This window comes from Lampris incognitus, chromosome 5 (genome assembly GCF_029633865.1).
Source record: "Lampris incognitus isolate fLamInc1 chromosome 5, fLamInc1.hap2, whole genome shotgun sequence".
Lineage (NCBI taxonomy): Eukaryota > Metazoa > Chordata > Actinopteri > Lampriformes > Lampridae > Lampris > Lampris incognitus.
In genome coordinates this window covers 38,861,243-38,933,331 of record NC_079215.1, presented here as the reverse complement: position 1 = coordinate 38,933,331, position 72,089 = coordinate 38,861,243, and the positions used below count along the sequence as shown (strand labels likewise).

Below are 72,089 nucleotides of genomic sequence, written 5' to 3'. Positions count from 1 at the left end.
GATTTATCTGGTGAAAAACGAAGAAGTTGTCGTTTAAATAACTTTAACAACAACCGGAAGAACTTCTTCAACGACTGAAAGCAGCTTAATGTCGAGTCGAGGCAGGAAAAGATCGCAAAAGAGCAAAGTCCCCACGCCTGCGGTCCACTCGGGTAACATGCTTATATCCTCATGTCATGATTACGCTCGCTCCGTAGAACCAGTAACGGTCACTATGGCAGAAGAAGAATTTCCTCCGCTACCTGTGACTCCATGCAAGTCCCCCACTGCAAAAATAGCTCTTTATGCGACTAAAGAGTCCACATCCCAAGATAACGCCGTCGTCTCCATACTCTCCAAACTCATAAATGAGCGAGCCGACTCTATTGAAAGGCTGGTGAGTGAAAACTAAGAAAATCGACGAAAATACACTGAAGATTGAAGGGAGGAAAAAAACAATAGACTTTGCATGCAGTGAAGTAAAAGACCCACAGAAGAAAGTGTCAAATGTTGAAGCTCGTCTTAAAGAGGAAGAGCGCAAAGCTGCCAGTCTTCAAACACGTGTGTGCGAGCTGGAGTCCTACTCAAGACGGTGGAACCTGAGGCTTTATGGCGTTGCTGAAAACTCAAGTGAAAATGTGAAAGAAAAAGCTTTAGAGCTTTGCCAGAATATCCTTCCAGAGGAAAAGAACAAGCTCTCAGATGTTATCGATGTTGCCCATCGTCTTGGAAAACCATCACAAAGTCGCTCCACTCCAAGAGCCATCATCATCCGATTCTCCCTGAGGTCCTACAGAGATGCTGTGTGGAAGTCAGCCAAAAATCATTCTTTCCTGCGTGACAACAGGCTTCGTTTTGCTGAAGATCTCTCTCAACTCGTCAGGGAGGCCAGGCTGAAGATGTGGCCCATGGTGCAGAAGGCACGAAGTGAGGGGAAACCTGCATATTATGTAGGTGCACGAGCCTTCATCAATGGACAGGAAATTACCTGAGGTAAACATGACTGATTTCAACTGAGTCTTTTTCATGGCTTGCAGGTCCAAAGCTCAGTCTCATGACTCTCTAAACTGGTGTGCTGTTAGACTTTTCATCACAGGGAGAACTGAGCCTTGTTGAACTCTCATTTATTTTGCATTCTTTTCTTACAATATTTCTTACAATGTTTTATCCTACTGATTTTTTACAGACAACAGCTTGAAAAACTAAGTGGTTTAAAATATGTAGGACACCCTTATTTTGCTCAATTTATATTATATTGTCACCTACTATGTTGACTGTTCCAAGTGCAACTAATGCTCAGCGTACCAGGTCATAACTACTTGTTCAGTATTATTTCGTAAGTTTTCTGATCTTAAGAATTTCTTTGTCTATAGTTTCCCTAAACGCCAGGGGGTTGAGGAATGTTACAAAACGTAAAGCATTATTTTTATTTTCGAAACAGTTTGATACAGATTTTTGTTTCTGTCAAGAATCTCACTCAATTGCAAGTGATGTGAATTTTTGGAGAGCCCAATGGGGTAACGATTTATGGTTTTCTCACAGCTCAGAAAGATCAGCGGGTGTCTTAACCATGAAAAATAGATATAACGGTGACATCCTACACACAGACACAGATCCTAAAGGACATTTTATCTGTCAAATTGTCAGTTATGATAGAATTATTTTGATTATTGTTAATGTGTATGGATACAACTCTAATTTAGAAAATTCTCAATTATTTACTGTCATAGAGAATAGACTTAAACATTGGCTCACTAAATTTCCAAATTCCCAAATAATAATTGGAGGAGACTTTAATGTAACTTTGAATCCACTTATTGATAGATGGTCACCTACACAAGATAATAACAGAAACAATTGTATTAAATCTTTTATAGAAAGATATGATTTAGTAGACATATGGAGAGTCAAATCCCCAGATACGGTAACGTTCACTTGAAAGAACAAAGGAAACACAAGGCTTTCTCGTTTAGATTTTTGGTTAGTTTCCAAACATTTTAATGAACAAGATATCACAGTAAATGTTATCCCTTGTCCCTTAAGTGATCATAAGGCTATCTACACATCAATTAATCTGTTTCCCTCTGATAAAAGCTGCAAAGCCAAATATTGGAAATTGAACAACTCTCTTCTTAAATATGAGGAAGTTAAAATGAAAATTTCACAATTGATAACGCTTTACTTTGATAAGGCAAAAATAAATAATTCATTCAGATTAAATTGGGAGCTATTTAAGTATGAATCAGCGAAATATTTTAGGACTTACGGAAGTAATCTTGCCAAAATTAGGAAATTAGAAGAACAGAACATTATCGCAGATATTTCTTTACTCTCTCAAATTTCACCAGACGCCTTAACAAAAGAAGACAAAATTAAATTGTATGAGTCACAAGAGAAACTTGATGTGATCTATAAAAGAAGGGCAGAAGTAGCGTTTATTAGATCGCAGACACAATGGCTAGAAAAGGGTGAACAGAACTCTGCATATTTTTTCAAACTAGAAAAATATCGTGCAAAAATTAATACCATTAATGAACTAAAAATTAATGATAATATAACAGTTGACCCAAAACTAATATCTGATTTTTGTTCTACTTTTTATAAAAACCTGTACACATCTGAATACTCTGAAGATAATACTCAAACGTTCCTGAATTCACTACAGCATACCTCTCGACTTAAAGACTCTGAAAGAGATCTTTGTGATCTCCCCTTATCACTAACAGAGGTTAGCAACTGTATTAATTCTTTAAAGAATAACAAATCTCCGGGAACAGATGGCTTATCTTCTGAATTCTATAAATTGTTTTCACAGCAGATGGCACCATTTCTTCTACAAGTGTTTAATGAAAGCCTATCATCCAGTTGTTTACCTGCAAGTATGACTCAAGTTTTAATTACATTAATTCCTAAACCACGCAAAGATCCGCTTTATATTGACGACTGGCGCCCATTCTCTCTTCTAAATAATGACTATAAAATATTGGCCATGATTCTTGCTAGAAGAATCAAGAAAGTTCTAGATTCCATAATTGATGAAGCACAATCAGGATTCATGCCTAATAGACACATCACCAACAATATTAGACTAGTTTTAGAAGTACTTGATTACTCACACCTCATTTCTGATAACAGCTTTTTGCTCTTCTTAGACTTCTTTAAAGCCTTTGACACGGTGGAACATACTTTTCTCTTTCATTCGTTAAAGAAATTTTGTTTTGGAGACTTTTTTTGCAATACAATTAAAACCCTTTACAATAATGCCAACTGTTCGATAAAGCTTAAATATGGGTCATCTTCCAGGTTTGAGGTCAAACCTGGAAGATGACCCATATTTAAGCTTTAGTTCGTCAAGGTTGCCCGATATCACCATATTTATTTCTACTCGCTGCCCAACTTTTATGTGACCATATTAAGTGTAGTAATCTGAAAGGTGTTTCTATTGCTGATAGAACTATTGTAATTAGTCAACTAGCGGATGACACCACTTTATTTCTAAAAGACAGCTCCCAAGTACCTTTAGCTATTAATATTATAGAACAATTTACTAAAGCTTCGGGCCTTCATTTAAATCTTAAAAAATGTGAATTATTAGCTATCAAAGATTGTTGTGTTGATTCAATTTACAATATTCAAGTTAAAAATTCGGTTACTTATTTAGGTATCATTATAGATAAAAATGAATCCCAAAGATGTAACACTAACTCAAATCCAATAATTAACAAAACTAAACAAAAATTCAATCTGTGGCTCTTACGTGACTTATCTTTAAGGGGCCGAATTCTCCTCTCAAAGGCTGAAGGAATATCAAGACTAACATATGCTGCACTATCATTAGGTATAGATAGTCTTATATGCAAAACAATAGATAAAATATTATTTGAATTTGTATGGAAAAAACCGCACCCATTATCTTAGGAAATCTGTTCTGATGCGCGAATACAATAATGGTGGCCTTAATTTTTTAGACTTTTCCACACTAAATTACACGTTTAAAATAAATTGGATCAGACGTTACCTTATATGTCCATCTTCTCTTTGGAATTTCATTCCCCATTTTGTCTTTTCTTCAATTGGTGGTCTTACATTTTTGCTTCTATGTAACTATAACATTGACAAAATTCCCCTCAAACTTTCTTCGTTCCACAAACAAATGTTACTGGCATGGTATCTAATTTACAAACACAACTTTTCTCCTCACAGGTTTTTTATTTGGAATAATAGATATTTGCTGTATAAAAACAAATCTTTTTCAAACAGTGGTTTGACAACAATATTCTTTTGATTAGTCAGTTGTTCAACCAACATGGGCAACTTTACAATTATGTTGAATTCATTCAACATTATAGATTCCCTGTTACACCTAAAGAATTTTCTGTTGTTTTTGATGATGTTCCCTCTGGTATTGTTTCAATTTTCAAAGGTGTTAATGTGAGTGTTAATCTCCCTATATCAGTAGATGTAACTGAAACAACTGTTCGGGGAGCATGCTTTTCATGGAACACTAAGAACAAAAACAAGATTATTCGTCAAATGTTTCAACAAGATATTATTAGCTCACCCTCTGCCTTATCTTATTGGTCTGCCTTTGTTGGTGAAAATTTTGTTTGGGACGGACATTGATGTGAGTTGTTCTCTCTGTGGTTTGTTTAATGAAACATTGGTTCATTTATTTTGGTCTTGCCCACACACTAAACAACTGTGGAGTGGGTTGTCTCGTTTGATTATTGATCATATTTACCCTCATTTCACCCTGAGTTGGAAAAATGTATTGTTTGGATATACTGAATTTGATAGGAACCTCGATTCTCAGTATTATTTAATCAATTTGCTAATTATCTTAACAAAATTTTATTTTCACAGATCTAAATTCTCTAGCAAGAAACCTAATTTTCCTGAGCTGTCTGCGTATATCAAACAATATATTTCATCAATATCTGATAGTGAAAATAAAAAAGCTGTAAAAACATATAAGCACTTTATGATTTACAAAATATTTAGTTAAGTATGTTATTTATTTGTTTTACTTTATACAATCCCCCTGGCGTATTTATGTTAATGTTTATGATAATATATGTGTTAATGTTGTATACATTTGATAATGTGACTATTGTTGATTGACATTGTTGTATACTATTTTTGTACACTGTTGTTAATAAAGTTCTTTAAAAAAAGTCTTGAATGAAAAAATGGAAAAAACTGGTTGTTCAGTCTATGGCGGTGTCCGAGTCACATCAATATAACCGTTGTAGCTACACTGGTCCAATGAGATAACGGCCACGCATCATACAAATGTCTTTTGAAGATTTATTTTATGTATCTCTCTCTATCGTCAGCAGACACCGTGAAAACTACAAGAAAATAAAAGACATAAAGTTTGAAATATACAGCTCTCATTCCGTTTACAGTCTCTCAAGCTAGTGTCCGTTGATCAACAGGCCCAAACGTTAGTGTTGTGGTCCAGACGCAAGGCGCGTCTCCGCCTGAGTCTACCAACAGGGTTCAATCAGCGCGCTCGTTGAGAGCGCAGCTACGCACCAGAGGCTCATCGGTGATCAGCGCACCTGAAGCCAATCTGCAGCCCAGCTATAAGAGAGGACGCTGACGTGCAGTCGTTGCTAGATTGTGCCATCTAGTACGGTAGTTACCCAGTAGATCGCTAGACTCTTTGGCTGTGTTTCCTCCTGCAATTCCTCTGTCGTGATTCCTGAGTCTAATTCTGTGTCTCTCTCCCCCCGTCCTCCCAGAACCCCGGTGCCGGTGCTTCTCGGGCTCCGTCTTCCTCGCGTCCCTTGTATTCCTCGGACCCCTCCCTTGTGCTCCCACGCTGCCTCCCGCAAAATTCCTACTCCCGGACTTGCGCTTCACCAGCACGCACAAACACCCTCCAGTCATTTACATTCCTGCACACACGCACCACACTCGCCCTGCACACAGACACATAGTCTTTTACACACCCCACATCCAGGACTCTAGCTGCACCATACACATCCCGCATTTCCCTTCCCTGAATAAGAATAAACGTGCCTACGGGCTTGACCCTGCCGGACCCCTGCACTGGTTCCTTTCCGACGTACAACAGTTAGCACAACAAAACTACAATGAAATCCGGTAAAATAGCTGAAAACATATCACACTGTCCATGTAAAGCCACATCAACAACACCATACACAAATATGAAACACACGAAGGACAATTACCGTGTGCACCTCTTGAACCACGTGTAGAATAAAGTTGTTTTGGGGGCTGTATACAGAGACGTCTTTCCTCTGCATCTAGTATGTTGGTTCTGATCCATAATGCAACGGCTATGCCCTTGACGAAACTCTTGTCATGTGACCCGTTACACTCTAACGTCAAATTACCTTGCATAAAGGGCACATTTTTTAACTAAACATTTTTTTTACTGTGTTATATTTCAAATACATTTTTATCAATGTTACCCCTTTCAACCACTTATTTAGTGCATTTTTTATCGTTTTTTTTAACGGTTGAATGAACTCAATATAACTATCTCTGAGACAGTTACAACCATGGTGCGAACTACGGGGGAGCTGAGCCTTAATAAGACATGGGCTCCCCTAAAAACGTGATTTGTGAAAATTTGGGAGGGTCTCTAAAATACTGTTATTTTGACGTGCAATTTCAGTTTTGTGTATCGTCATCATCATGGATTATTATGTGTAAAATTGCGAATGTGTCATTCATTCATAGTCAGGCGGCTTAGCAAAATGATGGGGACACGGCGGACAAAAGCACCACATTTTTTCCACATACTCTCCATCACCATGGCTTTCAATTTTTGATGGGAGCCACTTCATCAAGATGGCGGATGGCGGCCATCAAGTAAAATCTATAAATGCCAATATCTCAGCTTCCAACCAACTTAAAAGGTCAATCCTGATGTCAAAATATACATTTTCTGGGTCAACAAATGTATTAAAGCTATTGAGAATATCAATAGGTGACTATTTTTTCTGATATTAGATAATTTAGTTCATTCTGGCAATATATCTACACAATTATGTACATTATGCACAACATATTTTTGTAACACAGCGTGAGCATTCCAGTAGACAATAAGGTAAATAAAGTTAGCCATTTACTCTTATATAGGAAATTAGCTTCCATGATCAAGCATGGGATGGATGTACAGCGTGAAGCCACACAGTTTCTGAATTCAGGACAGATCCCAGTAATGGCTCTGGATGCACCACTGTACGCACTGGCCAAATATGTTCAGTGGAACTGGCCTCAAACACATGGGGAAGACAAATGTGTAGTCATGTTTGGTGGTCTCCATATTGAAATGGCAATGTGGAAGACATATGGCGAGGCCTCTTGATGGACCACTGCACTAATTGAGGCTGGCATTGCATCCTCTGGCACAGCCGACTCCTTCCTCAAAGCATCCCACCTCACTAGGACAAGACATGCCCACCAAGTGAGTGCTCTGGCATTGGCGAAGCTGCAGCAGGATGCCTTCTTGGACATGCTGACTGAGGGACCACATGATGAGAACACTAAAGAAGCTTGGAGACGAGATATGATCACCAAGAGTCCAACATTCCAGTACTGGGATACCATCCTCAACATGGAAATTCTGGGTCTGATATTTGTGCGGGCCCACAGAGAACAGGATGTTCCCCTCTATTTGGAGTCACTGAAGTCAGCATGGGTGGCTTGGAATTCCTACCCCGAGGTCATGCAGGCCTTCAACTACATGGCAGTGAATCTGCACACTCCCGTGACCATAGATGCCCAACACTTTCGACTTCTGGAGCGCTACACAGTTGTCCTTTACCACAAGACGAGTGATTTGGAATCTTTCAATGAAGTACGGAGAGAGTTGTTCTGCCAGAAGAACAAAACGATGGAAGGAACACATTCCAACAATGCAAGATTCACTGCTGCAGCACTGGCCCAGCAGGCGAAGGATGGGGATGGACACTGGATGGAGGCAGCCAGGTCTGGCTTCCTGTGTGGAGCATTCTACCGATGGCGTCAAAAGCCTGCAGTGAACTAGTCAAGTGCAGTTGTCAAAGCACAAGTGGTTGTGGTGCAAGGTGCTCATGCAAGAAGGCACACTGGAATTGCACAGATCTTTGCAGTTGTAAATGTGACATAATTTGAATATACTTTATCTTAGAATATTATATATTATCTTAGTGAAGATAATAAAGTTAAATTCAATTCATGCATGTTGTCAGTTTTTCAGTGTACATGTATATGACCTATATTAATGTATGTCTGACCGTTTAGGAACTGAGTCGAAAATTATGTAAATACATTGTCAGAATGAACATATTTATTTGATCGTGGCACAAATAATCATCTAGTGATATTCTCAATAGCTTTAATGCATTCATTGACCCAGAAAATGTATATTTTGACACCAAGATTGACCTTCGAAGTGGCTTGGAAGCTGAGATATTGGCACTTAAAGATTTTACATGGCGGCATCCAAGATGGCCGCCATCCGCAATCTTGATGAAGTGGCTGCCATCAAAAATTGAAAGCTATGGTGATGGAGAGCATGTGGAAAAAAATTGGTGCTTTTGGCCGACGTGTCCCCATCCTTCTCAAATCTGGTCCTAAGCGGCCTGACTATCATGCATGACGGCGATATAACACCAATTCACTTCAATAAAGATAACTACACATGCTATTCTTGCCATGACCATCAAGGCGTGGTGCAAATCAAACTCCACCCATGTTTACATGTTAACTCAAAGATTCGTAGAAAAAATATAAACGTTGGAGGCTGAGTCCCATTGATCTGCGCGGGAAGTCCTTAGCATTTTCTTTTTGCAGTTAGCATCGAAAGCCATGTCAAAAAGAAAACAAGGCAGTTTAATTAACTTTTGTTTCACCAAGTGATGCTAGCATGACCGAGTCACCTGCTGCAAGCCCTGGGACCGCTGTTAGATCACCGCCCGCCGGGGTGCCAACGCAGCAGGAAAAAGCTGAAGAAAGGTCCTCTCTGGCTGAAGATGGTGGAGGTAACAGCTTGTCAGAGGAAGAGGCCTCGGGCCAGTCACGATCCTAACCCCTCTTGCTCCTCTGTCCCGTCAAACTGGAACAGCCAGCAATAGCGAGACTGAAAGAGCCGTGATACATGTCTGTTCGTTAAGGATTGAAGCTTGGGGTGCACTGCTTGCAGGGACGCAAAAACCCTTCTGTCTGAAAAGGTACCCGGCTGGCACTTGTCTGAGGAGTGGATTAACAGGGAAATAAGCAGCACTGCTCAGAACAAGTTGCGAGAAAAGATATATAAACATAGGGACAACATTGCACACAAGAGGGCCATTGAAGTGGCATTGACTAAGCAAAAGGCAATGCTTGCGGAGTGGGAGATACGGGTTCGCGTCCCAGCTGTGGTGGTTCCCGGGCTGCCCCCCCGAATTCGCTACATTGATTTCAGAAGTGGGATGGTGAGACCGTGAGGTCATTGGAAGTGCGTGCGCCCAGAGGCGTGAAGGAGCTGATATGCTTAAGCGCGGGGACGCCTTTCCCGAAGGAGGAGGGGGGTAGTGTAACGTGCAAGGATAACACGTTGGTTCTTGACTAACGGGTCCGACCCTTTAGTCGACTGGTTAACATCACTCGCGGAGTGGGAGATACGGGTTCGCGTCCCGGCTGTGGCGACGGTTCCCAGGCTGCCCCCCGAATTCGCTACGATATTAATGGACCCCCGTTGGAGAGTTTCGACCCAATGCCCTTTATCACTTCTTGGATTAAGGCAGGTCATTGCCCATCCACATCATGGATTTCTGGACGAACATCAAAGGAAGCTGTGCCCAGGCCTCTGTGGTCGATTCTGTATTAACGCAAGGCATGCTATCCCCAATGTGTTGTGGCTAGGTTGTTATAGGTCTACGTGACCCTCGATGTCTTAATTGAACGGAGGAATTATGGTGTTCTTCTGTAGCCTGTGACAGGTAACTTTAACCGTTGTTGATGTACTCGATTGTAGGCAGCCTGAAGTGCTTTGTTTATAGTGTGGCGATACACAATTGAGGGTAGATTCACCAGGGGCTGCTGCTCCTTTAAGGCAGACGTTCAGAGTGCTGACGTAGGCACTGCTTAGAGTTTCCGGGGTGGAGCCATGTTTGCAGCAGCCTAGCGGTTAGCTGGTTGCCAGGAGAGATTGTGCTGTATCGGTGTCGTTTTGTGTGGCGAGTAAACGGAATTGACTCGGCTTTATCTCTGCTTCTCATCATTCCTGCACTCCCACAATAGCCTATTTTATATAAAGGGAGTATAAGAGTATCTACTCATATATTTTCGTAATGTGTGTGTGTGTGTGTGGTGTTAGCGTTTGTGTGTGTTAGTTAGTGTAGATAGCGGGACCGAAAACTAAAGCATTTATGATCCTAATTCTTTTTGGAGGTGGTAGGTATTGTCTCAGAGAGTAAGGGAAAATCCCAGAAAATTAAAATTATGCATAATTATGCATAAATATGCAAAATATGCATTTTTCTAAAAATGGCTAAAAACCACTTTTCTCGGCATTTCAGATGATTCTGAGCATTTGGGGGGAGGGAGTTGGAGTGGGGGGGGTAAACCACTTTTCTAGGCATTTCAGATGATTCTGAGCGTTGGGGGGGGAGGGAGTTGGAGTGGGGGGGGGGTTAGGGGCAGGGGAAGGCGTGTAGCGCCGCATTATGTAATAACGCCGCATTATGTAGATGAAGAGGAGGGAGATTTAGACGGGTGGATAACCAAACCAAACATTGTAGCGGGGTTCTTACATTTTCAGAATGTGTATGTGTGTGGTGTTAGTGTGTGTGTGTGTTAGTTAGTGTAGATAGCGGGACCGAAAACTAAAGCACTTATGATCCTAATTATTTTTGGAGGTGGTAGGTATTGTCTAAGAGAGTAAGGGAGAAATCCCAGAAAATTAAAATTATGCATAATTATGCATAAATATGCAAAATATGCATTTTTCTAAAAATGGCTAAAAACCACTTTTCTCGGCATTTCAGATTATTCTGAGCATCTTTGATTTTTTCACCTATATAAAAAAAAATTTCTGGGACAAATGTTTTGGCATTATGCAAAATATATGCATTTTTGCAAAAATGCACTTATGATCCTAATTTTTTTTGGAGGTCGTAGGTATTGTTCCTGAGAGGACCAGAAAAATAGCAGAAAATTAAAAATAATTATGCATAATTATGCAAAATATGAATTTTCTAAAAATGGCTAAAAACCCACTTTTCTCGGCATTTCAGATGATTCTGAGCATTTGGGGGGAGGGAGTTGGAGTGGGGGGGGGGTTAGGGGCAGGGGGAAGGCGGTTAGCTGGCAGGATGAAGAGGAGGGAGATTTAGACGGGTGGATAACCAAACCGCTATATTGTAGCGGGGTTCTTCTAGTATATTTATATAGCCTATACGATGTGCTGGCATAAAGCAAGTACGCCATACACTTGCAGCTGTTGTATCTTCGTAAGCCATTGTAAGTCCTCTTTTTGAGCCCCCCCCCTCCCCGGCGGTGGAAAAAAATACAAAAAAGTGGGCTCCCTCGAAGGCCACGGTATAGTTCGAAAAATAAATATAACAGCCACTATAAAACGCCGAAATGTAGCTATGCTAGAAATGAAATTTGTCCTGAGCTACAGAAGTTGCTAACGACCTCGCTGATAAGCTTCCCATATGATGACTAATCACAAGTTGCCACTGTTCAGGCCGCCTGAACGGGTCTGTGATGTTAGCTGGCATGCTAACGTTACTGGCTAGTAAGTATAGAGCACGTGTTTGCCAGTTGCCCTTTTCTTCTGTTGTATTTTAGAGTTATTCAGAAAGCTTGCGTTAGCATGCAATACCTGATCATATTTTTGTTACATACCTTTAACTTAGGGGAAATTTGCATCAAACGCCAAAGTCACTGGTCACAACAACACAAATGAAATACGGTAGTTCATAATTAGCCCTTTTCGACCAAAGTAGCTCTGGTTCAGGCACCGGTTCCGTTCAGGATTCTGAGAACCTTGGTGTTGTGTGGCGAACGGGCCCGCGTTTCGACCAGTTTTTAGCGGAACCGTTGTACGTCATAAACGGAGGACTTTATGCGTTGCACACCGGATGTAAACGTTAACTACATCCCACTAAAACCCAGTAGCTAGCAATAATATGGCATCATATTATACGCCCATTTCACGCCGCGGCCATCTTGGATTTTAAAAAACCAAGCGGTGGGAACTTAGCCACGCCCCCTTCTTACTTCATTGAAAACACTGTTGGAAGCAACATGTCGTACTGCTGTGTACCATCCTGCAACTCCTATCAAAGAAGGGAAAGAGATAAATCTGTATATATATTTATGTATATATATGTATATATATGTATATATATATATATATATATATATATATATGTAGCCCGTGGAATTAGATACCACACAGGACACAATTACTTCCGGGGTTCTTGTAGCTTTAATTTTATTGTTTGAACCTTCGAATGCAGATCGTTTTACTGAGTGCATAAATTCCTGTGTCTTTCGAGCAAACAGCTCATAAATGTTCACAGATGTGGCAAGTTTAACAGAAAAGATTTTAAAAGGAAAATAAATACAACATACAACATACGGTGCAAAATACGGCAGTGGACTATGTATGTTAAACAGGGTTTAACAAAGACATGTGGAACTTCCTGAAGATCGCGCAACTTCTCACTCTGTCAGTTACCTTTAAACAGAATTAAAATGCATATAAAACCTTTACATCCCAAATACAATGGCATGGTGTGGCTTTATTCACGCCAACATTACCTTGTCATGCCTGCAATGGCGAACAGTGGTCGACGGCTCGCGCCCAAAATCACCGAACATCAACTCCAGTAGCGTCTAAATCAAACCATCTTGTCAAATTACCAGCATACAATATTGTTTGGAATAATTTTACAGGTGTATTTCGCAAGATATTTACCCTTACTTACTGCGGAGTCAGAGCACCGTCACACCGCAATCTTCAGGTGCTCCACACAAGAAAAAAAGAAAGAATACCCAAGATGCACTTGGATAACTTGCACGGAGTTACAATAAAAGTCCGCAACACTGCCACTTACTGGTCAAAACATGCAATGACAACCAAAACTATAAAAATACACTCACAATCTGCTTCACAATTTAACTACATCAAATGACATTTTACATGGCTTGACAGTGTAACAATTACATATATTAACAGTTAAACTATACTAAATTTAAGTGGAAAATCATTTAACATATTTAACAGATTTACCACCCGGCTACATACTCCCCTGCAAATATAGTCAACGTCCTCGGTGACTACGAAACATGAACTGACTCAAATACTCCCTGCAAGGCCTTTTCAAAGAGAGCAGCACCCAGGCTTGTCAAAACCTTAGAGACCATGTCTGTGCTGACTGAGACTGCATTACAGGCTGACTTTGGCAGATGAAATGGGTTTGAATGAGATCCAGCCATTTCCCGCTTGCTTTTCCTAATGGCAGGTTTAGGTGCATAGGTTCTACGTCCTGCTCCACCAGCATCATCTGTTAGTGCGGGCCTGTCCCTGTTTTCAATAATGGGCAAGTCACTGTCGCTAACGTCTGGATGCACATCATTAACACATTCTGTTTCTGTGCCACAATTTCTCATATCTGAATAACCTTCCTCAGGTCCTTCACCGTCACTCTCATCTGTGGGTGCTGTCACATGTAAACTAACACTTTCTGCTGCAAGAGGCAGGTTAGGTACTTGCACAAGCCGGCGAGGGATGACTTCCTCAACAATAACAAAATCAGCCTCAGGTGACTCAGGCTCATCCTCAGCTACAGGCTGTGTAGTGGTCTGTAACCTAGTTCTAGTTCTTGGTTTGGGAACTGGTTTTGCACAAGGTCGCAACTCTGACCTATGAACTCTTTAATGGGACCTCCCTCAAAAGGTTCAACAGTGTGTGTGGTACCCTGGATGTCAACTACCTTGTAGACTGTTGAGGTCCATGTGTCCTGAATCTTATGTCTACCTGGGGGTCTGTGACGTAGGAAAACCAACTGACCAATGTCCACAGGAGGACAATACACCTTCTCATTTTGCAGTGAGATCCTCTCAGCTGCCTTCTGCTCTGAGTACTCTCTGGCTCTCTCATGTGCCTGTCGGAGTCTCTCCTGATGAACAGACAACCAATCCTGTTTCCTGTCTGACACACACTCACGCCCTAATAAAGCATCTACTGGGAGATGTGGCTGTACCCCGAAAAGCAAATAATAAGGCGAGTACCCTGTGGTGGAATGAGGAGTGACATTATAGGCATATACTACTTCAGACAGATGCTCTGGCCAACGCTTTTTTTTCTCTGGTGGGAGTGTCCTTAACAAGTCATGGAGTGTGCGATTGTATCTTTCACACTGACCGTTTCCCTGTGGCCTGTAGGGAGTTTTCCGTGTCTTTTTAACCCCATAGAGTTTGCACAGCTCTGCTATAATTTCACTCTCGAAATTTCGACCTTGGTCTGAGTGCAGTCTCTCTGGGACCCCATATTTCATGAACCACTCCCTGAGCAAAACTTTAGCTGTAGTGTCAGCCTTCTGGTCTTTGATAGCATACGCTTGTGTGAACTTTGTAAACACATCGGTCACAACAAGGACATTTTCACGGCCATCTGAAGCTGCCTCCAACACTGTAAAATCAACAGCCACCACTTCTAGAGGTCGGGAGGCCAGGAATGCCTGAACTGGAGCATGGATTTTTGGCTGAGGCATCTTGGTCAAAATGCACCGCTCGCAGTTTTTAACCCAGCTTTCAACATCCTCGCATAGCCCTACCCAAAAACACCTCCCTCTTAGCAAGTTTACAGTGCGCTCTATGCCCTGATGTCCCATGTTGTTATGTACATTTTCTAGAACTTGGTCCCTCAAACAACTAGGCACGAGTAACTGCCACACTTCTCCATGACGTGGGTCTGTGATAACCCTGTACAACAACCCTTCTCGTTGTTGTATGCATCTCCATTGTTTCAACAATCTTTTCCCTTGACTAGACAGGGCTGCTCTCTCTCTGGGACATGGCCTCCTCCCCCGATCCCAAAATGCCCTAAACTCTTTTAGGGTGGGGTCACCGGCCTGAAAACCTACCAGCTCCTCTCTGGTATAACCTGGCAGTGTGGGGGTGTTGCCCTGTTTAGTACCTGTCTCACCAGACCTCGACTCCCCAGCACGGATCTGTCTCACTTTGTAACACTCCAGACCTCTAGAGACAAGACCAGGATCCAGAACTGTTCCTCGCTCAATCAGGTTACACACAGTGATACAGTCGTCAAAATCCGAGTCAGGGTCTGTTTCAGGCTCCCCTGCAAACTCCTGCCTAGAGAGAGCATCTGCGGCGGCATTACTGCAACCAGGACGGTACTTAACCTCGAAATCAAAAACAGACAGTTGCGCTACCCACCTCTGCTCTATAGCACCTAACTTGGCTGTCTTGAGGTGGCACAGGGGATTGTTATCAGTCAGGACAACAAACTTTGAACCAAGCAAGTAACCCCTGAATTTTTCAGCAACTGCCCATTTTAAGGCAAGCAACTCCAACTTCATGCTACTATAATTTCGGTCATTCTTCTCAGCCTGGCGTAGTCTGCGGCTAGCATATGCTAGGACACGTCTGGTGTCACCTTGCTGCTGACACAATACAGCGCCTAATCCATGCTGACTAGCATCTGTCTCAACTACAAATGGTTGTGTGAAGTCGGCAAAACCCAAAATGGGAGCAGAGGTAAGTTTTTCCTTTAACTGCTCAAAGGAAGAGTCACACTCTGGTGTCCATATATTACCAAACTGGTGACCTACTTTCCCTGTTTTTTTCACACCTGAACATTTGTTGACTAGGTCATGCAGTGGCCCGGCAATCTGTGAGAAGCCTCGAATGAATCTCCTGTAGTAACTACAGAAACCCAAGAACGACTGCAGCTCTTTGGCAGTGGTTGGGACCTTCCAGTTCTTAACAGCAGAGACCTTGGAGGGGTCAGTTCCTATACCTTCTGCTGACACCTGATGACCCAAAAACTTTACTGACTGTTGTAGAAAAGCACACTTCTGCAACTTCACCTTAAGGCCCGTCTCTGCCAGTCTCTTAAACACAGTCTCAAGTCTCTCCAAATGCTGATCAAATGTCTCTGAAAAAACCAAGATGTCATCTAGGTAGACCAGGAGTATCTGAAAAATGAGATCATTCATATTAACTTGCATAAGTCTCTGAAATGTAGCTGGACCATTACAAACACCAAAAGGCATTCTCACGTACTCATACAGACAAACGGTGTAGTAAATGCAGTCTTAGTCCGATCTCTCTCATGCATAGCTACCTGGTGGTATCCGCTCGCCAGATCTATGGTCGAAAAGAACTTTGCCCCTCTCAGTGCATCAAAACTCTCATCAATTCTCGGGAGCGGGAATGCATCACGTCTTGCCTTTGAGTTGAGTTTCCTGTAATCGACACATAGCCTCAGACTACCATCTGCCTTTCTCACTAGTACTATGGGCGAAGCATAAGCACTAGAGCTTTCTTGAATGACCCCTTTTTTAAGCAGCTTGCCAATATGTTCCCTGACTTCACTGTACTGTGTGGGTGGGATTCGTCTGTATGGCTGTGTTACAGGTATGTCATCTGTCAGATGGCTCTCATGTTGTACTTTGTCAGTGTGGCCTAGATCTTCATCTTCTGTTGCAAACACAAAAGAGTACTTCTCCAGTAACAAAGTCAGCTGTGCTTGCTGTTCTGGGCTACCACAAAAATTGAGCTTGCCGAGAATTTCCTGCACATCTGTCGGTGTTTCGGGGTGTTCACTGATACTCACTTGTTCAGTGTCTGCTCAGATTCTCTGGAACTGTACCTCACAAAGCTCATCACTTTTCACACAGTCTACCTGAGTCAAAACCCCTAGCCTAGTCCGTGGCCCTAGCCAGATATCTTCATCAGACATGTTCATGACTCGGACTGGAAAAATGTGATTGTCCGATGAAACCAAAGTAGGCACAACAACCAAACCTCCAGGAACGGGGACACCCACAGACTCCAGCAACAAAAAAGAACCATCCTCACTCACGGTCCTGAGTCCCCTAGCCATAACTGTAGCAGCAGATGAAGCAGGTATATGGACTACATCCTTACCAGCTACCCTAGCGAAAGAGAGTCTGTCTGTTGCATGTACTGCATGAAGATGATTAAAAGCCTCTCTCCAGTTTGAGTCAAACCTCTCCTGCAGTGTGGTGTCAAACTCAGTGTGTACTAGCTCTCTGCATTTTTTGACAATGTTCATCCCTATTAGACCTGGAACAGAGGAAGAGTGTTCAGAATCTTTAACTATCAGAAAACCTCGCTCTGGGATAGTCAGACCCATGGCTTCTACATCAAGCTCCACATAGCCCATATAGGGTATGTCTAATCCATTAGCTGCAGTGATCTTTAACCACTCAAATGCCGGGTGAATGTCTTCGCCTTTCACTAACAGGTGTTCCCTGAAAAAACTCTCAGAAATTGTACTGACCTGGCTACCAGTGTCAAGTAAGCAGGACACTGTAACACCTCGTAGTTTCACCTCAACAGTTTTACATTCTCCGACTGCACGCTCTAAGATCCTGCTTCTGTCTGGAGTCTCTTTTGGTGAGCCAGCTTCCTCCCCTTGAGTTGTGTGGCTCATGACAACTGAGGGTGCGAGTTTTCCTGCACTACATAAGAACTAGGTGTTGCGTCCCCTTGACCCCCTCTGGCCTGTGAGCATTTTCTTGCAATGTGACCTATGCCTCTACACCTGAAACAGATAGGCTGACCATCTGGTGTGAACTTTGGCTGGGGTCTAGGTCGTGGCTTGGGCTCTAGGAATGTCTGTTGAGTGCTGCGCTTACTCAGTTCACCTACAGCAAAGGCTAGATCAGTGAGTGTTTTGCCTAACTCTGCTAGCTGTTTTTCCTGATGGGCTACTGCTCTCCGAACATCATTTAATGCAGTACCTTGGTCATTGTTTGTTTTAATAATAGAGCACTGGGTTTCCGGAACCTCTGATGTAACTTGGTTGCTCTTTATGACCCTGGGACGATGAGACCTGCTGTCCTCCATCTCCCACAGGAGGGCCTCATTCCTCACATCTAGAAGACTGCTCTCTGGTTTGTCCCTAACCATTTTCCTGAGTTCACGCCTGAGTGCTGCTTCTCTTAAACCCTCAATAAACCGGTCTCTGAGCACAGTTTTCTCATTAGGTATTACATCTGTGGACTGTTTCACTACAGAGCTCAAAATCTGGGATAGTGCATGGGAGTAGTCACGGAGGTCTTCTCCATCAGTTTGGTTACGGTTGTAAAAGGTCTGCAAAAGCTGTGTGGAACTGCGCTTTTACCCAAATGCATTGCTCAGGTAAGAGTATAAATCACTGGGCCCCACTGACTGACCCCTAATGCATAGTCGCACCTCTTCCAATGCAGGGCCACGCAATAGAGATAGTATATAGTCACATTGTTCTTCTGTTGTTTGCTCTCTGTATCTTAAAACCCTTTCAACCTCTTCAATAAACTCTTCGACAGATCTCCTGTCTGTACCACACTCCCCACTAAATGCCTGGATCTGGCGTTCTCTTGGAACGTAGATGTATGAACGTGTGGGTGCACTGTTATCACTTGCTCTCTGAGCCCTTGCTTCACCATTTAACCTGGTGAGCTCATCTCGCAGTCTGGCGAGCTCTTGCATGGTGGTCTGCATTTCTTTTGTAGCACCTTCACCTATACCCGTTATGCCACCTGAGGTGTGGCCATTATCATTACGGGAACTCGCTTCATCACCAGAATCACTAGACATAATGCTATATTAATCTTTACTCAGTCCAGTATAAATGAGGATATGTAGTTCAAAACCTGGTTCAAGGATACAACAAGGACAGTCTTTAACTTGGAGCCTTGCTGAATCTTGGTCTTTGTAGCTGAAGTTAGCGCTGGAGTCCTCTGCGCTGGTACGGCTGAGTCGTGTGACACAGGAAGCACCAGAACCTCGTAGAGCCCCTCACGTCGTCTCTCACTGGTCACCACCTCCACAGCAGGATGGCTTCAGACTCAACACCAACGGACGTCACCAGCAATCTTCACCACTGCCGTATTTTTTTTTAAAGTAAAAAGAAGCCACTCTGTTGCCAATTAAAAAAAAATGTTTTAGCTACACCCCACTCCTGGTACCAAAATTATGTAGCCCGTGGAATTAGATACCACACAGGACACAATTACTTCCGGGGTTCTTGTAGCTTTAATTTTATTGTTTGAACCTTCGAATGCAGATCGTTTTACTGAGTGCATAAATTCCTGTGTCTTTCGAGCAAACAGCTCATAAATGTTCACAGATGTGGCAAGTTTAACAGAAAAGATTTTAAAAGGAAAATAAATACAACATACAACATACGGTGCAAAATACGGCAGTGGACTATGTATGTTAAACAGGGTTTAACAAAGACATGTGGAACTTCCTGAAGATCGCGCAACTTCTCACTCTGTCAGTTACCTTTGAACAGAATTAAAATGCATATAAAACCTTTACATCCCAAATACAATGGCATGGTGTGGCTTTATTCACGCCAACATTACCTTGTCATGCCTGCAATGGCGAACAGTTGTCGACGGCTCGCGCCCAAAATCACCGAACATCAACTCCAGTAGCGTCTAAATCAAACCATCTTGTCAAATTACCGACATACAATATTGTTTGGAATAATGTTACAGGTATATTTCACAAGATATTTACCCTTACTTACTGCGGAGTCAGAGCACCGTCACACCGCAATCTTCAGGTGCTCCACACAAGAAAAAAAGAAAGATTACCCAAGATGCACTTGGATAACTTGCACGGAGTTACAATAAAAGTCCGCAACACTGCCACTTACTGGTCAAAACATGCAATGACAACCAAAACTATAAAAATACACTCACAATCTGCTTCACAATTTAACTACATCAAATGACATTTTACATGGCTTGACAGTGTAACAATTACATATATTAACAGTTAAACTATACTAAATTTAAGTGGAAAATCATTTAACATATTTAACAGATTTACCACCCGGCTACATACATATAGTCACTAATCTTTCAATAGTGGATAGCTCTGTTCTGACACATCATCTTGATAACAGGAAAATGTGTGGATTTATATTGCTTCCCACATGTATGACATATCCTCATGTGTCCATTGAGGTTTGGGCGACTCTACCTGATCATGACTACGACGTGAAGCCCCTTTCTGTGGAAGACCAGCTTGACGCAGTAAAGAAACGCATTGCTTTCCTGGAGGACGAAAATAAAAAGCTGAAAAGTGAGCGTTTTGGTCTAGAATGCTTCCAGTGTGCACCCAATCTGATCAGGTTTTACACTGGTTTTAAGGATTACCACACCCTCAAAGCACTCTTCCTAGCTTTACAGCCTACTGCAGAGTCCACGGTGCGATGGATTCAAATGCAAAGGAACAGCCATAACCTAGAACACATTTCTGTGTCTGGCTTCCATGCAGAGCATTTATCGCCGATTGATCAGTTTTTCCTGTTCTTGTGCCGTGTGAGGCAGGGCTTTTTTGCTCTGGATTTATCTGTACGATTCAATGTGTCGCCGGCCAGAGTCAGCAGGAACTGTACGACGTGGGCCAACTATTTGCTCTTAATGTTAGGGACCCTCCCAATATGGCCTAGTAGAGCAGCAGTAGACGAGCTAATGCCACCAGTATTCAGGGAATTCTACCCAAACACAAGAGTGATACTAGACTGCACAGAGATCCGCATCGAGGCAGCTAGTTCGAAGGTTTTGAACACCATGACATACTCCCATTATAAAAGTAACACTACACTGAAATCCCTAATTGGGATCACTCCCTCAGGGTCAGTTAGCCTGGTAAGTAATCTATACACAGGATGTATTTCTGATAAGGAGATAACTAAGAGGTCAGGTGTTCTGGACCTCTTAGAGTCAGGTGATGAGGTCATGGCCAACAAGGGCTTCCTTATCAAAGACCTGCTCGATGAAATAGATGTAAAACTTGTCATCCCTGCATTTTTAGGCCCAAGTAGACAGTTTAGCTGTGATGAGCTCACAGACACACGGAGTATTGCTGGCTTGAGAATACATGTCGAACGGTCAATAAGATGCATAAAGGAGTACCACATTTTTGATGGAGTCATACCCCTTTCACTAAGTGGAACAGTCAACCAACTGTGGACTGTGTGTGCTCTCCTAACAAATTTTCAGGGACCACTGTTTTAAACCTTTGTTAAATTCAGCTGACAAGAAAATAGTGCACACAAACCTTAGATAGATTGAAACATATTTAACTTCATTTCAGTACAGTCCCATTTTTTAGCTCACACCTTGAGATGAGCAATCACCATCTTAGTTTAGTAAACAACTGATGATTTGAGTTGGTAGTGAGTTCCAGTTTATTGCTACAACAGTTGACCGAACATATTTTAGTTTAAAATGAACCAACAGTTTTGTTAAAGTTAAAGGAAAAAGAATGAAAATGTTGTAGATGGGACAATCTAATGTATAAATATTGAATGTACGGTATAAAAATGAAATGTATCTTATTTTTTATTTTATTGTGATTAAACAACTTCTTTGAATACAGCCCTGTGTGTGTCTCTCTCCTCACTGGCACAGGAGAGGCAGAAAGTACTCGAAAAAGAAAAGATCCAGCTTAGTTTTCATATTGTGGTAAATGATGGTAGGTGCTCGAGGTTGGTAGTCCAAACCTTTTTTGCATTGATTTTTTGCATTGATTTCCGATTGAGTAAGAAGGGGGCGTGGCTAAGTTCCCACCACTTGTTTTTTTTTAAATCCACGATGGCCGCGGCGTGAAATAGGCGTATTACATCGTCCAGCTCCACTTTTGGACAACTCTTTTTTTAGCGTCTCGGGAGTCCTTCTTAAGTTTTTTTTAACTTGTTGATAATTTGTTCTTGCGTTCGAGTGAACACATTCTTTGCCATCTCTTTTACTAATTCGCCATACAGCTTACTCTTTATCGTGCTACTCTCTAGTTTTTCCTGAAACTCGGGAGATGCCCAGATAACAACCAAACACTGAGTTTCCTCAGCCGACCACTGCGCACCCTTGTTATCTGCCGATTTCGCCATTATCTACCGTTAGGCTCTCTCCTCTCTTCTGCCTCTGGAGTGTCATGCGCCCATTGATGTCGTCACGGTTCGAGCTGAAAAACCTGCTATTTTTTGGTGCCGGTTCGGAACTAACTTTTCGGGTTCGCAACCAATTTATTTTTGGTCGAAATGTTCTGAACCGTTGAAAAAAAGGGCTTGCGAACCGGCACCGAACCCGTTCCCTGTTGATGGAAAAGGGCTAAACGAGTGCGTTGCTGGATCCGACAGGACATGTCACGTGATTCACATGCATTTAGACTGCGATTAGGCTAATTGTTGTAGTTTTCCCCCCTACATTTTAACCTTGGGGATAAAAAATTTCTTATTTGAGATAAAATGATATATGTAATGACATAATGTATTAAGTATTTCAAATACCCAAATACAAGCTCTTAAAATATTTTGTTACAAATTACATCTCGTTTTTTCTGCCCAGCAAAATACAAATTACAAAATACTCAAAAGTAATTAAATACGTATTTTAAATACATTTAATTGAAATACTGCCCATCTCTGACTACGTTGATATACTGTTTTGGATTTCTTGGTCTTTTACTGTTGCTGTTTGACAGTTTTTTTTATAGCATATTATTTACAGTGAAAGTGTCTTTGAGTACTTTGAAAAATGTATCATTATTATTATTATGATCATTATTATTATTAAGAGTGAGTACTGTAATTTTCCTGGTATGTAGCCTATGTATTGAAGTGGTTGGTATCCCACCATTTTTTTTACATATAAAAACGCCACTTTATATGCAATACGTGGAGTCTTATGGTATGCTTATGTGTGCCGTGTTGCGGGAGTGTAGGAGGCAAAGTGTCAGTACAGATGGCGATAAGTGGCCTGTGGAGGTTCGCAGGAGTGTCTTGTTGATAAAAGTGGACATCTACAGCGTGTGAATGGCTTCAAGAAGAACCATTCATACTGCACACATGCACCGTTCAGCCGAAAACAAACAGTGAAACTAAAAAGCTGGCGGTGGATTGGTGTGAACAAACCACAGAAGGCTTATCCATAAACTCTTGGTTCATTTCTCTCTCTCTCTCTCTCTCTCTCTCTCTCTCTCTCTCGCTCTCTCTCTCGCTCTCTCTCTCGCTCTCGCTCTCGCTCTCTCTCTCTCTCCCTCTCTGCCCCCCCCCCCCTCTCAATTGATATGTGAATCGGTTCTGTCTTGGAAAATTAATTCTTTATTGGACAGGTTATTGAGAAAGATGGTTTTTGTTCATATTGTTAAAAATATCCCAAGTCTGTTTTTGTTAATTTTTTTTGTTTAGTAGACTTGTTTTAAAATGCTCTCTCTCTCTCTCTCTCTCTCTCTCTCTCTCTCTCTCTCTCTCTCTCTCTCTCTCTCTCTCTCTCTCTCTCTCTCTCTCTCTCTCTCTTACGCACTCACACACATATTGACAGACGCTGCTCTGGCATCACGCAAAACGTGTGTGTGTGTGTGTGCGCGCGCGCGCGTGTGCTGTCTGACTATTAAAAAACACTCCCGATGACGCGCGGTTTTCTTGCCATATGCAAGATGAGGACTGCTGCACATGTTTGGCTGTTCTGGACATTTTGGGGGCTCAGGGTGGATGGGTCGGCGTCTTACGGACTTAACGACTCCTCTCTTTTGGGAGAGATAGTCAAGGAGACAGAGCGCACCAACGTCTCAACTCCAGAAAACCTGTCCTCGAGTTTCTACATTGTGGGCTTTGACGAGGGGAGGCTGGCTGACTGGTACTCTCTGGCCGGGAAAAAGCGCTACGGCGGGGAGTCACACACCGGAACCATAAAAGCCTTGCTGATCGCTGCTTACTGCCTTATAATTGTAGTTTCTTTATTCGGGAACACTCTGGTGTGTCACGTCGTGATGAAAAACAAACGAATGCAGTCCGCCACTAGCTTGTTCATTGTGAACCTCGCCGTTGCTGACATCCTCATCACCGTCCTCAACACCCCATTCACCCTGGTGAGAGGAACTGATGTGCCATTTTCTTTATCAGACTAATAGTAGTTTTTTTTTAAATTATATATTATTCAACACTTCCTCTAGAATATACTTTTTTCTATCGAAATAACCGGAAATAGTTTGAAATTTAAAAAGATGGTTTCAACTTTCAGCAAGCAGCAGCTGGACGTAGGGGTTATGCGACAGAATCATTCTGCCAATCAAAATGTTATCACAGGCAATTGCAATTCTTTGTAAAAAAAGAAAAAAGAAAACGTTTTTTAACAAGTGGTAGTTTATACTAGTTTGAAATGTTGAATGAAGATAAGCAAATATTAGAATCGTAAATTTAGAAATACTTGATAGTTGCCTGAAATGATGTTGTGACGTTAGAACCGTCAGTCAACCCATAGTATTGAGTCTTCATTTTTTGTAGTGTTATTTTTGGTGTCTGTTAAATCAGAATAAGTTAAAAAAAACAAATACAAAACCAAAAAACATCATTTGAACTGAATGTGTGTGCATGCACGTGTGCGTGTGTGATTGCAGGTCCGCTTTGTGAGCAGCACCTGGGTGTTTGGGAGAGGTATGTGTCACATCAGCCGCTTTGTGCAGTATTGTTCCCTGCACGTCTCCACGCTCACACTCGCCGCAATAGCAGTGGACCGACGGCAGGTGAGTCTATAGTCGCAGTTAAGGCTCACTAATTATCTTCTGGAGCACTGCCTTTTACAGGAAGGCTTTAGTTTTTGGGGTTTTTTTTTCAAATTGAAACTCCTATACCTTAGTCTATACCTTAGACTGCTGCAGCATCATATTAGCTTTACCTGTGTCCAGCATGAGGACAAGGGTGGATGACTGTAAAAATGAAACCTACCTATACACTACGTGAGAGGTGAGTTTAAGTAGGGATAGACTTAAAAAATTCCAAACTATTCCTTTAAAGCGGCAATCCTGAAGATTTACAGGTCAACATATGTCCTTGATACATCCTATGAATAATAATAATAATAATAATAATAATAATAACCATTACATTTATATAGCGCTTTTCTAGACTCCCAGTGCGAATCACATTGAAGGGGGTAACTCACTTCAAACACCAACAATGTGTAGCACCCGCCTGGGTGATGCACGGCAGCCATTTTGCGACAGAACGCTAACCACACATCAGCATGAGCTGGAGAGGGAGGAATCATTGAGCCAACTACATGGGGGGGGGGGTGCTTAGGTGGCCAGATGGAGAGAGGCAGAATGGTCGATCTAAGATGATAGCTGATCCACAAATATACAAATCATGAATGCTTTTATGGTTGCTCATTTTAACTTTCTAGGATGCTTCAAACAAACTAGTTTGGATGACTCATCATCCGAGTTAGGCAGTAAATCAGGGGTATCCAAACCTGCCCCTGGAGAGCTACCCTTTAAGGTTTTGGTCAGAAGGTAATTAGTGGATTCAGGTGTGTTGAATTAGGGTTGGCATGAAAACCGGCTGGATGGTAGCTCTCCAGTATTAGGGTTGGACGCCGCTGCAGCGGAAACGCTCAAGTAAGGTTGGGTGAGAAGCTGTCCATCGTAGAAAGGGGTGGGATTATAAAGTGGAAGTCTTCGTAAATGCAACGTAAAGAGTCAAACAAATCAGGATAAAGGCAGACACTGGGTTTTATAATTCTGTTATCTGCACTGGTGAAGCTTTTTAGCTACTTAAACTCTTCAGATAAAACGATTCAGCAGTAGTATTTATCAATTCAGCAGCAAGTATAATGGTGTATTATTTTGTGCATGGCTGCCACCACACTGATCGAAAGTACACTGATATGCATCATGCTGCATTCCTTCAACTTATTTTGCAAGAAGTAGTGGATTCTCCTCATGGGTACTGCAGTTTTTGACCTACGAAATAGACTAAATAACATATTACGGAAATTGCAGGAAAGTAGAGACGGACAATTTCTCTCATTGACACAGTCAAACGCGTGTCTCATTTTTTCTTCTCTACAAAATCACAATGCGAGCAACATGGTCCAACAATCCTAGTCCTCGCTCCACCCTGTCAAAGGGCCCGTGTCTACTTAACACAGAACATCAACCAGTTATGGTGAATTGAAGTGTCTTCATAAACTTCAATTGGTCCAGAATTCAGCTGCCTGTATCATTACCAGAACTCCTTCCATATATCATATCACTCCTGTTCTTCAGCAACTCCATTGGCTTCCTGTTAAATGCCGTATTGACATCAAGATCCTGCTCCTCACCTTTAGGGCGCTTATTAACCTATAGCTCCTTCGTATCTTTCCGAACTCCCTCATATCCACTCGCTCTCCTGCAATCTCAGATCCTCTTCTGCTCTCCAACTCACTACACTATTGGCCCGCTTGACTACCATGTGGTCTAGAGCCTTCAGTCGGTGGACATCGTCGATGACAGTGGGACAGCTTCTGGTCATCGAGGGGTCCTGTCCACCATAGTGAGGAAGTACATAAAACCGTGGGAGGGGGGCAGGGGGGGCACTAGGTCCACATTTACGTGGTCGAACCTCCTTTCCGGCACCAGGAACTGTTCCAGGGGGGCTCTGGCGTGGCGGTGCACTTTAGAGTGCTGACACTCCATGCAGGTGTCAGCCCAGTCTCTCACGTCTTTTTTGAGCCCGTGCCAGACGAACGTGGCTGCCACTAGTCTTTGAGACGGCTTTTTGCCGTGGGAGAGGAAATGGGCGGTGTCGAAAACACGCCGCCTCCAGATAATGGGAATGACGGGCTGGGGCCGACCCGTGGAGACGTCGCACAGGAGCGTGGTGCCAGCATCATCGAAAGTCATGTCCTTTAACTGCAGTCCTGTGACAGCCATTCTGAAAGCCCGCACGTCCAGGTCGGCAGCCCGGTCAGCTGCCATGCAGGCATAATTAAGACCCACGTGGACGGCCCTGCAATGGCCCAGGAGAGGCAGACGGCGTTGAGGTTGGTTTTTCCAGCAACATGCTGTACGTCCGTGGTGAACTCCGAGATATAGGAGAGCTGTCACTGCTGGCGGGCGGACCACGGCTCAGCCACTTTGGCCATGGTGAGAGCGAGGAGCTCCCGATCGAAGGTTCTATACTTCCGTTTGCTGGGGCGTAACTGTCGGCTGAAGAAAGCAAGTGGATGCCAAGCGCCATTTACCCACTGCTTGTGCACCGCCCCGACTTCGTAGTCCGAAACGTAATTGCGATCGAAGCCTTGGGTGACGGATACGCCAGCATTGTTGCGTCAGCCAGAGCAGTCTTAGTGTCCACAAACGCGTTGTCCTTCTCTGCAGACCGGTACACAGTGTGTTTGGTGGCCTTGCTTTTCAGGTCCTCATTCAAGGGTCGCATGAGTTGAGCAGCTTGGGGGATAAAGCGGTGGTAAAAGTTCACCGTGCCAAGGAACTCCTGTAGGGACTTGACTGTGAGCAGTCGCGGTAAGTTCACGATGGTGTCCACCTTTGACGGGAGGGGTACCGCCCCGTCTTTGGTGACTCGGTGTCTGAGGACGTCGATGGTTGTAAGCCCAAACTGACACTTGGCTGGATTGACGACCAGCCCGTGCTGGCTGAGCCGCTCGAAAAGGGTCCTGAGGTGGGATAGGTGTTCAGCTTTGGAGGTGCTGTCGACGAGGATGTCGTCGAGATAGACAAAAACAAAAGGCAGGTCCCGTAGCACCGAATCCATGAGGCGCTGGAATGTCTGCGCAGCGTTTTTGAGGCCGAACAGCATGAGCAGGAACTCCAACAGTCCAAATGGGGAGATCACCGTCGTTTTGGGGACATCCATCGGGTGTACGGGCACCTGATGTATCCACGGACGAGGTCCATTTTGGAAAAGATGACTTTTCCAGCCAGGTGCGCGAAAAAATCCTGGCTGTGTGGGACTGGGTATCAGTCCCGTGTCGTTGTATTGTTGAGTCGGCGGTAATCACCGCACGGGGACCACCCGCCGCCAGGCTTCAGGACGATGTGGAGGGGTGAAGCCCACGGGTGGTTGAGCAGCAAATGATGCCGAGACGCTCCATATTGTAACGTGCACGGATAAATAGACTCGGTAGCCCTTGGCTAATCTTTCGTGAAGTTCCGTGAGGCCATCGGAAGCGTTTTCCGAAGGAGGGGGGGTAGTGTAACGTGCACGGATAAACAGACTCACTAGCCCTTGGCTAGCGGATCGGACTCCTTAGTCGACTGGTTAACGTAGTCGCCCGTGGTGCAGGAGACCCGAGTTCGCGTCCCGGCTGCGGCGATTCCTGACTGCCCCCCCCCCGAATTTGCTACATTAGAGTCAGAAGTGGGGTAGTGAGGCCATCGGAAACGCGTGCAGGGCCGGATCTAGGCATAGGCAAACTAGGCAGCTGCCTATGGTATAATTGCCACAGGGGGGGCCAGACAGACAGATAAAAACATCAAATTTTGGTCTACATCAAAAATATTTAACATAAAATATTTTAAAATAATTTCAGATTAAAAAATCAGTATACAACTTTATTTCAATGTAGTTTTTAAGCGGTGCAGCCTCTTACATGTGTGTCCGTGTGTGTGTGTCCGTTCGGTGCATGAGATATGCGCACCGTGCATCGCTTACTCCACCACCAGGGGTGTGATTTTTATTTATTTATTTTTATAATTACACAACGTAAGCACGTTGCTATGTGCGCGAAAAAGTCTTTCCAGTTTAGTCAGTACACAGATCATGCTCGTATGTTAGCAGTAGCCTCTCAGCAGCAATGCTTTCGGGTGCAGCAAAACGCAAAAAAAAAATGGAGAGGAAGAAAGAAAACGACAGAGAGTGGCTTTGCAAAAGTTCCTCTCAGGGCCTAACCCAGCATCGAAATCCACAGAAAGCCAGCCTCAATCACCGGCTGCACAACCCTCCGCACCCGAAGACTCGACATCTGAGGCAGGTGAGCCTGCCTATCTGATGATGGTGACAGTTAGCAGCAGACCAGCAGCGGGTTGCAACTCCGAGGAGCATGGTTCTTTTACAATGACACAAAAGCACCATGAGCAACGATGGACAACGGAGGAAGAAAGCATAGCAAAACAAGCTAGTTTCGCTACAGAGAAGCAGGACTTTGGTTCGATGTCAGAGGACAAGACATTCAAGGGAACGGAACAGGCCAGAGAACGTGAGCCAAACGTTGTTTTTTTCTTCAAATTTATTTCTGATTTTTCCCTTTTTTCTCCTAATTTAGTGGCCAATCGATCCCGATTTTAATTCAAACACCCACCTGTTATGTCTGCACACATCGACAGTGCTGCATTTGATTTTGTGCTGTTCTATTGTGCTGGGATCGATTAGTGATGCCTGCGGGCTCTGGGTTGTTTGATCGGGTCTGCCTTTGATGCTGTGTCAGTCTAAATAAAGAATGCCACGGAGAGGTTGTGTCGAGCGACAGCGCTGTGTCCTGACGTGATTTCCAAATATAATATTGGCGACGAGGATGGCTGATATCTCTCTCCCACCACCTGCCCCCTTCCTGGCATTACCTGGCGAGCCTCCGGTACCATGGACTCGCTGGCTACATAGTTTTGAAAATTACATCATCTCCTCAGGGCTCGACGACGTGAGCCAGGCTAGGAAGACGGCTCTGTTGCTACTCTGCTTGGGAGCAGAGGGTCATCGTGTGCTCGGGACTCTGGGGAACGTCACAAACTTTGACGAAGCTGTGGGACTTATGAGCACCAATTTCGCTGCTCCACAGAGTGCCCTCCTTCGGCGATTTATATTCCGTCAGCGACACCAACTGCCTGGTGAGTCTGTGCGGCAGTACGTAGCTAATTTGCGAGGGCTAGCTAGCTCATGCAAGTTTGGCGCGCTTCAGGACGAGATGGTTCGCGACCAGCTAATCGAACACACCAACAACGCAAAGGTGCGTGAGACTCTCCTGCTGGAAAAAGACGATCTGCTGCTGTCCAGAGCAATTACCATCGCACTACAGGTTGAGGGAGCAGCTGAGTGTGCTGCTATGCTAAATACACAGCAAATGGCCACCTCCAGTCAAGCTGCCAACGACTCCTCCCTCTACTCACGGCTGCCCCTCGGGACGCAACCCAGCCAGAGCGAGGCGGGCGCCGACTCCACTGGGGACGTCTTGCAACTGCAACGACGGCGTTCTCGGCCCCGCCCTCAACAGTCCTGTGATAACTGTGGGTCTCGGTCTCATGTTTCAAGGTCTCAGAACTGCCCTGCCCGTGGCCAGACATGCCGTAGCTGTGGTAAGCACAATCACTTTGCCAACGTCTGTCGATCTTCCCCGGCTGGGTCAGAGGGCCACACCCCCCAGTCTTCAACCGCCGTCATTCACAAGGTGAGCTCTGGGCCAGTGTCATTCAAATCATGCACAGTCAACATTAATGATGTGTGCATCCCCCTGCTGTTGGACACCGGTGCAGGTGTGTCTCTCCTGAATGTTGATACCTACAGTCAATTTTTCGGTTCACTGCCTCTGTCCGCACCCTCAGCTGTCCTCTGTGGGTATGGTGACTCCAAAATCGATCTGGTTGGCTCTCTCCAAGTGACTGTCCGCTATGGAACCAAGCTGGTGCCCAATGCAGTTTTTCATGTGGCACGCCGTGGGGCCAACCTGATGGGCCTGGACCTGTTCTCCGCTCTGGGTTTCTCCCTCTTAGACACAAGGGGGGCAGCAATCCTGACTGTTGCCACACCTTGGCAGCAGAAGTGGCCATCGCTGTTTATGGGGCTGGGCTGCCTCTCCGCCTTCGCCCATCAACCTCTCCTCAACCCTGCTGGGAAATCTGTCATCCAACCACTGCGCCGCATCCCGTTGGCTCTCCGTGATGGGGTCTCCGCCGAGCAGCAACAACTGCTGGAAGCTGGCATCATTGAACCGGTGGACATGTCACCTTGGGTCTCAAACCTCGTGGTGGCTAAGAAGAAGTCGGGGGGCCTGCGTGTCTGCGTCGATCTACGTGCAGTAAATAAGGCAGTGGTCCCTGATAAGTATCCACTGCCCACCTCAGAAGAACTCACTGCTCAGTTCTATAGCTCTGAGGTGTTCTCCAAGCTCGACCTCAGACAGGGGTACTTACAGGTGCCCCTCCACCCCAGCAGCCGAAACCTCACAGCCTTTGTGACGCATGCAGGAGTGTTTCGCCACACCAGGATGCCTTTCGGTCTCAGCTCCGCCCCTAGCTGCTTCCAGAAAATCATGGTCTCCATGCTGGCTGGCATACTGGGCGTGGCCATTTATCTGGACGATATAGTGGTACACGGGCCCACCAGTGAAATCCACGACGAGCGCCTCAACATGGTCTTCGCAGCCCTGTCCAAGCACAAGCTAACTCTCAATGCTGAGAAATGTGTCCTCTCTGTGCCAGCCATCGACTTCGTGGGGTTCCGGCTGTCAGCGAGCGGTGTAACTCCACTACAATCCAACGTGGACGCCATTCAGGCCATCCCTGAGCCCAGCTCGGCCACCCAGGTCGCCTCCTTCCTGGGTATGACAAGTTACTACCTGAGGTTTCTTCCCCAGTACTCTGCGACCACAGCCCCCCTGCGCCAGCTGCTGCGTAAGGACGAGCCATGGGTGTGGTCAAAGGCATGCAGTGACGCTGTGCGTGATCTCAAGACTCAACTGACTTCACCACCAGTGTTGGCTCACTTCGACATCTCCAGCTCCACCTTTGTGACCTGTGACGCATCAGCCACAGCGATAGGGACTGTGCTGTCTCAAACCCAGAACGGTGTGGAGAAGCCCATCGCCTTCGCCTCCTGTGCCCTCAACCTGACTGAGCAGCGGTACTCCGTGGGTGAGCGTGAGGCATTAGCCTGTATCTGGGCTTGTGAAAGGTGGCACCTCTACCTCTATGGCCGCTCCTTCACCCTCAGGACAGATCACCAGGCCCTGACAGCATTGCTGTCCACATCTGGGACAGGCCACAAACCCCTGAGGCTGCACCGCTGGTCTGACCGCCTCCGCCAGTAAAACTTCAGCCTGCAGTTCACCCCAGGCAGAGACAATGTTGTCGCCGACCTGCTCTCTCGCTCTGTCTCCACCCCAGCTCCACAGACGGACACTGACTGTGTGGAAAAGGACATTGTCCAAATGCTACACACACACCTCCAGGCCACTGTCTCTCTGCAGGAGCTGAGGACAGCCTCCGAACAGGACCCTGTCCTCTCCCAGCTCCGCACCTACATCCAGAACGGCTGGCCTCACAAGGTCCCAGAGGAGCTGGCTGCGTTCGCCTGAGTCAGACAGGAGCTCTCCTGCTGGAACGACACCTGCGTGGCACGTGGGTTTTGCACAGTGGTCCCAGCTGCTCTCCGTGCACGTGTTTTGAATACGGCGCATGAAGGCCACCTGGGCATTGTGAAACTGAAACAGCGCTGCCGAGACCTGGTGTGGTGGCCGGGGATAGACAGAGATATTGAGGCTCTGGTGAAGGACTGTTCTGCCTGCCTTGTGAGTGGCAAGACTGGCCACCAGGCTCCCCCACCCCTGCAACCTCTCGCCTGGCCCTCTCAGCCCTGGGAACACCTGCAGTTGGACATTTGTGGTGAGATCCATGGAGTTCCCCACCACCAACGCTTCATGGTGGTCGCCTACGATCTACACTCAAAATGGCCTGAACTCACCACTTCCGGCACTGTGACCTCACAGATCATCATCGACTTCCTGGACTCTCTTTTCTCTCGCTGGGGCCTCCCAAAGACCATCACCACTGACAACGGCCCTCAGCTGGTCTCTGCTGAGTTCACTGCTTATCTCGAAAGCAAGGGCATCCGTCATATACGCACTGCGTACTACCACCCCCAGGCCAATGGCGGCGTTGAACGTTTTCACCAGTCACTGAAGAACGGCCTCAGAGCACACATGGCCCAAGGGTGCACTTTCATGCAGGTCATCCGTCACACTCTGCTGCACTATCGGGCCACACAGCACTCGACCACAGGCGTCTCCCCAGCCTCTCTCATGCTAGGCCGGGAACTGTGCATGCCCCTTGACAGGCTCCGCCCCTCCACAGCTCAGGCACCTCCCTCTGGGGTCAGAGCCTCAGTCACTCGTCAGCAGATGCGGATGAAGCAACGGTTTGACCAGTCAAAACGAACCAGGGTGCCAGACATCAATGTGTCAGACTGGGTCAGGGTCCGCAGGCCCCACAGGGACAATAAAATGGCTTCATACTGGTCCTCTCCTCTCCAAGTCACCTGTCAGCTGGGCCCAGCCACTTACTTCCTCAGCGATGGCACTCGGTGGCACTCCAGTCGTCTACGGAAGGTGTCAGCTCCGCCACACACAGCTGGTGACACAACCTTAGCCATTCCCTCAGCATGGCTAGACGCCCCGGGGCTTCATGCAGCTCCTACACGGGCCCCAGACATTCCTGGGCCTCAGCTTCCCCTGCCTTCTCCCTCCCGAACCTCGGCCTGCCCAGCCTCAGGCCGCCCCGCGACCTGTTCGCACGCGTTTACGCCCTGGCCACCTAGAGGACTTTGTGTCAACCTTTCATGTTTGAAATCCTGCCGGGGGGGGGGGGGGATGTTATGTCTGCACACATCGACAGTGCTGCATTTGATTTGGTGCTGTTGTATTGTGCTGGGATCGATTGGTGATGCCTGCGGGCTCTGGGTTGTTTGATCGGGTCTGCCTTTGATGCTGTGTCAGTCTAAATAAAGAATGCCACGGAGAGGTTGTGTCGAGCGACAGCGCTGTGTCCTGACGTGATTTCTAAATATAATACCACCCTCGTACTGCATGCGTTCGCCAACTGCATCTCTCCAGCCGGCAGTCTCGAAGGAGACGCCTCCCCACTTTCGTGACAAGGCGACTCCAGGCCGAACAACTGTTTTTTTTCCCGACACACCAGAGACGTATTCACGTGACGAACACAAGCCGACTCCGCCCCCCTCCCGAAGACAGCGTTGCCAATTACTGCTGCTTCATCGAGTCCGGCCATAGTCGGATCTGACGAGACCGGGGCGCGGGGCGCGAACCCCGGTCCCCAGTGGGCAACTGCATCGACACAAAGCCGATGCTTAGACCGCTACACCACCGCGGACCCATTAAACGTTGTTTTTTTTTCACATAACAGCTTGACCATCGAATTGCGAGTAACAAACTTGACTATCAAATTGCGAGTAATGAACTATAAATAGATAAAAATAAACAAAAATGTATATCTAACTAATTAACCACAATAACCATGTGGCGGTTAAAAGTAATGTTGTTTGTTTACAAAGTATCCAAATGTGCTTGCTTTGGGGAGGGGGGGGGGCCCAAGAAATGCTCTGCCTAGTCAGTGTAATCTATCCATTTTATCCGGCCCTGAGCGCGTGCGCCCAGAGGCGTGAGGACATAAAGAGCTGATATGCTGAAGTGCGGGAACGCGCTTCATGAAGTAGGGGGCAGTGTAACATCCACGGATAAATAGACTCACTAGCCCTTGGCCAACGGCTCGGACCCTTTAGTCGACTGGTTAACTTAGTCGCCTGTGGTGCGGGAGACCCGGGTTCGCGTCCTGGCTGCGGCGGTTCCCGGACTGCCCCCCTGCTCACCCTTGGCGGCGGTGAGCTTGGCCGGGTCGAGGCGCGGAGCCCGAGCAGACTGGTGGGCCAGTGGTGGCGATGTGGTGCTCCACTCCGTGCTTGATGGTGGAAGACGAGAAGGTGGGCTGCATGAAGGCCGGAAACTCGGCGAGAAACCGGAGAAAATCGTCTTGCGGTGGAGAGCTGCGGATGATTTTTGAGGAGGCTCACCACTCTGGTTGCTGTTGAACTGCCGTATTTTGTGGCGTCCGCGGTGATTTCCCGCAATGCGAACTGTGCTTCTGTCTGGGCGAACCAAGCCGAGGCTGACGACTCCCAGAACTCCGGAATCTTCAGAGAAACTGCATTAGTCGTCATGTTCATCAAGAGTTGTCTCTGGAACCGACCAACAGACAAGCATCGGGATCACCAATGTGGAAATTGCAGGAAAGTAGAGACGGGAATTTCTCTGATTGACTACGAACGCGTGTGTTATTTATTCTTCCGTACAAAATCACAATGCGAGCAATATGGCGCTGCTCCAACAAATAGCCCTCGCTCCGCCCTGTCAACCCAGAAACCCTTTAGTGAAGGGCCCGTGTCCGCTACAATATCACAGAAACGAAGTTGAAACTTTTATAACTGATGACGATGACGTAACCCTATAGTAGTAGTAGTCAGTGATTAAAGTGGGCCGGAGCTACCCGGATCCCGACACCGGCACTTCCCCTCCTCCCCCAAGTCAACCGGAGCTGAGATCCGGCACTCTAGACAGGAGTAATTTCAACCTTTTTGTCACAGTAAAATTTAAAACAAAAAACATGATGCAGCCAATTCACAAGCATTACAAAATAAATCGCAAATAAAGTCGTTCTTCTATTTTTATACTACTTTACTTTTTCTAAAAGTTTGAATGATATCGCGTCCTCACGTGACCCGCACCTGGCTGCTGTGTGGCTTCACCAGACTTGACATCAAAAGAGACTGGCTTCACACTCACGGGTCAGGGTCAGTTCACCGCACCAGGCAGACCAGACTCGAGAGAGCGTCAACCTGCTACCTGCACTATTATCTTGGATTGGGGGGCACAAAGAGTGAGTATCTTCAGTGTATTTCCGATAGTATTTCCAATAGTTTAGTCTAGCTAGCTCTGCTGTGGGTTTCATTCAAGCAACTAACGTTAGCGAACGTAACGTTAGCTAGCTAGCTAGCTAACTAGCTATCTTCCACCCGGTAACGTTGCTAGCTAGTTGCTGACGTTGCTGGCTAGTTGTTTGAATGCTGCTAGGTAAGCTAACTATCGGTAGCGTCCGGTAACGTTACCGGTAGCTAGCTAGTTATGTTTGTCCAACCTTAGCTCTGGCCATGCAATATTTTCATTCAAATAAATAACTAGCTAGCAAACGTTAGCTACCGGTAGCTATTATTAGCTAACAATGCTAACGTCGGGACTACTGGACCAGTGGTTAGCTAGCCTAACGTTAGCTAGCTAGCACTTTTGCCCACCTCTCTAATACAGAGATCCCCCACTTACCAAATCCCACTTTAACCCCCAGTAGTAGTAATAATAATATTATCTCATCTCATCTTCATCCGCTTTTCCGGGGTCAGGTCGCGGTGGCAGCAAGCGAAGTAGGGCACTCCAGACGTCCCTCTTCCCAGCAACGCCCTCCAGCTCCTCCTGGGTGATCCCAAGGCGTTCCCAGGCCAGATTGAACATGTAGTCCCTCCAGTGTGTTCTGGGTCTACTTCGGGGTCTCCTCCCAGTTGGCCGTGTCCGGTAAACCTCCAAAGGAAGGCGCTCAGGGGACATCCTAATCAGATGCTTGAACCATCTCAACTGGCTCCTTTCGATGCGGAAGAGCAGCGCGGCTCTACTCCAAGCTCCCTCCGAATGTCCGAGCTCCTCACCCTATCTCTAAGGCTGAGCCCAGACACCCCACGGAGGAAACTCATTTCAGCCGCTTGTAACTGTGATCTCACCCTTTCGGTCACTACCCAAAGCTCATGACCATAGGTGAGGATTGGATCGAAGATTGACTGATAAATTGAGAGCTTTGCCTCCTGGCTCAGCTCCTTCTTCGCCACAACGTTCCGGTACAATGTCCGCATTACTGCTGATGCTGCACCAATCCGCCTGTCAATCTCTTGCTCCATCCTAACCTCACTCGTGAACAAGACCCCGAGATACTTGAACTCCTTCAAGTGAGGCAACAACTTTATCACGTGCATGGATAAGTAGACATGTTGGCCCTTGGCTAACAGATCGGACCCTTTAGTCGAGCGATTAGCGACGTCTCCCGCGGTGCGGGAGGTATGGGTCCGCGTCCCGGCTGCGGAAGTTACTGTGGTTGCCTCCCGAATTCTCTGTAATTTATTATTATAAGCTTTATTTGTATAGCGCCTTTCATACATAAAATGCAGCTCAAAATGCTTTACATTAAAAACAGGGGAAACAATAAAACTCAACAACAATACAGATAAAACAAGTTAAAAACAATAAAACACAGACCTAGGCAAAAAAGATTAAAAGGCAAGAAATAAAACCACAGTACAAGATAAAAAATAAGAATAAAAAGAAATATAACTGTTACGGCTCGCCAACCCCGCGCCGTGGCCCGCCCACCCCGCGCCGGCAGCCAATCGGCTCGTCAGGGCCGGGCTTAGTCATCAGGGCTGGGCTTAAGTTTGGTGGCCTCCCACGCGCCCGTTGTCAGTTCGTGTTGTAACCTCCTCGCAGTAGCGGCCACTCTCCCCTCACGGTCCTTTTCTCTCCGAACTCACCCCAGCCCTTGGTTCATGTTTTTCCCTTGCAAAGTTTCCCCGTGGAAGTATCCTGCCGTGTTCCCGTTTGGATTACCCGCGAGTTTTTTCCCCTTGGACTTTCCGTTTTTCCTTGTCGCTCATTGCCTTCCTATGTTTGACTATTTGTACGCGTAAGGAATAAAGTACGCCAGTTATCGGCTAACCCCATCTCTGTCTGGTGTCGTGCGCTTGGGGTCTTCCACAAACCCTAACAGTACGAACTGACCATGACGACCCCAGCCGACACAGAGAGCGTACCGGCCAGCCCGCTTCGAGCGGCTCTCATCGGACAGATCCAACTGACTAACTCCCACACCCAGCAGCTAGAGGCGGCCTCCGCCGCGGTGAGAGATCTTCAGACTCGGGTCCCGCCCCTCCAGGCCTGTGTGGGTAACCTAACGAGGCAGCAGGCGGCGTTGGCGAGCCAACAAGCAGAGATCCCGCGGCAGTTGCAAACCATCACGGCGGCTCTCACCATCCAGCCGCCGGGCCAGCCTGACCCTGGAGTCGTGGGTAACCCGCCCCCTGGGCCCGCGGCCCCGGTTAACCCTGTGGGGCTCAACCCAGTTCCCCGGGAGCCCTGCCTCTCCAGCCCACGACCATTTGATGGCGACTTTGAGACCTGTGCCACGTTCATCATGCAGTGTGAGCTGGTCTTCCTGCACCAACCCAGCATGTTCACGTCTGATGCTGCCCGGGTCGCTTACGTGACCAACCTGCTCACAGGCCGAGCAGTTCAGTGGGCCACTGCTTCCTGGTCCATGAAGGCCAGTTTCTGCCTCACCTACGAGGCCTTTGAGGCGGAACTACGGAAGGTTTTCCACCATCCAGTCGGTAGCCAGGACCCTGGTGCTCGACTGAGCAGTATCCAGCAGGGCAGTGGCAGTGTCACAGACTACTCGGTGGAGTTCAGGCTGGCCGCAGCTGAGAGCAGCTGGAACGACCGGTCACTTCGGGTCACCTTCCAGAGAGGTCTCAGCGAGGCTGTCAAGGACCAGCTAGCCACCCGGGAGGAGCCCACCTCCCTCGAGGACCTGATCAAGCTCGTCATCCGCATCGATGGATGCCTCTTGGAGAGGAGGCACGAGCGAGCCCTGCAATGGATCCCCGTCCATTCCCCAGTCGTCCAGCACTCTTAACAGGATCCCTACTCCTGTTCGCCCCACTTTCCCTGTGGCCGTTTCTCCCCCCGCGCCCCAGACCACGACGGGGGAGGAACCTATGTAGCTGGGGCACACACGCCTTAGTCAGTCCGAACGGGAGGCCCGGTTCAAGGCGGGTCAATGCCTCTACTGTGGCCAGAAGGGACATCTGATCAGCGGCTGCCCCACTCGGCCAAAAGACTAGGTTCACTGGGGCCCCAGGAGATCCTAGTGAGCCGACTTTCCTGTTCCCGCCGTCCTGCCCCGCAGGACCATCTAGTTAGTGTTACCCTGACCTGGGCTGACCAGCGGCTCACAGTGGTTGCTCTCCTCGACCCGGGGGCTGATGAGTGTTTCCTGGACTCGGAATTTGCTGCCCAGGCTAACATCCTGCTAGAGACGCTGGAGAAGCCCATGGAGGTCTTCGCGCTGGACGAGCGCTGCCTGGCCAGCGTCACCCAACGCATCCACCCTGTCTCTCTCACCATAGCAGGTAACCATGTGGAGAGACTTCGGTTCTACATCATCCAGTCCCCGTTAGTCCCTGTGATCCTAGCGCGCCCCTGGTTCGTGCAGCATGAGCCACACATCGCCTGGGCCTCCAGTACCATCATGGAGTGGAGCTCCTCCTGTCATCCCCAATGTCTCCAGGTTGCTCCCGCCCCATCCCCCCGACGTGCCCCTAGTACCCCGCCTCCTGACCTCTCCTCTGTTCCCCCCGAGTACCATGAGTTAGGTGAGGTTTTCAGCAAGACCCGGGCCCAATCTCTTCCTCCTCATCGGCCTTATGACTGTGCTATCGACCTCCACTCTGGGGCACCCCTTCCCAGCAGTCGTCTGTACAGTCTGACCATCCCCGAGAAAGCTGCGATGGACGAGTACATCTCCGAGTCCTTGGCAGCGGGGCTCATTCGGCCCTCGTCCTCCCAGGTGGCAGCTGGATTCTTTTTCGTGAAGAAGAAGGACGGGGGCCTCCGACTCTGCATTGACTATCGCCAACTCAATGAGATAACCGTCAAAAACAAGTACCCCCTTCCTCTCATGAGTTCCACCCTTGAGCCCCTCACCCAGGCTACAGTCTTCACTAAGCTGGACCTCCGGTGTGCCTATCATCTGGTCCGGATCCAGAAGTGGGACGAGTGGAAGACAGCCTTTAAGACGCCCCGGGGTCATTATGAGTACCTGGTCATGCCGTTCGGCCTCACCAACGCCCCGGCGGTATTCCAGGCTCTCATGAATGACATTCTCCGCGACATGCTCGACGAGTTTGTGGTGGTCTACCTCGATGATATCCTCATCTTCTCCAGGACCCTCGAGGAACATGTCCAGCATGTCCGCCGGGTACTCGAACGTCTCCCCCGGAACCGGCTCTTCGTCAAGGCAGAGAAGTGCCGGTTCCATTCCCCTTCCGTTGACTACCTGGGCTTCGTCGTTGAGAGGGGACAGACCCGGGCCGACCCCCGCAAGATCCAGGCTGTGGTGGACTGGCCCGATCCCACATCACGGAAGGAATTACAGAGCTTCCTCAGGTTTGCGAACTTCTATCGGAGGTTCATCCGGAACTACAGCTGCGTGGCAGAACCTCTCACCAGGCTGACCTCCCCCTCCCAGCCGTTCATCTGGTCCCCGGCTGCCTGCTCTGCGTTCCAGTCCCTCAAGGAGAGGTTCACCAGCGCCCCGGTCCTGCTCCACCCCGACCCCAAGTGGCAGTTCATCGTAGAGGTGGACGCTTCGGACACCGGGTTGGGGGCTGTCCTCTCCCATCGGTCAGCGTCTGACCAGAAGGTCCACCCATGCGCCTTCTTTTCTTGCCGGTTCCTCCCCGCCGAGGAGAACTATGATGTCGGGAACCGGGAGCTGCTGGCAGTGGTGGCTGCTCTGGAGGAGCGGCGCCATTGGCTGGAGGGGGCGGAACAGCCGTTCACCATCTGGACGGATCATAAGAACTTGACGTTCATCCGGGCAACCAAGCGCCTCAATGGTCGGCAGGCACGGTGGGCCAGCTTCCTCAGTCGGTTTGACTTCATGCTGACTTATCGCCCCGGGTCCCGCAACACGAAGGCAGACTCCCTGTCCCGACAACACCCAAGGAGAGGCCAGCTACAGAGGAGTCGACTCCCATCCTTCCTGAGGTCAGGGTGGTTGGCGTGGTTACCTGGGGCATCGAGACCGTGGTCAGGCAGGCGTTGCGCTCCCATCCCGCCCCGAGTCACGTCCCTCCACGCCGCCTATTCGTCCAGGACGCAGTCCGGCCCCAGGTTCTCCAGGGGGGCCATGCCAGTCAGTTTGCTTGCCACCCGGGTGTCCAACGCACCTTCACCTTTCTGGCTCAGCGTTTCTGGTGGCCCACCATGAGGAACGACGTCAGGGACTTCGTAAGGGCCTGCTCCGTCTGTGCTCGCAGCAAGGCCTCTCACCAGGCACCCGCGGGTCTGCTGCAGCCCCTCTTAACTCCAAGCCGGCCCTGGTCCCATGTGGCGTTGGATTTTGTCTCCAGACTGCCTCCCTCCCAGGGTAACACTGTGATCCTGACAGTAGTGGACTGCTTCAGTAAGGGAGTGCACCTGGTGGCCCTCCCCAGACTCTCATCGGCTTCTGAGACGGCGGACCTCCTGACGAGCCACGTGGTCCGTCTCCACGGCCTTCCCTTGGACGTCGTCTCGGACCGAGGGCCCCATTTCGTCTCCCAGGTATGGCGGGCCTTTTGTAAGGGGTTGGGTGCCTCTGTTAGTCTCTCCTCTGGCTATCACCCACAGACTAAGGGACAAACAGAGAGGATGAACCAGAGCATGGAGTCTGCCCTTCGGTGCGTGGCTGCCAAGAAGCCCAGCTCCTGGAGCCGGTTCCTCCCCTGGGTCGAGTATGCCATCAACTCCCTGGTCAGCTCTGCCACCGGCCTCTCACCTTTTGAGGTGTCCCTGGGCTACTAGCCGCCTCATTTGGTGCGCAGGAATCGGAAGTGGCGGTTCCCTCCGTGCAGGCCCATCTGAACCGGTGTCGTCACGTCTGGGAGGTGACCAGAGCTGCTCTGCTCCGGGCAGCTGAGCGCACCCGTTGGGGAGCCAACCGACGCCGGTCCCCAGCACCTACGTACCAACCAGGCCAAAGGGTGTGGCTGTCCTCGAAAGATCTCCCGCTTCAGTCCACCGCGAAGAAGCTGAAACCCCGGTCTGTCGGGCCCTTTGAGATCAGGAAGGTTCTCAGCCCCGCGGCAGTGAGTCTTAAGCTTCCGGCTTCCTTGAAGACCCATCCTGTGTTTCATGTGTCTCGGGTTAAGCCTGTTTCCCACAGTCCTCTGATGCCTCCGGCCCCGGCTCCGCCTCCCCCTGAGATCGTGGATGGGCACCCCCAGTGGAAGGTCCGCCGGCTGCTGGACGTCCGGCGCCGACGACGGGGGTTCCAGTATTTAGTGGACTGGGAGGGCTACAGTCCGGAGGAACGTAGCTGGGTCTCCCGCCAGCTCATCCTGGACCCTGGGCTGCTCACTGAGTTCCATCATTCCCATCCCGACAAGTCGGGCAAGTCGCCTGGTGGCTCCCGTACTGTACTGTTACGGCTCGGCCACCCCGCGCCGTGGCCCGCCCACCCCGCACCGGCAGCCAATCGGCTCGTCAGGGCCGGGCTTAGTCATCAGGGCTGGGCTTAAGTTTGGTGGCCTCCCACGAGCCCGTTGTCAGTTCGTGTTGTAACCTCTCTGCAGTAGCGGCTACTCTCCCCTCACGGTCCTTTTCTCTCCGAAGTCACCCCAGCCCTTGGTTCATGTTTTTCCCTTGCAAAGTTTCCCCGTGGAAGTATCCTGCCGTGTTCCCGTTTGGATTACCCGCGAGTTTTTTCACCTTGGACTTTCCGTTTTTCCTTGTCGCTCATTGCCTTCCTATGTTTGACTAGTTGTACGCGTAAGGAATAAAGTACGCCAGTTTTCGGCTAACCCCATCTCTGTCTGGTGTCGTGCGCTTGGGGTCTTCCACAAACCCTAACAATAACGTGGAATTAATTAAACGCAAGAGCATAAAAATGGGACTTGAGCTGATTCTTGAAACTATCTATGGACGCTGCTTCTCTTATTTGTTGGGGGAGTCTATTCCAAGCCGTTGGTGCATAAGAACAAAATGCTTCTTCCCCATACTTTTTGTCGTTCATTCTAGAGACATTAAGCAGGCCAGCACCAGAGGATCTAAGAGAGAAGCCCGAAACGTAACCAGATAAGCAGTCAGGTATGAGGGTGCTAAACCATGTAGAGCTTTAAACACAAGTAAAATAATTTTAAAATCAATTTTCAATGCTACAGGAAGCCAGTGCAAAGATGCTAAAACTGGAGTTATGTGATCTCTCATCCTGGTTTTTATTAAGACCCTTGCTGCCGCGCTCTGTACTAGTTGCAGCCAATCGATACTTTTTTTGGGATAAACCAGTAAGAAGTGCATTGCAATAGTCTAGACGCGAAGAGATAAAAGCATGCGTCACCTTTTTTGGCGTCTTCCAGGGAGAGGTAGGGTCTAATTCTAGCAATATTTTTAGGTGAAAAAAGACACCCTTTGTAACATTGTTGATATGTGATTTAAAATCCAACTCAGAGTCAATGATGACACCCAGGATTTTTTCAACAGTCTTATTCTGTACAGCCAGACTTCCCATTCTACTTGATATAATTTCTCTCTGTGCACAAGTACCTGTTATGAGAATTTCTGTATTGTCTTCGTTCAATTTGGGAAAATGTTCACTCATTCACTGTTTAATACTAGACAGGCAATTCATCAAGGGATTGAGAGCATTGGGGTCATCTGGCACTACATATAAATATAACTGAGTATCATCAGCATAGAAATGGAAATTCACTCCATGATTACAGCTAATTTTCCCAAGCGGCAGCATGTACAGATAGAACAATTAAAGGACCAAGAATGGAACCCTGCGGAATACCTGAGTCGGATTAGCTCCTGATGAAGCTCGACGACCCTTTGGCCTTGTGTTCACAACCATAACAAGGAGCCGACTGTAGCTCCTATATTTTTGCAGCCTTGTGTTCACATCCATGGCAGCCGAACAGACTGCCTTTCCAGTTCAGTGACCGGGCAGAGGAGTTCAAAACAGTCTTTTTAAAGGGAGACATTATATCATCGTTCTCTCTTTCTGTTTTAAGTTCCTTCAGGGTGAAGATGTCCAGGAACGAGACGCCAGAGAAGTCCAGGATCGGGCTGTGGAGCTCCACTGCGGGCACACAGATGTTGTCTTGTTGTTACTGCAGTGGTCTCTGACTCTGCAGCGCTCTCTGAAGGGGGCTTTGCCTCGCTGTCTGGCAATGATCAAAATAACAGTTGGTCAAGTTCGAGTTAAATATGAATAGTATTCCAGCTCATTCATAAGGCACTTTACAGTTAGATTAAATTTGTAAGCAAATTATGACATAATAATCAATAGTAACAATCATCCTGTAGACCACCATGTTTCTGTGTTGATTATTATTGCGGTAATCAAATTACGGTGAACTGTGGCCTTAAAGTCCGCTACAATATCACAGAAACGAAATCGAAACTTTTATAGCTGATGGCGATGACATAATAGTATCGCTTAATCATCCTGGAGACCACCATGTTTCTGTGTTGATTATTATTGCGATAATCATTAAAAGAGCGCAGGAGCACGTTGAGGGGCTGATGAATGAAGAAAATGAGAGAGACAGAGAGAAGGTTGGATGATCGGGAAGGGTGACGGAGGAATAAGTGAGGGCAGCTATCAAGAGGATGAAGAGTGGAAAGGCACTTGGTCCAGTGCTTTTCAAATTTTGTTTTTGTTATTTTTCGTTCCTTTCCCTCATTTTATTTGGGGTTTTTTCTGTTTTTTTTAATTGTTATTTTTTATAATATTTCATTGACGTGGTTGGGAAGGAACACTGGGTGTGCCAAAAAACCATACAAATACAATATCAATGGAAATGATTGTCCCTCCATATTTTGGTAACCCCCCCCCGCCCCCTCGCACCCAAACCTCACCCATTAGCGATGCAAAAAAGGTTAAAAATAAAAATTATTATTATATTAATTATATATAATTACAGTAATAACAATTATAAGATAAATAAAAAATACAAAATACAAATAAAATAGGTTAGAGAGCTTCACATCAATAAGATGCATTCAATTATCTCATAAGTACCAAGTTCAGGAACATGAAGTACAGAGCACCATGTACAAATGATCAATTAGTAGTCATTTCTATTTAAATAAGTTATGCTTTATGATGTTATACATTTTAGTGAGTGGAGAAAAATATACTGTAAGTATAATAGTCTACACTGATACACAGCATCAAATTAAAATTAAGACATATAATTCAAATAATAATAATAACAATGACAATAATAATAATAACTTTATTTATATAGCACTTTTCTAAAACAATGTTACAAAGTGCTTTACAGAGAAATAAAACCAAACAAGGCAACAATAAGTATAAGACCAAATAGGTAAGAGTAAAAATGAAAACAGTATAAATAAATAAAAACAAATACCAAACATTTATAAAAGCTTTCATTAAAACAAAAGTTTTAAGTCATGAATGAGTATGGGTCATTCATTTTCTATAACAAAATTAATTTCAAACAAGTCATGGTCCTAATATGAAATGAAAAATCCAACTCCTTAAAACTGATTAGATCAAAATCCTGAGTTTATGTGCTATTTTTGACGCATATTTGTCTGTCTTTTGCCATGTCTGTGCATGCATGTGTGTGTGGTTATTTCCATCAGGTGATTTTGCATCCTATGAGACCACGCATGTCCCCAGCGCAAGGTGGTGTGTGGGTAGCAGCCATCTGGATAATGGCCACCTGCTTTTCTCTCCCGCATGCCATCTACCAAAAACTCCTCACTTTTGCATACAGGTATGATGATACAAACATACACAGCCAAATTCACAAAAAACCCCCCCCAAAAAAACAGTCAGTCAGTCTAACTTGATTTATATTAGGGGTGTGCTGATACAAGACGTTTTGGCCGATACCCGCCGAAACGTCTATCCATGTTCGACGCAGTCGTAATAATGAGAGGAACAAGTTTGGTGAGAGGTTGCACAGTTGTAAGGATGTCAGGTTTCCAGGTGGTATATTAAATTAGTTGTGGAGTGGTCTTTTGGAGACAGGGGCGGATCTACAGGGTGGCAAGGGGTGGCAGCTGCCACCTCTGGGACAGTCTTGCCACCCCTGTTGCCACCCCATTTATAAATCAGATAATATGTTTTTAAAGTATATTTTATGTACATGCATGGTGAAGGTCAATGAGACCCGCACCAAACTCATCTCAAACAGAAGTTGCCGATTTAGAATCCCCCTCCCCCTCACAGGCGCGGATCTACAGGGTGGCAAGGGGTGGCAGCTGCCACCTCTGGGACACAGTCTTGCCACCCCTTTGCTACCCCAGGAAAAAATCTCTAGATCCACCACTGTTTGGAGAGGTACCCCCTCTTGATATTGCAGTGTAACAGCTTGCCCCTGGGCAACAACATTTAAGTGCCCCCCCCTCCAGTGATTGCATTAAAGCCATCATCATCAAGTGCATTTTAATAATAAAATATCTTAGTCATCAAGTGCATTCAAGAGAAATTATGAACAGATGCACAAATGTTCAATATGGTTTTATTATTTATCTTATCGCTATCAGAAGCAGGTAATTACTGGTTGGAGTAAAAAAAAATCCATATCGTGCATCCTTAGTTGTAAGAGCGTGTTTAACTAATCAACACTTTCTGCTAAGGCACAATCATTTTATGGCTCGATTTCATTTAGCAGATGGACCTTACATACTGGCCTTCTTTCTTGACTTTAAATATGCAGACTGGTGCACAATATCCTCAAAATCAAGACCTCTAACAAGTTCATGTTCCAGGATTGAAAGTGAAGAAAGCTGTCTCTGTGACATTGTGGTCCTTGGCTCATTTTTTACTCGTTTTAAAACGGAAAATGACCTCTCACGCTCACAATTTGAGATGGGCAGTGTTAAAAGCATTCTTAGTGCAAGATACATATTAGGAAACGTTGTCTTAAGACCATTACGCTCAAGAATTTGCAACAACTGTGCAGGGGAAGACTCATTCTGTACAAAATGAGTGAACTGTAAGAGTTCGTCCACCAAGGACGTGTCCAGGTCTGTGGAGCTAAGCTTCGCAGCTCTTTCACGCACATCACGTTCATCACAGTCCCTCTCAAATAAAATGCTTAAGAGTTCACACACATCTGTGTAAGCATCGATCTGTTTTGATAGGCAGGAAGTGAGTCTGTCGATAATGACATAATATGTTGCAACTTTAAATCTCAGACTGCCATTAGTAAAGGTGGTTTCGCCGTCATCGTCAGACTCGTCTGCAAATCTCTTTTTCTTACACGTCGAATGTCAAACTGGTAGCACTAACAGAGCGTGCTGATTCTTCCAGCTTTGCAAACTGATCTCGTATTTGAAGCATAATAAAATGAATTTGAAACCATAATACTTACCAATGGGCTTGCTTTCCTGGACTTGAGAGGGCCTGGTTTGACAGAGGAAGGCAGAGCTGGCTGGACATGAGAGAGCTGGGCATGACAAATGAGGGCAGAGCTGGCTGGACATGAGAGAACTGGGCATGACAGAGGAGGGCTGTGCTGGCTGGACATGAGAGTGCTGGGCATGACAGAGGAGGGCTGTGCTGGCTGGACATGAGAGTGCTGGGCATGACTGAGGAGGGCTGTGCTGGCTGGACACAAGTGAGCTGGGCATGACAGAGGAGGGCTGTGCTGGCTGGACATGAGAGAGCTGGGCATGACAGAGGAGGGCAGAGCTGGCTGGACATGAGAGAGCTGAGCATGAAAGAGGAGGGAAGAGCTGGCTGGACATGAGAGAGCTGGGCATTACAGAGGGGGGCTGTGCTGGCTGGACCTAAGAGAGCTTGGTATGACAGGAGGGCTGACATGGACCTTACTGTGCTGCAGAACAAATCCAATATACACTTTCATCTTCCTCTCCCTATTCACTTCCCAATCCTGATGCTGTCTCATCTCCTAATGGCATCCTTTCTCACTGATGTTCTTCCTCATCATCCTGGTGATCAGTCTTATTTACTACAAAATGCAAAATACAGAAAAATCGCATTAATGCAGTAATAAAGGAAAGCTAGTCTCAACACACCTATAGGAAAATGTTTTGGTCCTTAAACTTGTTTCAGCACTCATCAAAACTCAGGTAATTGTAGTTATATGTAATAACTGCAATGAATTTTAAATAGTCATACTTATCAACAAATACAAAATCAAAATAATATACAAACAATTATATTAATTATCACGCTCACCTTGTAAATTAATTCTATCCTCCTGTTTTTCTTGGTGAATTGGGCAATCACTCTGTCATACCAGCAAGGATTTTTTTCTTCCAGACTTGATTATTCTCCTCTCAATTGCTAGCACTGCCAAGTTTCGAAGTCGTTCCTGTCCCGTAGTATGTCTTTATAGACGTTTCAGACATGAAAAGCTCCCCTCCACACCAACTGATGTTACTCCAATTGTTGCAATTAAGCACACGAGCCGATAAGCCTGTGGCATTGCCATGTCCAGCTCAGTAGTTCTTAAAAAAGCTATGAGGTCACAAAGCTTGCCTTTGTTGGTATGAAGCCCCCTGTCTGAGTACAGAACTTGCAACTCTGCCTTCAACCTGTCTGAATGAAAGAAATGCCCATAGCCTTTCTTTAGACACTCAAATCAAAAGGGAAATCTCTCGCCATGTCATCAAATTTCACTAGATTGAGCAGCTCAAAGAAGCGTGTGTTATCCATGTTAACATGGGTGATCTGGTCAATCAAGTTGTTCAAGACAGCCATCCCTGTAATGATGCTTGGGATCTTGAGCGTTCCCTCCGCATCATATTTTCCTGTGATGATGCTCTGGCTCCTCTGTCATGCAAGCATCTTTTGCATATAGATAGCTTGGAATGATGCCTCAGACTTCTTCTCCTTTACAAAGGACAGAGGAGACCCAAATCCTTGATTTGCAAAAGACAACATCTGCTGCTTTCTGTCGCATAATATCGAAAACCACAGCTGTCTCATAAAAAAATCTGCTGATATGTATATCAACAGCATGAAAACAAAATCAAAATCCTCCAAGGTTCTGACTAACCCATTTGCAGTACTGATTGTGTCCTCGTCTGTCACGCTGTCTGATTCATGCTCTCAAAAGTTGTAAGGTAGCGTTTCATGATTGTTTACTACTGTGATGCCAATGCGTGTGACGAAAAGTTCCAGCGTGTGGGGGCGTTTTTCTTTTTGTTTTGTTTTTTGTAGCCTGGAGCAATCATTGTCCTCCAAAAAAGTCATCCCCTTTGTTGGCTTGCTGAAAAATGTTGCAAACCCTGACAAAGTTGCAAAAAAAAAAAATCTTTGCCTCCGGTATGCATTTTGCTCCTTGACTCAGCACGAGATTGAGCCGATGCGCATAGCAATGAACAAACCCGGCGTAGGGTGCTACTTGTTTCACTTTCGCCTGAAGGCCGTTCAATGAAGATGCCATCACAGCCGCGCCACCATACGTTTGACTAACAAGTTTCTGTTTGTAATCGTAGCGAGCCATCTCTCTGTCAATGAAATTAAAGACCGACTCAGCATCCCTGCCCCTGGCACATCAAAGAACCCAATGAAACGTTGCTACGTTATTCCCGCAGCATCGACATAGCGGACAATTGTGGACAACTGGGATTTGCATGAAATATCGGTCGTCTCGTCTATCTGCCATGAAAAGAAAAGAAAAAGGCGCAGCGGCAATCTCACTTTTTATCTCCTCCTGAACGGTAGCAGCAACGGCTCCAATCAGATCATTTTGTATGGTCTTAGACATCCCAGAAAACACAGTGGACGATTTCAAATGAGCAGCCAGAACATTACCATAGCGGGAAAACACTTCTACCGTCTCTCTGTAGTTTCCTTTATTATCGGACTTTTCACTATCATCATATCCTCTAAACGCCTGCTCCTGACGACTCAATAATGACACCGAATCAATCAACCTTTTCAGAATGTCACGGTTTTCCGGACCGTGTCATTATGCTTTGCCAATTGGAGACGCTTGACTTCATCAATCACAGTATTGTAGCAGCAATGTAACGATCGGTACAGCAATGTAACGATCACGGATGAACAGGCTCGGTAGCCCTTGGCTAACGGGTCGGACCCTTTAGTCGAGCGGTTAGCGATGTCACTTGCTGTGCGGGAACCCCAGGTTCGCGTCCTGACTGTGGCAATTCGCGGGGGCGTGAATCCCAAAGGAAGGGGGCAATGTAAGGATCACAGATTAATAGGATCGGTCGCCCTTGCCTAACGAGTCGGACCCTTTAGTCGACTGGTTAACGTTGTCGCCCGCGGTGAGGGAAATGCGAGTTCGCATCCCGGCTGTAACGGTCCTGCCGGGTTGCCCCCCGAATTCACTACAGTATCAATCCTCACATTTCCCAGCACTCTTGATTGCACGGCTGCACTGACATGCTCCTCTGGTTTTTCATGAAGCTTAACAGATTTGTCAAAATTTCGTAGATCCTCAAATCCATCTCTTGCAATCTTTGAAGAACACCCATCTCCTGAAGCAGCACACGTAAACATCACGCAAGGTCAGCAATACAAGCGGTTTGTTAGCACACTCCCTGTTAGCCACTCCACCTTGTCATACCTAGAACACTTATAACTCCGATTTACCTAGCCCACTCTCTGCACCAGCTTGATGGGGGCTTTGGTCTACCCTGTGCCTTCACTCCTAGTTTTTCCTGATAGGAGATTGAAAAGATTCCCGTAGGACCCGGTCCACGATGTTTGCGTCCATCATAATTCTTCTTTGCAAAAATTGCGAAAGACAGGACAGGAGCTAGCTAGGCTAGTAGCAAGCTAGCTAAGCTAGTTAGAACAACCAACGTTAGCATACAGTACAGGGCTACTACATGAGGTCAAGATCAAAAATGCAAACATAAAGATGAACAGTAAAGATCTGAACAGATTAATTATTATAATATTTACAATATATTGTAGCGAATTCGGGGGACAACACAACCAGAGGAACTGCCGTGTTGAGATATAACACCAGTGTATTTGTATGACTATGTGTTACTGTGTACTATTATTTTGTTTACGACTTTGTTTGTCTACAAGTGGGCGGTGTTGCGCTTGCATGCGCGCATTGATTACGTCACTGAGACGCCGTTCATTTTCTTCTTCTCCCAAAACTACCGAATAAACGGAGCCTGCATTTTTCCCTCCAGCAGAAGTTCGGTAGTCAGTACGATTCTTTATAACGGTTTAATAATCCACTTCATCTGCGCAGAGATAGACATAAAGTATTAGTCTAGTCTTCTAACAGGTTATGGGCCCAGATAACGTTGGATTATTTAGTAGCTTGATAAAAGAATTACACGAAGTGTGATAACCTCGGATGTCGGGATGCGCACAGGTTAGCACGGAGTGGCAAGTTAGCAAGTGTGAAGCTAGTTAGCATCGAGAGAAGCTATCGGGAAGCTAACGGAACGCTAAGCTAAGCTAACGCTACCTAGGGAGATGGAGCGAAAGAGCAGGTGGCCCACATTCAACGGACAGGCCGATGAGTATGAACTGTGGGAAGAGCGAATGCTCTGTTGCATGCATGGTGTGGGGCTGAAAACCACCATCCTTACCGAGCCCGTGGGACCTTTGACAGCGGAAGAGCAGGCCCTAGACGAAGAGCGGAACGCGGACGCCTACTGCGCATTGGCGCCTTTATTGGACAACACAAGCTTGGGACTGATCTTCAGAGAAACGAAGAACAACGGTAGAGAGAGTCTACGAGCGTTGCGGGAACATTACATTGGTAAGGGCAGACCCGGGATTGTCACTCTGTATGTAACATTGACTGGGCTAAAGAAAGCTGATAATGAGACGATAACCGAATACATTATCCGAGCTGAACAAATCATTACGGCTCTCAAAGGGGCGGGAGAAGCACCGAGTGAGGGACTAATGATGGCCATGGTGATGAGGGGGTTACCTGAGAGATATAAGCCATTCACTCTAATGGTGACACATGGCGACAGTGAGTTGACATTGGGACAATTTAAGGCCAAATTGAGAACCTTTGAGGCGGCAGAAGATGTAGCTAATGCTACAGCATCGGACGAGACGTCCGAGAGGGTGATGAAGGCCCACGCAGCGCCTAAGAAAAAGCCAGTGAAACGCTGTGAGGGAGAAGATGATCAAACGGTGTGCTGGCGATGCGGTGACAAAGGCCATCGGAAAACGGACTGTTCACGCAGCGTGTGGAGCAGCTTCTGCCGGATCAAGGGTCACACGGACAAAGTGTGCAAGAAGAAGGACCGCGCTGATGGAGCCAGGTGTGCACGCGAGCAAGGTGGCGGCGGCGGTGGTGGTCACGGAGCAGGTCGAGGTCAGGGACCGGGGAATGCTGCGGAAGAAGAGAACTACATCTTCAGAGTGCAGGCTGGAGAGACCAGCTCAGCAGGACCAGGACGACGGCAACAGTTCAAACCAGGATTGATTGTGGACTGTGGGGCTTCTTCCCACATAGTCAATGATAAGAAAAAGTTCAAGAGCTTTGACAGCTCGTTCGAGCCAGAGAAACACTGCATGGAGCTGGCGGACGGTAAGCGCACCTTTGGTGTGGTGCAGGGCAGGGGAGATGCTACGGTATGTCTGCTCGACAGTGAGGGGCGACGGTGTAGAGTGACACTGCGGAACGCACTATATATTCCATCGTACCCCCAAGAGCTCTTCTCTGTGAAATCTGCGACAGCACACGGAGCCAGTGTGTTCTTCGAAGAGGGCAGAGGTGCCCTGATGTCACCGGATGGTACCAGGTTTGACATTTTTGTACAGGGGAAAATGTACTATTTGCAAACTGAATGTGTTGTTGAAAAGTGCCATGTGAGCCATGATATAGAAACTTGGCATGAGATAATGGGCCACTGCAACTATGACGATATCATAAAGCTACAGGACATCACTGATGGTATGCATATAAAGGGTAAAGTGTGTAAACCTGACAAAGAGTGTGCAGTATGCATAGAAGGGAAGTTTACCCAAAACAGGAACAGGAAATCTACAGACAAAGCCAAGACACCACTGGAGTTGGTAAACACTGATTTAGCCGGTCCTGTGGCAAACGAGTCCATTAATGGTTTCAGGTACATGCAATCATTTACAGATGTGTGCACAGGGGCTGTGTGTGTTTATTTCTTAAAAACAAAGAGTGACACAGTGCAAGCGACCGAGAAATTTCTGGCAGATGTAGCTCCCTATGGGACAGTGAAATGCATAAGGTCGGATAATGGAACTGAGTTTACAGGCAAGGAGTTTCAAACCCTGTTGAGACGGAACAAAATAAGACATGAGACGTCCTGCCCATACTCTCCCCATCAAAATGGCGTTGCAGAGAGAGAAGGACGCACACTATTCGAGATGGCAAGGTGTATGCTAATAGATAGTGGTCTACCAAAGAGCCTCTGGCATTATGCTGTACAGGAGGCAGCCCACACCAGAAACAGATGCTTCAACAAGCACACAGGCACTACGCCATACACGGCAATGACAGGAAAAAAGTGCAACATGGCTAGAATGCAAAAGTTCGGGACAGAATGCTATGCTTAGCAGCAGGACAAGGGAAAGTTAGATTCTAGATGTGAGAGGGGGCGTTTTGTAGGACACGACAAGAACAGCCCGGCCTACCTAGTCTACTACCCTGACCAAGAGAAGGTACAGAAACACAGACTAGTTAAATTTGTACACAAGGCAACTAGTGAAAATGAGACTCAGACACCAGGTCTGCACCCAGAAGACTGGGTAAGAGAGAGAAAGTCTGTTGAGACAGCTGCAACTCAGCCTAGAGTACAGAAAAATGTACAGACTGACGGTACACAGTCAGCACCCAAGGATGATGACGAGGAGCACCCAAGGGTGACGTCACAAGCCTCAGCCAGTGGGAGGTACCCCCAAAGGGAACGCAACCCTCCGAGATACCTGATTGACTATAGTCAGGGCGACAGTGATGACAGCTCACTCACTACTATAGATTATGCATACAGGGCAGTGTGCGGTGTCCCTCTGACCTTTAAAGAGGCCATGGAATCGCCAGAATCAGAAAAGTGGTCCAGGGCAATGGACGAGGAAATGGAGTCTCTAAGAGACAACAAAACATTCACCCTTACGAAATTGCCAGAGGGCAAGAAAACAGTGGGAGGAAGGTGGGTGTATGCGATAAAGACAGATATAGACGGACACGACAAGTACAAGGCTAGATTTGTAGCAAATGGATATAGCCAGAGAGCTGGGGTGGATTATGGAGAGAGACTTTCGCCGACAGCCAACCTAACAAGTGATCGAGTGCTTCTACAGAAGGCGGCTCAATATGACTTGATTTTACACCAGATGGATGTAAAGATGGCCTATCTTCATGCCCCCATAGACTATGACATATACATAGAACAACCTGAGGGTTATATTGAGAAGGGAGAAAAACTAGTGTGTAAACTAGAGAAGTCAATCTACGGCCTCAAGCAGTCTGGCCGCAATTGGAACTTACTGTTACACGAGTGTTTGACAGGTGATGGTTTTACACAAAACCAATCAGACCATTGTGTGTACTCCAAGGAGTCAAAGGAAAGGATGTCATTGGTGTATTGCCCTACAGACGAAATGGTTGCGGATGTAATGACGAAGCCCGCATCCAAGGTAAAACTGAAGACATTTGCTAAGGCAATGTTTGGTGTGTGAAATGTGAGTGGTATGGGTTATACCAAGTTTCTTTTCATTTGTTCTATGAATATGAAAAGGTATACAGTAAGCACATGATTCATAAGTGGGAGTGTTGAGATATAACACCAGTGTATTTGTATGACTATGTGTTACTGTGTACTATTATTTTGTTTACGACTTTGTTTGTCCACAAGTGGGCGGTGTTGCGCTTGCATGCGCGGATTGATTACGTCACTGAGACGCCGTTCATTTTCTTCTTCTCCCAAAACTACCGAATAAACGGAGGCTGCATTTTTCCCTCCAGCAGAAGTTCGGTAGTCAGTACGATTCTTTATAACGGTTTAATAATCCACTTCATCTGCGCAGAGATAGACATAAAGTATTAGTCTAGTCTTCTAAAATGCCGCGGCCGGGAAGAGAGCCTGTATCGCCCGCACCGCAGGAGACATCGCTAACCGCTCGACTAAAGTGTTAGACCCGCGAGCCAGCAGCCAGCGTGTCTTCTTATCCATGCACGTTACACTATATACAAGAACCACCAAAAAAAAACTACTACAGTAATCAGTAATTTACTTTAGGCTAATCTCTTTTTCTTAAATTTATTATCTTATCTTTCACCGCGCTTCGAATACCAAAAGGTATGACGAAGAGTGGAAAACAAGTCAATATAGGATCGGAAAGGCTAAATTGGTGTTCTCTGATTGGTTAGACGGGTGTCAATCATTTTCAGGTTAAGGAAAGACTGGGTGAAGCACTGCTTCACTGGGTGGGCATTAAAACGCGTCATAAACCATAACTGTCCAGTCAACAACGTGTAAGGTAATACGTCAAGTTCCATTCACGTACATTGGGTTAGTGAAGCAGAACACTCCTCTGTGTCACCGGAGAGGGCGCTGTTTTGCACAATACCCACGATTTTTTTTAACAGTGACCCTTTTTTTAGTCATTCTAAAAAAAAAGAAAAGAAAGCTGTTTTATGTGATATGTATATTATATTTTTTTTTTTTTTTTTTTGATGGACTGCTTCACCTCTGCCCTATAGACACGGTTGGCTGTGTATGTGGGTGGCAAGCCGGATGTGGATATGCGTCTTGGTCGCTGCACTAGCGCCTCCTCTGGTCGGTCGGGGCGCTTGTTCGGGGGGGGAGGGGGAACTGGGGGAAATAGCGTGATCCTACCACGCGCTACGTCCCCCTGGCGAAACTCTTCACTCTCAGGTGAAAAGAAGCGGCTGGCGACTCCACATGTATCGGAGGAGGCATGTAGCAGTCTGCAGCCCTCCCCGGATTGGCAGAGGGGGTGGATCAATGACCGGGACGGCTTAGGAGAGTGGGGTAATTGGCCGGGTACAATTGGGGAGAAAAGGGAGGGGGGGGGAGCAAAATTAACTAGTTTTGCATTCCTGCATTATAGATTTGGTCGAACATTTTATGCTTCGTTGAAATGATTATGTAATACTGTTTGTCTACACAGAAAAGGCTTAATGTAAATAAACTGAAGATTTATGGCTCAGAAACGATGATGACATAATGTTGTGCAATCAAAATTGTTTGACATCCACTTTTTTTAATCATATCGAGTCATGGCTGGATAGTATCGTGAATCCAATATTGTAAATCGAATTTAGCAATTAAACATCACCCCATCCACAGTACATGGAGATACACATGTATAAAATTTGTAGATGGCGTAACATAATCCATCTTTATCTTTTGTCATTCTCTATCCCATCATTGTTACTCTCATCCCACTCTTTTCCCTTTTGTGTACCTGCAACCCATACCACCGATTACACAATCTCTCTCGCTCCTTTTATTTTGTCTGTTCTGGTTCTCCTTACTTCATCACTCGATTTTTATTCACCATACTCACCTATGTTGGTGCTCTGCCCCCCCCCCCCCCCCCACTTGACAGGGAGAAGGAGCGCAGTCTATGCGTCCCAGACTTCCCGGACCCCTCGGACTTGCACTGGCAGTACATCGACCTCTTTACCTTCATCCTAGTCTATGCACTGCCGCTCCTCATCATCACTGCAGCCTACACAACAGTAGCCCGTCGACTTTGGCGCCGCAACACTATCGGTGACACCACAACGGCCCAGCATGCCACCCAGAGACGAAAGCGCCGGCGGACTTTGGCTATGCTGCTCTTGGTTGTCGGAGTGTTTGCCATCTGCTGGTTGCCCCTCAACTGTTATGTGGTTCTGCTTTCTAGCCAGGCAATTCACTCCTCCAATGTCCTTTACTTCTGTTTTCACTGGCTAGCAATGAGCTCCACTTGCTATAACCCTTTCATCTATTGCTGTCTAAACCCTATCTTCCGCCAAGAGCTTAGGGTACTATTTAGCATATGCAGAAGAAGAAGGCAGGTAAGAGTAGGGGATGTGCCAGATAACCACGCTGCCACTGCCTTTGCTCCTCACCACAGAACAGCCTGCCCCGACAACCACGAGTCCTCCAGACCGAGTCATGTGTCCTCACAGCCTAGCCATGCCTGTTCACAGCAGAGCCACCCATCATCCAATAAGTTGCACAGCCTTGAAGATACGCATATCCTGTTCAGTGCCAGACAGGTGCTCTCAGGCAGAAATGACATTGTCTCAGTACAACCTATTGAAGCTGTGATCTAACTATAAAAACACAGCTACCACAATGTTGATGTCAACAATTGATCTGTTTTCGAACGTTTTAGCCTATATTTGGTCTTGTGTTTGATTCCAGCCCATTTGTGTGGAGTTTATGTGTTCTCCCTGTGTTTGTGTGAGTTTTCTCCAGGTACTGCAGTTTCCTTCCATTGCCCAAAGGCATGCATGCAATTGGACTCTCTAAATTGCCCATTGATCTGAATGGTGTGTGAATGACTGAGTGTGAGCTCTGTGATGAACTGGTGACCTCTCCAAGGCATCTCCTTGTTTTCTGCCTACTGACTGCTGGGGTAGACTTCAGCCACCGTAGACTCTAACTTTGATCTGATGAAAAGTAGAGATGATGGATGGAAGGAGGGATGGCTGGAGTTGGAGATGAAGACATGCAGCATCCTCTGTTGTTCCTCAGCCAGATTCAGACCTGTAATAGTGTGTTCAGGCTTTATCCTGCATGAGCTCATCTGGTTGATCTGCAAGGAACTCCAGAGTTTGAGATTGTAAATCCCACTTAAGACCTTTCCCTGGGCACTGCGTGGCGGCTGCCCACTCCTCCTAGCCACATGGCTGCCCACTGTTTCAAGTGTATGTGTGTTGGGATGGGTTAAATGCAGAGGACTAATTGGAAATATGTAACAGAGTCACGTGATGGCTTTAAGTGGGCTGGTACTAATAGCTGTGGATCAAAAATGAATAAAATCGTAACTGCCAATATATTCTTCAAAGAACCACATCCAAGGATGTAGGGTAGCACTCACCAATTTGAAAAAGGACAGGGACAGTGCCTCATTTCCACCAATTTATTTTTGGCCTACTAGCAATTCGGCCTACTTCTACAGGCCTTCATCAGAGCAATGTTCTGATGAAGGCCTGTAGCGCAGTGCTCTGATGAAGGCCCGTTTCAGCCTTATGCTATAGACCTCCATCAGAAGGTCTGTAGCAGTAGGCCGAAACGTTAGCATGCCAAAATAAATTGGTGGAAATGAGGCACTGTCCCTGTCCTTTTTCAAATTGGTGAGTGCTACCCTACATCCTTTGATGTGGTTCTGTGAAGTATATGTTTTCTTGGGTTTAGCACCACAGTAAGAGTTTCTTTTTGGGAAGGCGCATCCAACTCCTCCATTCCTGCCAATATATTGTGTTTGTGTGAAAGCACAAAAACTTCTATGCACTAGTGGCTCTAAATTAGATCTCATCTCATCTCATCATCAGCCGCTTCTCCGGGGTCAGGTCGCAGTGGCAGCAAGCTAAGTAGGGCACTCCAGACGCCCCTCTCCCCAGCAATGCCCCCCAGTTCCTCTTGGGGGATCCCAAGACGTTCCCACGCTAGATTGGACATGTAGTCCCTCCAGCAAGTTCTGGGTCTACCCCGGGGTCTCCTCCCAGTTGGACGTGCCCGGAAAACCTCCAAAGGAAGGCACCAAGGATATATCCTAATCAGATGCCCGAACCAGCTCAACTTGCTCCTTTCGACGCGATTTTCGATAGAAATATTGATGATGGTGCATCCGGGTAGCATGGCCGTCTATTCCATTGCCTACCAACATGGGGATCCCAGTTTGAAGCCCCGTGTTGTCTCCGACTTGGTCGGGCATCCCTGCAGACACAATTAGCCATGTCTGTGGGTGGGAAGCCGGATGTGGGTATGTGTCCTGGTCACTGCACTAGCACCTCCTCCGGTCGGTCGGGGTGCCTGTTCAGGGGGGGGGGACTGGGGGGAATAGCATGATCCTCCCATGCGCTACATCCCCCTGGCGAAACTCCTCACTGTCAGGTGAAAAGAAGCGGCTGGTGACTCCACATGTATCGGAGGAGGCATGTGGCAGTCTGCAGCCCCCCCCCCCCCCCCAGATCAGCAGAAGGGGTGGAGCAGTGACCGGGGATGGCTCGGAAGAGTGGGGTAACTGGCCAAGTACAATTGGGGAGAGAGAGAAAAAAATAAATATAGATGAAGAAATTCTTTATTCATAGCCTCATCCCACAACTTTTTCTATTTCTAATTTGGAACTGTTCACTATCATCATTTTGCTTTCGGATTTGGTTGACATCAAGGTGTGTATGTGGTGAATGTTATATAGAGGTACAGATGAACCAACACAGGCAGTTTGGTGCCCAGTTGTATTGAATGGGGTAGGCTCATAAGTATAGCTGAGAAATGTGAGGGCCTGTCTGCATGCATCTCGGTTGCTGGAAAGCTGGATGGGAGTGCTGATAATCAATTCCCTGAGTGGTTTTTGATTGAAGGGAGGTCCCAAATATACGTCTGTTGATCCCTGTCTTTGACCTTAAGCTAGTTGCACTTTCTCTCAGATTAAACAATGTAATAAAAATATTTGGTAACACTTTAGTATGGGGAACATAAAAAACTTAATTACTAGTGAATTAGTAATGATCAAGATGTTACTTTAGTATGGGGAACATATTCTAAGTAACAAAAACTTAATTTACAGTAATTTAACACTATTAACACTTGTAGTTTTGTGTTTTGTTATGTAAGAACAGACCATATTCATTAAGTGTTAGTAAGGGAGAATAACTCTTCTTGTGGTACTACCACCTTATAAAGTCCATACTAAGCAAAGCATATTGAGATGGTACAACTAATAAGCAATAATTCTGAGGTTATAGAGGGAAAACTCATAGTTAATGGCTTACTGGTTGTATAATATGGCCATGCAGAATAAGGCATTAATGAGTACGTAATAATTACCAATTCAGAGCCAATATGTTGCTAATTTGCATGCTAATAAGCACCTAATTAATGGTGACTACGTTCCCCATACTAAAGTGTTACCAAATATTTTATTACAGGGCCCACCTGTAATAAAGAGACTTGGCTGCACCTCAATACACCTGATAGGGCTATACAACCAAGGGGTTTTTCTGTACACAGCATGGACCATTTCATGATGATGACTGGCAAGGAAAAGGGAGGGGGGATATGCTTTTTTATTAACAATTCATGGTGCACTGACTGACTGACTGGGAATATTTGTTTCTAACGTGCAGGAAACTAGACAAACTTCATCTACTGGGGAGGCAGAATAGAGACTTTTCTTGAACTTGGATTTTGTGCTTCACAACAATTTGGCTGTTTGGATCAATACCAGCGCCCCAGTGGCTCACCTGGTAGAGCATGTACCACATAAGGCTGAGTCCTTACCGCAGCAGCCAGGGTTCAAATCCGGCTCCGGCCCTTTATGGGTGGCACAGCGCAGTGGTTAGTGCAGTTGCCTCACAGCAAGAAAGTCCTGGGCTCGAACCCCAGGGTTGTCCAACCTTGGGGTCAGTCCAGGTCGTTCTCTGTGTGGAGTTTGCATGGTCACCCCGTGTCTGTGTGGGTTTCCTTCGGGTGCTCCGGTTTCCTCCCATAGTCCAAAGACATGTAGGTCAGGTGAATTGGCCATGCTAAATTGTCCCTAGGTGTGAATTTGTCAGCCCTGTGATGGACTGGCGGCCTGTCCAGGGTGTCTCCCCGCCTGCCACCAAATGACTGCTGGGATAGGCTCCAGCATCCCATGACCCCAAATGGGACAAGTGGCTTGGATAATGGATAGATGGAATGGATAAAATATTTTAATTACGGTGCTACAGGTAGTGTTGCTATCCCATGGTGGTATGGACATGGTGTGGTGGTGGTAGGGAGCTGAAAGTTGGCATTTGATCCTGGGTCAAGATATGTGACATAAAATACCCCCACCACAATCGTCTTTTGACTTTTTTGGGGGGCAATACAGCTTGAATTAAAAAAAAAAGAAAAAAGAATGCGTATGGGAAGAATTGCAGTGGCTTCAAACTGGTTGTGTATGTGTACTTACAGCAATCGCATCACCATGACACAAAAAAGAAAAGAAAAAACCTTCTAAATACAAAGATGAAATCTTGACTATCAGCTCAGCCAGTGATCTTAAACTGCGTTTATCAATCACTCACCTAAGAAGCTTATTTCTGAGGACAAGGATATACTTCTCTGGGCGTCCGGGTAGCATAGCCGTCTATTCCGTTGCCTACCAACACGGGGATCGCCGGTTCGAATCCCCGTGTTACCTCCGGCTTGGTCGGGCATCCCTACAGACACAATTGGCCGTGTCTGTGGGTAGGATGCCGGATGTGGGTATGTGTCCTGGTCGCTGCGCTAGCGCCTCCTCTTTTCAGTCGGGGCGCCTGTTCAAGGGGGCGGTGGGACTGGGGGGAATAGCATGATCCCCCCACGCGCTACGTCCCACTGGTGAAACTCCTCACTGTCAGGTGGAAAGAAGCGGCTGGCGACTCCACATGTATCGGAGGAGGCATGTAGCAGTCTGCAGCCCTTCCCGGACCGGCAGACGGGGTGGAGCAGCGACAGAGACGGCTCGGAAAATAGGGTAATTAGCCAAGTACAATCGGGGAGGAAAAAAATGGGGGGGGGGGGGGATATACTTCCCTGTCGTTACATGCCATACGCTTGCAAAAGCTGTTGAAAATATATTGTATGGTGGTGCTTTTGGTTAAGAAATAGATGTGTGTGGTTTTGTCTCTGATGTGTGTCATGCTTGTTTTTGAGCATTCTCAATTCAAATTGTGCTGTGACTGGACCGCCGAGCCCGCAGAAGGGAGTTTCCGCGGGGAGTGCAGCTTGTTGTTCACACCGAACGCATCTTGGCATATATTTATTCCAACGACCTGAAATGATTCAACGGCTACATTCATTCAGATAATTCAGTGACAAAACCATTTTCATTTGGAAAGTGATATTTCATAGAAGATGGGACGTTTATCATATCTAGCCAATGATTACTGCTATTTTTTGTTAGTGCTCATATAGGTGATAAACAGGCAATAACCACAAGAAGACAAACGTATAGGCTGGTAAGCCTGAGCATATGCTGCACATGTGCATATAAAGTGTATTTATCCGATGCATAATGACACTTGACTTCCGGCCGGTATGAACACACTGATCTACCAACTTGGAGGCTGAATTGATTTGGCCCTTGTCCACCAAAAGCCTTTAAATAACATTTCATGCACTTGCTTGTATATAGTTTAATAGCCTTCTTGTCCCTTACATTTGTGAAATACACGAGTAGTGGTGAAATTTGTTGAAAATACTGTTAAGTATGTTTCTTGTAAAATATGTCTCTTGTCCAAGTACATAAAATTAGTTGATTGTGTGTATACTGTTAAAATTTATCAGAGATTTTTGCTGAATGTTGTTGAGCTAAATAAATAGCCCTACCTTTCAACCGGATTTTTTCAGCGCATTACTTTTTAGCCTCGCTAAACATGATGTTTCAGTAGTTTGAGTCACACTTAGTGCATTGCCTTTAAAGTAGCCTGATAAGTCTTTCACTCTGTATGTCATCAGTGTGTGTAGTGGATGAACTATCTTTTCACTACTTTATTTCTCAGGTGTCCGTAATCTGAGGAATAATTTGCTCGAAATCTTTTCTTTAAATGTGGGAGGGCAGGAATGAGGAGACGGAGAGATCGAGTCGAGTCAATTCCGTTAACTCGCCACACAAAACAACACAGATACAGCACAATCTCTCGTGACAACCAGCTAACCGCTAGGCTGCTGCAAACATGGCTGCCCCCCCCCCCCGGAAACTCTAAGCAGTGCCTACGTCAACACTTTGAATGTTCGTCTTAAAGGAGCAGCAGTCCCTGGTGAATCTACTCTCATTTGTGTATCGCCACAAAATATTCTTTAAAAATTCCTTAAAAGGCCTATTTCTAGTTAAAAGCAAATCAAAGTTATTGACAGTGCATCTATATCTTACAAATAATATTCGTCATTGTGGCCCATGTAGTAAATGTAGTGTCGCGGTTTCTCTATAGCCCGGATAACTATGGATGGAGGCGGGGACTTTTACGTGCGACAAACCGGGCTTCACCACCGTTAGCTAGATAGCTGCGCCAATGCTAGGGCTAGCCTGCTAGTTAGCTAGTTAGCCGTGTGCTAATGGGTTAGCAAGCTCACCTTGGGACCAGGGCTGGTGATGGAACAGGGCGGCTGAGCTCTAGGCGGGGCGGGAGATGGATGGCTGCTCTCCGGGGTGCGTGTCTCTCTCTCTCTCTCTGTACTCTGGCTCCGGTGTGACCGGGTGAATGTCTCTCTCAGTCTCTCTGGGGAAGCTCTCGGGGGTAGTCAGCTAGCTACAGGTACCGAGGCAGTCTGCTGCTAACACTACCACTGCTAGCCACCGTATCTACTGTCTAGCCCAGGATACGCTAGGTTTCCCTGCTCTATCCCACGCTAAGGTGACAGTCTACGATATGGTTACTAAACAGTTCTGGCGCTTTGTCTCTCCCGCGGTGTCTAATATAGTTGCGTCTGTGACAGCGCGAGCTAACCTGTGATTGGTCCTCTAGCTGCACGAGCCCAGTGCAACATTCCAAGTACATCCCCAGGCATTTCCCACTACACTGCCCCCCTCCAGCACTGTTGAGTCCCTTCAACATAAATGAACAACAGACTACAAAGATCAGTCTGATTAATCTAACACGATAAACGGGACAGAACACCCGCGGAATGAACTAGGCCCGGAACAAAGGGCGTCAAACAAATGTGGGTGGTCGCTATCCATACTGGACTCTTGTGACTAGCCTAGTAACCCCCAAGTCAACTAGTCACGTCCGTCAAAGTTAGTCTAGGAGCCAGGCAGGCCTCCGGACTGGCCGGCCCCGTCTGGTGGTGTACGGGAGATGGGACTCAGCGGCGTCGGCTTCGTCTCCTTCTGGGTCAGGGGCGTTGGACTGCCCGCCCGGAGCACAGGCTGCTGTCCCACGACGTTGGGTGATTGTCGACTCGCCTGAAGAGTAGCTGGCAGCAGTGTGTTGGAGCGGCTGGAACCGAGCCGGGGAGCCTGGTGTGCTGGGTCCTCCATCGTCGTTTGCGTGGAACAGGTCCTCCAGCCGGAGATCAAGGTCTTCATCGATCTCCTCCTGCTCTGTCACTCCTTCGTACTCCTCTGTTCTCTGCGCCCCCGGCTCCTCCATGTCAGCAGCGGGAGGACCTCCTTCAGGTGTTTCCTGCGGCCCTATGGCTGGTGCTGGAGCAGACAACAGAGCATGGCGCCTCCGCTGAATCCAGACCGGCACGTCGTCTGAGAGGTAGGGTAGCAGTCGATCGTGGTGGAGGACTCTCTCCTTACGACCTTCCTGGACTCTGTACAAGACGTCTCCCATCTTCTCTGTGATGAGGCCGGGACCTCTCCACCGTGGCTTCAGCTTTGGAGATTGACCCTTCTTCCTGGTGTCGTCCCGGACATACACTAGATCTCCAGGGTGAAATGTGCGTTGTCGAGCACGTAGGTCGTGGTCCTTCTTGTTCCTGAGCTGGGCAGCACGGAGATGCTGGCGCGCCACTTCGTGGGTGTCCCGCATGTTCGCCTCCAGGTCAGCAACGTACTCGGCTGGGGAAGTGCGATGAACGTTGGCTTCCTGCACCCTCAGGGTGAGTCCTTGCGGCTGGTTGACTTCTCGCCCAAGCATCATCCGGTTTGGTGTGTAACCCGTACAGGCATGGGGTGAGCTGCGGTAAGCCCCGGCGAGGAGGTGGAGGTGTTGGTCCCACTCGCTCTGGTGTTTCCCCACGTAACAGCGGATCATTTGCAGGAGAGTTCGGTTGAACCTCTCGACTTGACCATTCGACGCAGGATGGTAGGGGGTCGTTCTGGTCTTGGCCACCTGGAGAAGTTCACAGAGCTCACGAAACAGGGCACTCTCGAAGTTGCGTCCCTGGTCTGTGTGGATCTCCAGGGGTACTCCAAACCTGGAGAGGAACTCCTGTAGCAGCTTCTGAGCGGTGATCTCTGCAGTTTGCTCGGGGATCGGGGCCACCTCCACCCAGCGCGTAAACTGGTCCACCATCACAAGGATGTATCGGTTCCCCATCTTGGATACTGGAAGCGGTCCAACCACGTCGATGTGAACCCTGTCCATAGGAGCGCCGGCCTGGTACATCTGCAAGGCAGCTCTGCCTGTTCTTCCAGAGGATTTACACGCCTGACATTCCGGACAGCGTCGGACGAACTGGTTCACACTGTCAGTCAGACCAACCCAGTAGAACTCTCTGCGAACTCGATGGTAGGTCTTCTCACGGCCCAAGTGACCGGACAGCAGGGCGCAGTGACACAAACGTAGGACCTCTTCTTGGAGCGCTGTTGGAACAATGAGACGGAGGATGGATGGCGTGTCAGCTCCTTCGTCCCAGCGGTAGTACAGGACTCCATTTCGCCTTTCTACTTGCGTCCAGACCAACCAGTACTTCCGTGCAGCAGGTCCTTCCAGCGCCATCTCCTCCTGTGACGGTAGCTTCCCCTCATCCTTCCACTGGTGCAACTTCGCTAGCACGGCGTCTCCCCTCTGGCGCTCCGCTAGCTCGTTGGTCGAATACTGGGCTAACCAGTTGATAGCAGGTGGTTCACTCTCTTCAGCACCATTCTGATGTTCATTGACAGGTTGTGACATCGTTAGGCCTCCTGCCTCTCCTCCTGGAGCCGATGGTGGAACGCCCTCTTCTGCCGCTCCGGAGGTGTTCTCTTCCGAGTCAGTTCGACGGATCGCTAGCGGGACCACATCATCCACATCGTCGCTGAACCTTGCCCAATGGTGGTGTTCACGGTGACAGTAGGAGCAACCTCCACAAGGCAGCGAGTCCAGACTCTCCCCAGCATGATAGCAGTCACAGGCGGGTTTGGGTGACCTGGACAGCGCGTCCGCGTTGCTGTGCTTGACTCCTGGCCGGTGTTCGATTTTGAAGTCGCACTGGCTCAGCTCCTCGATCCACCTCGCCAGCTGGCCTTCTGGGCTCTTGAACCGAAACAGCCAAATCAAACTGTTATGGTCCGTCCGGATGATGAACGACCGGCCCAACAGGTAGTGGCGAAACTGCCGTGTGAAGCGGACTACAGCCAGAAGCTCGGCGTGTGACGCAGTATCGCTGCTGTGTGCTTTGCAGATGTGCACTGGCGTAGGCTATGACCTTTTCTTCTCCTGCTTGCATCTGTGACAGGACAGCTCCGACGCATGTGTTGGACGCGTCAGTGTCGAGCAGAAACAGTCCATCTCGAGTGGGGTATGCCAGAAGAGGTGCCGTGGTGAGTCTTGCCTTTAACTCCTCGAAGGCTACTTGTTGTGTGTCGCCCCACTTAAACTCCTCCCCCTTTTTCTGAAGTTCGTAGAGGGGGCTGCACAGATGGACAAATCCTCGCACAAACCGTCTGTAGTAGTTACACAAGCCGAGAAAAGCCTGGAGCTCAGTGAGGTTTCTTGGGGTCCTCCAGTCGTTCACAGACTTCACAAGCTCCGGGTTCGGGCTGACTCCGTCTCCGCTCACGACATGCCCCAAGAACAGGACCTCCCTCCGCAGCAGGTGGCATTTAGATGGCTTGAGTTTGATACCGTACGCCCGGATGCGCTCCAAGACCTTCCCCAGGCTCTGCAGACCCTCTTCGACTCCACGCCCCAGCACAATGATGTCGTCGAGGTATACAAGCAGGTGTCCCCACTGTAACCCTCTCAACACCACCTCCATCGCACGTTGAAATGTGCCGGGCGCATTGCACAGCCCGAAGGGCATTCGGGTGTACTCGAACAGCCCATAGCGTGTTATAAAGGCTGTCTTTCCACGATCATCCGGGTGCACTCCAATCTGCCAATATCCACTTTGCATATCTAAAGTCGAGAATACAGTGGCCCCCTCGAGGGTGTCCAGACACTCTTCGATCCGCGGCAGTGGATATGCATCTTTGAGAGTCAGGTCGTTGAGTCTTCTATAATCTATGCACCACCGCACACCTCCGTCCTTCTTTCTAACTAACACCACTGGAGAGGCCCATTCCGAAGTGGATGGTGTAATCACTCCGGCCTCTAGCATGCTCTTCAGGTGCCGCCCCTCTTCTTGTTGAAAGCCCAGGGGCGTGCGCCGAGCCGGTTGTCGGACAGGTTGGCCTTCGCTAGTGTTGATTCGGTGCTGGACCGCATCGAAGCGCCCCAGGTCCGCGTCACTGGCCGCGAACACGCCCTGGTGTTCAATCAGGAGTTGTTGCAGGGCCCTCCGCTGATCCTCATCCAACCCTTCACTGGCGGACTCATACAGGGACGACAGATGGTCGGGCAGACCCATAGTTGGTGACGACTCCATCCGTCGGACTGTGGCTGGTTCATTTTTTCGGCTCATGTCGTCCTCTTGTGGGGCCTGAAGCTCCTCTTCCGCCTCCACTAGCACGCCGAGGCAGGCTCCTTTCTTCAGCCTAACTTCTTTCGGCATCAGGTTACACAGTCGCACAGGGACGTGTGGGGCAACGTTGACCAACACACTGCCAGATGAAACTCCCTCGGTGAGGCCAGCAGGCTCCAGGACGGCGGAGATACCTGCCTTGGGGCTTTCCATCACACCCCAGACGTCCTGCTCGCTCTCCGCTGATAGTGTCAAAGAGTCCTGCAGCAGTACGCGAGAGACGGCGTACTCCCCCACGGACATACCCACGATAACTGTGGCCACTGGCTCCCCTTCGACGTAGACCTGGCGTCCCCCGGATACAGTGACATGAGCGGCCAACATGAGATCTAGGCCCAGGAGGAAGGGGTCGCGGATGGGCGCGACGAACACATCCCATTCGATGGTCTTGGGGCCCAAGCGGATGGTCACCCTATACTTCGGGGTTTCAGCCATGTCTTTACCCTCTTCAGCGTTATGCAGATTGGCGATTCCGACGCTCGGCTGGTCGGCCAGATTTAATCGTTGGAATGTGTCTCGGGACATCACCGTGGCTTCGGCCCCTGTGTCAACGATGCACTTCAGCTGCAGGCTGTTCACGGTGATGGGAATGACGAGGCTGGGTCCATTCCCCGAGGCTCGGCCGAGATTGACTGATGGCTGCTCGCTGACCTTCCTCGGAGCCCTCGGGCTTGGTGACCGTGAGTTACACTCTCGCTTGAAATGGCCCTCCTCTCCACACTGGTAACAGGTCCCTTTGCTGCGGGAACTTGGGCTCGGGGACCGCTGCGCGCGTTGCCCCGTGTGCGCGTAGGTAGCCCGCTCAAGCGTCCTTCCCCGTTCCACTCCTACTTGTTCTTTGGCCATGTACCGCTCGATGTTTAAGAGCACCTTGTTAATGTTGTCGATGCCACTGGCCAGGGTCTTGAGCTCGGGGGTGCTCATGCTGTCTCCTACCGGCGGAGGACTTGGAGAGCTATCGCGATGCCGCTCGTCTTCCCATGCTACTCGCCGGATTCTCCCTTTTCCTTCAACCTCTCGCCCCAGCGTCGCTTTAAAGTCATACTCGCGTGCCTCAACCTTCCTGATTGCTTCAGCTAGTGTTTTGGGTTCTGCCCCCAGGACTTCATACGCGATGTTTTGGTTCTTCAGCCCGTTCAGAAAGGCTTCTGCAGCGTAGGCCTCCTGCAGTGTAACACCAACCTGCGGGTATGCCAGTGTGACAAGTCTCCTCACTTCCTCGCCAAACTCATAGAGGGTCATCTCTCTGGCCTGCTTAACCTCGCTGAGTTTACGGCGCGCAGTTCCCTCAGGCAGCTCTTTACCGTAGTGGCGGCGTAACTGGGTGATGAGCGCGTGGTAGTCATCTTTTATCGGAGCCGGCTGCGCGATGACAAAAGACATGGCGTTGTCCCTCAGTCGGAGATACAAGGCGTCCAAACAGGTCTCGTCGGTCCAGCCCCTCTTTCTCGCCATCCGTTCGAAAGGTCCAACGAAACTATCCCAGTCGCCCTTACCATCAAAAGTGGCGAGGAGCTTGATGTCATTTTCGTGTCCTCGGTCGGGACCTTGTGAGCTTCGGTTGCCGCTCCGACTTTGAAGGTCTCCTGTCTGGCTCTGTTGACCTCTAGAGGAACCTGCCTGCCCTCCAACGCTGTCATCCAGCAGGTTTCGGCCGCCGTTGCTGTCCAGGGACATTTGGCCACCCTGCATCCCGTCGGGGGGTGGTACTGCAGTCGCTCCATTTTTTCCACCATGACCGATCGGAGTGCTGGTAAGTGGTGCGGGCTCACTGGGTCCATTTCCTGTATAGCGCAGGGCTGCTGGGGCCGCTTTGCTGCTCGGCCTGGCTGGCGTCTCCTCGTTGCGCCGGTCGCTCAAGTTAGCCACTGCGGCCATAGCTGCTGGCAACAGGTGATCAGCGCCGTCTCGCTGTCTGGCCCCTGGGTTCTCCCGGGCCGGGGTGAACTGCGAGAGTAGGCTCATGTCTTGCACCGTTCTGCTAGTTCGTTCTCCGAGCACAGCCCCTGCCGACCCTACACCACTATCGCTTTGAGGGCTACTAGGAGAAACCCCTTGCTTCACTACTTGAGCGATGGGCGACAAACCGGGAGGCTCACCTTGGATATCTGAACGATGACGGGCCCAATCGGTGCGCTGAATGGGAGGTGTGGGGGGACGAGATCGCTTAGCCACCGCTTCCGCTAGTCCATCGATACGCGCTGTGAGGGCCTCCATCTGCATCTCTATCTGGCGTTGCATCTTAACCTGGGTCTGGCGTTCCATGTTTTCCATCTGGCGTTGCATCTGAACCTGGGTCTGGTTCATGGTTTCCATCTGCGCCAGGAGGAGCTTCATCCAGGCGTGCTCTCCGGGGTCTTCTGTCCCCACACCAGCACCATCCAGACTCAACTCAGACTGTTCTTTTACATTTTCTTTGTTCTGTGACATTTTTATTTTTCCACTGATTTACGTGACTACTGAAGAAATTACAGTGCTTCACAAAATGGCTGACACACTCAGTTGCTAGCTAGCTATAGCGATGCCGCCAAAAAGCTGCTAAATGCTGCTTTGAAATGCTGCAGAATGTCAATGCTAATTAGCTAGCGCCACTGGACGTCCTTTTGTGCACTTTCAGGGTGAAACTCGGTGAAAAACAATATCCTCACAGTGTGAATGGCGCTGAGAAACTAATGAGTCTTTTTATTCACTTTTTCGTTTGGGTTCCACTTCATAAAGAAGTTTCTTATTCACTTTTTTCGTTGGGGTTCTACTTCACGAAGAAGTACAAAATGGCTTCTTGCTAGCTGGGTTAGCTCACAGTGTGCAGGCTGAATTATGCCGCCATGTGACCGGGGCAGGATCCTCCGGTGTTGAGATTATGGCGAATCCCACTTCTGACACCACTTGTCGCGGTTTTTCTATAGCCCAGATAACTATGGATGGAGGCGGGGACTTTTACGTGCGACAAACCGGGCTTCACCACCGTTAGCTAGATAGCTGCGCCAATGCTAGGGCTAGCCTGCTAGTTAGCTAGTTAGCCGTGTGCTGATGGGTTAGCAAGCTCACCTTGGGACCAGGGCTGGTGATGGAACAGGGCGGCTGAGCTCTAGGCGGGGCGGGAGATGGATGGCTGCTCTCCGGGGTGCGTCTCTCTCTCTCTCTCTCTCTGTACTCTGGCTCCGGTGTGACCGGGTGAATGTCTCTCTCAGTCTCTCTGGGGAAGCTCTCGGGGGTAGTCAGCTAGCTACAGGTACCGAGGCAGTCTGCTGCTAACACTACCACTGCTAGCCACCGTATCTACTGTCTAGCCCAGGATACGCTAGGTTTCCCTGCTCTATCCCACGCTAAGGTGACAGTCTACGATATGGTTACTAAACAGTTCTGGCGCTTTGTCTCTCCCGCGGTGTCTAATATAGTTGCGTCTGTGACAGCGCGAGCTAACCTGTGATTGGTCCTCTAGCTGCACGAGCCCAGTGCAACATTCCAAGTACATCCCCAGGCATTTCCCACTACAGTAGTTTTATCAGATTGTTTGGTACAGCGACATTAATGGAGCCGCGCGCGCACACACACACACACACACACACACACACACACACACACACACACACACACACACACACACACACACACACACACACACACACACACACACACAATTGGTAAAAATAGTCTTTGGTTGAACGTCATACTGGCCTGCCCAGTAGCTCCTGTTGTATATTTCTACAACTGTAACTGAATCATAGTTGATTATAGCATATAACCATTTTCATTTTCTAAAGCTCACCAATATTTTGCGTGCGTGTGTGTTTGTGTGTGTGAGAGAGAGAGAGAGAGAGAGAGAGAGAGAGAGAGAGAGAGAGAGAGAGAGAGAGAGAGAGAGAGAGAGAGAGAGAGAGAGAGCTATCAGACGAAAACAGCGTTTCTCTGCCCTTAGCTGATTGGCTGAAAGTACCCGAAGCTTTTTTCAAAAACTGTTACATTTTAGCAAACTATGGCTACAGCGGCAGAGCGCAGCTCCCGTCCGTTTGACTATCCAGCAGAAATTACCACAGAAAATGGCAGACAGCAGTTCACAATGTCTGTGAATGTTCTCATTCATCCAGGTCATGGTTATCCAAAGGAGTTGAATCAAGTGCAACTGGACTTGGTATATATCCGTGAAGACGTTTCGCCTCTCATGCAGGAGGCTTCCTCAGTTCGTGCCTTTCTGACTAGACCAAGCTAGTCTCAAGTTCAGAATAAAACTTCAGCACGAAAACCCAGAAACTCTGTTCAGAGACAGCTATCAAAGAAAAGGCAAAACGATCATAACCTAGTTAAAACATGTGGTTATAAGGGGTGATGCTATAGTATAATTAGTGTTAAAAACATTTAAATAAGGTTTAGTTTAAAAGGGTTTAAGAAGGTTAAAATCATTTTAAAAAGTGTGATGTGTTTTTGTTTATTAAAGAGTATTATGTTTTTCTGGAAACTGTCTAAACCGGCATTTACGGGGGTTAATGACATGCTGCAGGAGTACCGGTCGGGGAGGTGTTTCGGCACGGACGACAGAGGGGAGGGACGGTGGACGACGGGGCCGGAAGGGAGCGACGAGTGAGCGCAATACAGATAACTTCTGTGTTGTATGTTAAGTTTAGAGTGCACAAACCATTGTGTAATTTATATCTTAGGATTGTTTACACAACAGTCGGGGTGAGAGTATAAATTATATATTGTCGGAACGTGAGGAATTTCTACCCGAAATTCAAAGAGCGTTTAGGTGTGTGCTACTGCTAATGCTAAACGCTCGACGTGTAGCATAGAGTCTGTTCATTACCCGTGGACGGACATTCGCTAGCTTAGGTTCAACTAGCTCAGTTGAACCGTTCGAGGGGTGAGCTGCTGCTTCCAACCAGAGGGCAGAGCAGAGACCTGGGACGAAGTTTGGAGCAACAGGGCTTCACTCAGCGTGTTTCTGGCGACGTGGGAGAGAGGATAGACATCAGACGGTGACTGTGCGAGACG

General features: G+C 47.4%; 1 protein-coding gene across 1 annotated transcript; it reads left to right on the top strand.

Annotated features, from left to right (window-relative positions):
* The first annotated feature begins 23,643 nt into the window (after window positions 1-23,643).
* gpr83 (G protein-coupled receptor 83) lies at window positions 23,644-56,863 on the top strand. The gene is made up of 5 exons (XM_056280507.1): window positions 23,644-24,075; window positions 24,604-24,729; window positions 45,243-45,376; window positions 51,169-51,171; window positions 56,149-56,863. The coding sequence occupies exons 1-5, from the start codon at window positions 23,644-23,646 to the stop codon at window positions 56,861-56,863; spliced, it is 1,410 nt and encodes a 469-aa protein (XP_056136482.1).
* Window positions 56,864-72,089: the final 15,226 nt, after the last annotated feature.

Excerpts from the sequence above, each read along its gene's own strand:
- gpr83 (XM_056280507.1), top strand. The coding sequence starts at position 23,644 with ATGAGGACTGCTGCACATGTTTGGCTGTTCTGGACATTTTGGGGGCTC. Across the intron at positions 24,076-24,603 it reads TCAACACCCCATTCACCCTG|GTCCGCTTTGTGAGCAGCAC; the intron begins GTGAGAGGAACT and ends GTGTGATTGCAG. Across the intron at positions 24,730-45,242 it reads TAGCAGTGGACCGACGGCAG|GTGATTTTGCATCCTATGAG; the intron begins GTGAGTCTATAG and ends TATTTCCATCAG.